The sequence below is a fragment of the Heterocephalus glaber genome, unplaced genomic scaffold, assembly GCF_053883595.1.
Source record: "Heterocephalus glaber isolate CG9 unplaced genomic scaffold, H.glaber_assembly_v1.0 deba00001795, whole genome shotgun sequence".
NCBI lineage: Eukaryota > Metazoa > Chordata > Mammalia > Rodentia > Bathyergidae > Heterocephalus > Heterocephalus glaber.
Genome location: NW_028258476.1, coordinates 3,493,012 through 3,564,695, shown reverse-complemented (window position 1 = coordinate 3,564,695; position 71,684 = coordinate 3,493,012). Strand labels below are relative to the sequence as shown.

Genomic DNA, 71,684 nt, shown 5'->3' with positions numbered 1-71,684 from the left:
TCTTGCTGTGCAGAAGCTTTTTAGTACAAAGAGATCACACTTGTGGATTGTTTGTGTTAGTGCACAGGCAACTAAGGTTTTGTTCATAAAGTCTTTTCCTACCCCAATGTATTCAAGAGTTCTATCTAACCTCAGTTCCAGCCAGTTCAGGGTTTCTGTTTTGAAATTTAGATCTTTCATCCATTTGATTTTAGTTTAGTGCATGGGGAGAGATATAGGTCTAGTTTTAATCTTTGGCAAGTTGAAACCCAATTTTTCTAGCACCATTTATTAAAGAGGCTATCTTTCCTCCAGTGAGGGTGTTTGGCTCCTTTATTGAAGATGAGATGGCTGGGTGTGTCTGGAGTTGTTTCTGCATCTTCTAATCTGTTCCACTGGTCCTCAAGTCTGTTTCTTTGCCAGTGCCATGCTGTTTTATCACAGTAGGTTTTTAGTATAGTTTCAAGTTGGGGATTGTGATTTCCCCTGCCATGTCTCTGTTACCTAGAATTGCTTTTGCTATTCTGGGTCTCTTCTTGTTCCAAATGAACTTTTGGATTGTTTTCTCAAGGTCTCTGAATTCAATTGGGATTGCATTGAATCTATATAGTAGTTTTGGAAGTGTGGCCATTTTTACTATGTTGATCCCTCCTACCCAGGAATAGAGGATGTCTTTCCATTTTCTGATATCATCTTCAATCTCTCTTTTCAGAGTGCTATAGTTTTCAGAGAAGAGGTCTTTGATTTCTTTTGTTAGGTTGATTTCTAGGTGTGTCAGTTTTTTGGATGCTATTGTGAAAGGAATTTGTTTGCCCTATTTCTTGCTCAGTGAATCTGTTGTTCATATAGAGGAAAGCTATTGACCTTTGTGTGTTGACCTTGTATCCAGCTACTTTACTGAATTTGGTTATTAAGTCTAGAAGACTTTTGGTGGAGTTCTTGGGGTCTTCTGTATAGAGTATCATGTCATGTGCAAATAATGGCAATTTGACCTCTTCATTTCCTATCTTTATTTCTTTTATTTTTTTCTCTTGTCTAACTGCTATGGCTAATGTTTCCAAAACTATATTAAACAGGAGTGTTGATTGCAAACATCCTTGTCTTGTTCCTGATTTTAGTGTGAAGAATTTCAGTTTTTGACCATTCAGTATGATATTGGCTGTTGGTTTTTCATAGATGGCTTTTATCAGATTGAAGTAGAGACTGTCTATTCTGATTTTTTTGTAGGGTTTTTATCATAAATGCCTGTTGGATTTTGTCAAATGTTTTTTCTGCATCTATTGAGATGATCATATGGTTTGTGTCACTGGATCTATTGATATAGTGTATTACATTGACTGATTTGTGTATGTTGAATGATCCCTGCACCCCTGCAATGAATCCCACTTGGTCAGAGTGTATGATCTTCTTCATGATCTTCTGCATTCTATTTGCTATATCTTATTAAGGATTTTTGCATCTATGTTTATTAGTGACATTGGCCTATAGTTCTCTTTTTCAGTTGGATCCTTCTCTGCTTTGGGGATCAAGGTGATGCTTGCTTCCAGGAATAAATTCCGGAGTATTTGCTTCCCTTTCAATTTCATTGAAAAGTTTAAACAGTAGTTCCTCTCCAAATGTTTTGTAGAATTCAGCAGTGAAGCCATCCAGAAGTGGGCTTTTCTTAGTTGGTAAGTTTTGTATTACATTTTCAATTTTATTGATTAATATTAGGTTGTTTAGAATTTTTAGGTCTTCTTCATTCAACTTTGGTAATTCATACATATCTAGGAGTCTGTCCATTTCTTCTGTGTTTCCCATCTTATTGGCATATTGGTTCTCAAAGTAGGTCTTGAGGATCCTCTGGATTTCTGTTGGGTCCATTGTAATTTCATCCTTTTCATTCCTAATTGCATGGATTTGGGCCTTTTCTTTCCTCTTCCTGACAATGTTGGCTAAGGGTTCGTCAATTTTGTTTATTCTTTTGAAGAACCAACTCTTGGCTTCATTGATTTTTTTTTGTATCATTCTCTTAGTCTTCATTGGATTGATTCCTGCTCTGGTCTTTATAATTTCCTCCCTTGTATGAACTTTGGGTTTGTCCTGTTCTTCTTTTTCTAGAAGCTTGAGCTTCAGCATCAGGTTGTTTAATTGGGCTCGCTCCATTTTCCTAATATGAGTATTCACTGTTATAAATTTCCCTCATAAGTCTGCTTCCATTGTGTCCCATAGATTGCAATATGTTGTACTGTCATTGTCATTTAATTGAAGGAACTGTCTGATTTCTTCTTTAATTTCCTTTGTGACCCTTGGTTATTCAGAAGTGTGTTGTTCAATTTCCATGTGTTCATGAAATTTTTGAGGTTTCTTTTGCTGTGGATCTCCAATTTCATCACACTATGGTCTGATAATATACAAGGGATAACTTCAATTCCTTTGCACTCACTTAAACATGTTCTATGAGCAAGTAGGTGGTGTATTCTGGAGAATGACCTGTGTGCAGCAAAAAAGAATGTGTATTCTGATTGTGTAGGGTGAAACACTCTGTAAACATCTGTTAAGTTCATTTTTTCAAGAGTTTGATTGAGTTCTACTATTTCATTGTTTATTTCTTGTCTAGTTGATCTATCTATTTGTGACAGTAGTGTATTGAGGTCCCCCACTACTACTGTATTAGTGCTTATTTGATTTTTCATGTTCGTTAGTATTTGTTTTATATAGTTGGGCACACTAGCGTTTGGTGCATATATATTAGTGATTGTCATCTCTTCCTCTTGGATTGTTCCCTTTACAAGGATGTAGTGTCCTTCTTTGTCTCTCCTAATCAGTATTGGTTTGAAATCCACTTGATCTGCAAAGAGGGTAGTCACTCCTTCTTTTTTTTTGGTTCCTGTCACATGGTATTGTTTTCTACCCTTTAACTTTCAGTCTATGAGTTTATTTTTGAATCAAGTGTGTTTCTTGTATGCAGCATATTGTTGGATCTTGCTTCTTGCCCCATTCTGTCAGTCTATTTCATTTGATTGGTGAATTGAGACCATTAACATTGATGGTTATAACATACATAATGACTTATCATTGTCATGACTTTTTCTTTTTGTTGGACTCTCTCCCTTTGCTTTTAATTTCTTGTCATGCCCAGTGAATTCATTCTGCTGGGCTTCCTGGGGTTGTGATCCTCATTGTCTTTTCCTAGGATTTTGTCTAAAAATTTTTGGAGTACTGTTTTGGTATACATGAAATTCCTAAGGTGCTCTTTGTCATAAAGTATTCTATTTCACCATCAATTTTGAAAGATAGTTTTGCAGGGTACATCAATCTGGGTGGGAGGCTGTTTTCCTTTCGGGCTTGAAATACATCACTCCAAGCTCTTCTTGCCTTGATGGTTTGCATTGAGAAATCTGCTGTGATTCTGATGGGCTTTCCTTTGTATGTGATTTGTTTTTTTTTTTCTCTCACTGCTTGTAGAATTTTGTTCTTCTGTTGGGTTTCTGGAGTCTTAACAACTATATTCCTATGTGTAGATTTTTTTTGATCAAGGGTAGTTGGAGTCCTATATGCCTCACTTATCTGTAAATCAAGTTCTTTTCCCTTGCTTGGGAAGGTTTCTGCCATCACTTGTGTAAACAGTTTTTTTATGTCATCTGCACTCTCTCCTGTTTCTTCATTGATTCTGATTAGTCTTATGTTATTCTTCTTTGCATTGTCTAGCAGCTGCTGGATTGATTTCTCATGATTCCTTACTATTTTGAAGAAATTTTTCTTTTCCTGGTCACTAATTGCAATCTTATCTTCTATACCTGAAATTCTGTCCTCACATTGGCTCATTCTGCTGTGTAGACTTTCAGTGGAGTTTTTAATCTCTTGGAAATCTGTTGGCATCTGTTTTATGGATTCCATTTGTTTCCTATGTTGGGAATCCATCATGTTCCTCAGCTCCTCTATTTTTTTTTTATCTGTGTCCTCTCTAGATTTTTGAATCATGCCTTCCACTATGGACACAATGTCTGCTGTTATGTGAGAAATTATTTCTGATTTCATTTTTACCAGATCCCCTATTGTTACCAGTTCAAGGAGTCTAGGTGGTTAAGTATCAGAGTTTCCTATCTCATTTCCATTTGGCATTGCTGTAGGTGATCTGGAAGTCTGGTTTTGAGGCTTGTTTATGTGTCTTCTCATTTCATTGGGGGGTGGGGAGCAGGGGTGGTGCTGCTGGTGCCTGCGTGGCTCACCTCCTCTGTTCTGTCAGTGGTGGTACAGTGGCCTGGAAGCCTCCATCCAACACATTGACAGTTTAAACTCCTGGTTACCTGTAATTGACATTACACTTATCCAAGTAAGTAGCAATTAGCAACCCCTACAGTAATTAACACACCCCTACAGGGCATGTTCAGTCAGCATTCTTGCATTGTAACTGACAAGATTAGCATTTTTTCTTAATTTGTGCTGATAAAAGATTTTTTTCAACATTTTTAACAAAACAAATATTAAAATATATTAGCATGAGTACGTTTTCTGCTATTGGAGCAACAGGTAATCATTTTACTTATAAATTTTTTTCCAATATAGTTTATGTTGTCATTATATGTTTTTTCATGTCAGATGAACTTGGGATGGAGGAGCTGATATTCATAGAGGTGAAATAATTGAACCTGTTGTACTTACAAACCAGAGTTAGACCAGTATTTTTGAGTCCAGGCCAAGTGCTGGACCTTAGACACTTGAGGCTTGGGTCCTACCCTGCAGTGTCTCCTTCCTATTGGTAGGAGATGGATGAAATAAAATCCTTCTCATTTTCAACTTCATCTGCTGACTTCCAGTATAATCTTCCTCTAATTATCCAGGGATACAAACCTTAACTGAGCCACATAAATCACTGCTCATTTTCTGACTTCCAGTTTCATTTTTAAAGCTTGGATTCTTGCCAGCATTCCTGCCTAAAACACTATCCTCTGCCTTCTCCATCTGCACCAACAGTTCTCTGTTGATGGATAAGCTCCCATCTTTCAGCCTTGAGCCTTCCTTCTACTCTCTGTGAAGCTGGGCCTGGCTTTACAAGCCACCCTTCTCTTTTGTCAGGTGACCTTCATTAGGTTGTGCCAATAGAGGGCCCTAATGAAGCAACCTTGAGAAAATGGGACTGGCAAGCATCACCCTAGTGACTTCTCCCAGCAATTTGACAGCAGCAGCTGGTTCCGGTTCCCACTTTGTCCACCTTGTGAGAATTTTCTTTTCACAGAAGTGACAACAACACTAGCCAGTGCCCTTACATAGCGTGCTGGGTTCCAGCTGTGCAAGTTCCTCTAATTTTCTAGTTTCAGGAACCACAGTCTTGGCTTTGTTTTCCAGTCTTAGACAAGATAATTACTGCTCTGTGTTAAAGTAGAGTTCTCCATTTTACTAAATGCCTGTAAAATTTTTTCCTGAGGGCCTTCTTATAATGCCCTGCTCTGGCATCTTCCTGTGGTGACTCTAGCTCTTCTTACTTGGCTATAGACTCAGTTGAGTACAAACAGAGGCAGAACTCCAGCTAGTACCCGGTTTTGGGCCTGCTGCTCACCTGGCTCTGAGCATCATGTGAATAACCAAAAGGCCAAGGGTCTGTACCAGTCTTGTGCTTCTCATCCATCAGTGACTTTTTATCTCTTCATGAGCTCTTCCCTACAGCACATACCACAGCAGGGCTGTGTCTCAGAAGCAGCCATTGGGACAGTGAGTTTGGAGTTTCCTGATGTGTGAGTGTTACTGCACCTGAAGAGCTGCTTTGCCACCATAAATATATTCCAGATCTCCTGTGTCCTGGGTTTAGTTTGTCAGTTAGTTTATTATTTACTTATGTTTATCTTTCCCTGCCTTTACCAAGTCCCACTCTTCTCTGAGTGGATTTCCAAGCTCTTAACTCTGGCTGAAGAAGAGAAAAATCAATGTGCCAAATGAAGAAAGTGATTTTAAAAATACATGTATGCTTTGCTTTCATATGTCTAGAATGTGGATACATTGTAAAAACATAAATTAAGGAGTACTGGTGTATCAGGGAGAATCCTACTGTGAAAATATGTTGAAATTGTCTTTATAGTAATTTTAAATTACTCTCACAGAAAATGTCCCTTTATATAAAAAGATGAACTTGGACACTGTTTCATAAATTTGTTTTAAATCAAATATGAGATTAATCTATAATTTTATCCTCAATCTGACCTGCTGAGTTAGCTGTAATTTAAAAGAGGATTTGTATGAAGGAATTCCCTAGTTTCTGTAGTTCAGATGAAGGAATCACACAGCCACCTGCTCTGATTCTCAGCTCCTTCTGTTGAACTCCTAAGGTTAATTGAATTAGGCCCTCTTGACAGCCACACATTAAAACAGAAGGCTATTTGCAGGTGTACAGTGGTCATGTGAGTTTATCCATGTGGCTCTTCCTTGTCCTTAACCACTCTACAGTCTTGGATGGGATGTGTCACAGACACCCCGTACTAGCTAATGCCTCAGGAGAATGGCATAGAATGAAGTACTAAGCAATCCTATTACCCCTCATTGCTCAGATTCCAGAATTGTCATTGAGGGAAGACCTTGAGCAACAGGGTTAAGTCTTGCTCCATTTTAAGACCTTCAGTGGAATGACTCTGCTAACTTTAATGCCTATAATTAGTATTATGTATTTTATTCATCCAATCCCTGACTCTCCATTGTAATACATTGCATTTCTTTTCTATTATATTTTATGTCCACATTTGGCCATATAGTCAATAAATATGTGAATTGATGAATTCTGATTCCGATCTTACTAACAGGAGATAGTTCAAGAAAGTCCTTAAAGTTTTCCTTTTGGAGATGCTTTGCTTTTTATTTACCCTAGCATACTTTCTGGATTAGTCACATTCCCACTGCTGGGACAAACTCCCCAACACTTACAATTTAAAGGAGGAGCAGCTTATATTGTTTCACAGTTTTTGTCCATGGTTGGCTGTCTCCAAGGCAGAACTGGAGTGGTGGAAGAGCCTGATAGAGAAAAGCTCCTCAATCTATGGCAGCCATGGAGCTGAGAGAGAAAGCAGGAGCCAGGGACAAGAATACATCCTTCCAGGTTATGCCAATGGTGACCCACCTCTGAACAGGCCCCACCTTCTAACAGCACAGTCAGCTACTGAATTAGTCACTGGATGAATCCACTGATCAATATAATGCCCCCAGGAACCAATCACCTCCCAAACACATGAGACCTTTGTAAGACATTTTAGAACTAAATCATAATATTCCTTTCTCATTTATTCACGTAAGACCTGCTTAATCTTTATCTGATTTTCTCAGAACATAATCTTTACTTTCGAGAGATGCAGATGAAAACAACACTGAGATTCCACCTCACCCCACAAAGAGTGGCTGCTATCAAGAAATCAACCAATAGCAAATGCTGGCGGGGGTGCGGAGAGAAAGGAACCCTTCTCCATTGTTGGTGGGAGTAAGACTGGTGCAACCACTGTGGAAATCAGTATGGAGATACCTCAGAGAACTAGGAGTAGAGGTCACATTTGACCCATCTATTTCCCTGCTGGGCATCTTTCCCAAAGAATTAAAAGAATCATACCACAATGATGTATGTGCACCCATGTTCATAGCAGCACAATTCATGATAGCTAAAATTTGGAAACAACCCAACTTCCCATCAACTGGAGACTGGATAAAAAAAAGTGTGGGTTTTTTTTTTTTAAATAAAATGCAGTATTACTCAGCCATAAAGAATGAGAAACTATAGCTAAATGGATGCATATTGAGGCCATACTCTTATGTGAAATAAATAGGACACACATGTGTAAATACCGAATAGTTTCTCTAGTATAAGAAACTGAAAGAGTAAATATGAATTAAAAAGATTGATAATGAATAATTGATACTTTGAAATAGGAAAAGGTCCAAAGGGGTAGGGGTGGTGGGAGGAGATGGAGAAAGGAAAGAATGGAAAGGAAAAATTATGAGAAAAGAAAAAAAAATGGAAATGAAATTTAGGTAAATAGGGAAGGGTGGAGGGGTGAAGGGCACACAGGTAATGGGGAAAAAATAAGAACCAAGATACATCATGTACAGGTACAAGCACCCAATGATAAATGTAAATGTATTGTATACCTAAAATGTACCAATAAAAGAATTTAAGAAAAAAAAGAACATAATTTTTACAAATACAGTACTTTGGTTAAAGGTATCCCAAATTGTGGGTGTGCAATGGTTGGTAGTTTCATTACAGCTGAACTAATCATCTGAAACATTTAATTCTGGTGAGGAAAAAGATATGGATACTGGATCTAAATGGACATAGGTAGTGAGACTTCTGGGCCATGTGTGTAGTGACACCTAATTAAGATCATTTTAGCCAGTTGTGGTGATGAACTCCTGTTATCCCAGAATTCTGGGAAGCTGAGGCAGAAACATTGCAAGTTCAAGTACAACCTGGGGAACCTAGTGACTCATGAGACTATGTATCCAAAAAAATGAAAAATTAAAAAATAAAATGGCTGGTGATATAGCTCAGTGTGAAGGCCTTGGGCTTAATTCCCAGTATCATTAATAAAAGATAGTTTTAAAGATAGTTACATCCCATGACAGCCTATAAATAATGCTGTCTGTGTCATGAGAAATGATTAATGGGTTCCTTCTTTGTCTTGATTGAGAAGTGTACAGATGTTGCATAGAAAAGAAGTTAAGCAGGCAGTAAGGTTATGAAAGACTTGGTATGAGGGAGGCATTTGGAAAGCATTGTTATCAATGATCTAGAAAATCAACCAAACAAAAGAATTGATAATCTAGACCTGAAAGTTGGTCTAGATAGGTCAGAAGTAGTACAGCTAGCTGTGGCAGGCACATTCAAAGAGAGCTTCACTTCCCTTATAATTCCATTGCAGATTGATTATATGTATGTGTTAAATAACGTAACTCACCTCATTTCAGATTGGAAAACCTGTTCAAGTTGTATTGAAGTGATTGAGTTTTTTAGAATTAAATTGTTTGAAATGTACTCCCAGCTTCTGAATTTGGACAATTTGCTTAACTTTAGGAACATCATTTTTCTCACTGCTATAATGGGAATATGAACCTACACCATAGGATCCTCATGAGGATTAAATGAGATAATGCTTGTAAAGCATTGTAAAGCATACCTCATATAAAGTGAGTGATAAATAAACATTGGTTGTTATAATTTTATTTTCTGTTATTTCAATAATTTCTGTGTATTATATGTTTATGTGTATGTATATATGAAATTGTAGCCTGTGATCCAAAAACACAACTCCGCTCCACTTAACCTGTACCTTCCTTGGGGGAAGACAGGTAGGAATTAGTCAAGTTTTTCTGGAAGACAAAAAGTACAAGCACACAACACATAGAGTTACTAATTTGGGGAAACTGGCTCATACACTGTGGGGATTGGCAACTCTGAAGTCTGTAGACCAGGGCAGCAGGCTAGAAATTCAGGGAAGAGTTGATGTTGTAATCTCAATTCTGAATTCTGCAGGTGGCAGTGTGGAAACACAGGCATGGATTCTACGAGGCAGTCTTGAGAAAAGTTCCCACTTCCCTGGAAAATTTCAGTCTTTGAAGGTCTTTACCTGTTTGGATGAGACCTATCCCATTATGGAAAGTAATCTGCTTTACTCAAAGTCAAAAGATTTAAATGATAGTCACAGGTTTAAAAAATATCTACACAGCCATATCCATACTAGTGGATATTCACAGCTCAGTCAAGATGGCTAATAAAATGTACCCAGGAAAAGGACTGAGAAGCCAAGGAATATCATTAGAAATATGGCCCCAGACTCCTGAGAAAAGCTAACAGTGAGAAATGATTGCTGTGTTTCACATAAAGGCAATTTCTGGACAGATCCATGGAGAACACTGAGAAAACAGCAACTTCTACTTGCCATCCCCCAAGTCACAACAGGGCTGTAATGCCAAGAGGGCAAGAAAAATAAAGAAGAAATGTGAGGCTCGGGAGGCCCCGGTCTTTGCTTTTGGTTCCTGCCGGCGTGGTCTTGCTGGGTGGGAACGTGGCAGATGACAGGCATGGAGAGAGAATGGGCCTGGCCAACTCGGGCATCTCTTCCTCTTCTTGTGAAGGCATCGTTCCCGTCACAAGAACTCATGAGCTCATCCCATTCTAATTACCTCCCCAAGGCCCCAGCTCCAAATACTGTCAGCGTTTGAATTTGGATAGTAATTTTACAACACTTCAAGTTTTGGAGAACTTATTGCAACCGCAGCAATGAGTGACAAGACGAGGGATCTCCATTCTCAGATGGATCAGTGGGATGGCATGAGAGCCGTAGAGCCAGGATCCAAATACCCACAGGAAGGTGTGTCTTTTCCAACTGTGAACCAATTTCTAGCATGATTTGAGATATAAAGGGACACAAGAGGAATACTAAAGTGTTGTTTATCCAGTCCTTGTTTCCACCTCTTAATCCCTCGATGCAGACTCTGAGATGTGTCTACTCATGTTCATCTACACTTACATGTGATTGACAAACAGCACAACACACACACACACACACACACACACACACACACACACTGCTTTGCCTCTCTCCCTTCCCCACTTTCCCCATGATTACAAGCATCATCATCAAAGAGAATGAGGAGGTCAAAGATGATATCATGTTGAAGTTAGTGGAGTGAACAATGTGCTGCAGTCTCATTGGGAAACAATGACTCAGAATGTGAAGGCTTCAACAGTCATGCTCTTTGGTGTCCATGTTTTTCCACACTCATCTTCAAAGGCCGCCAAATTCTGGAGTCCTGGAGCTCAAGGGCCACTTAGTAGTCACCTCTATAACTCTGGGTTGCACAAGCAAGATCCAAGAATGTGATAAGCTTTCAAAGAATGACTTTTGAGTTAAACGCTCTGGATACTTTATTGAATTACTTTTTCCTTGAATTACAAAAATCTCAGAGAGAAGAACCAGGTCTGAAACTAGGATTGGAAAAATAGGAAAATAGACTTTCATTTAGAAGCAGACAATGGAAACCATACTCTGTACCTCCCTCCTCTGCCCACATCAGGTTTTAAGCAGTATGAATGCAGGGCCTTGTTTTCTGTTGTAATTCGAGATATTAATATATGTTTTCTCAACTCTTTCTATTCTTAACATTTCTTGAGATAGAATTCACATATTATACAGTTCATCTGTGTAAAGTTAAAAACTAAATGGTTTTCAACATAGTCACAGAATCGCACACCCCTCAAATATCAGAACTTATTCATCATTTCAGGAAGAAATGCTATGCCAATAACAGCCATTCCCCCATTTCTTCCAAGCACCTAGAAATCACTCACCCTCTTTCCATTGATATAGATTTGCCTATTCCAGAAATAATGCAATATGTGGCCCGTTGTGACTGGATTCCTTCACTTAAGAGAAGTTTTCAAACTTCATCTTCAATGTAAGTGTTTAACATGAATGCATAAATGCATGGATAAGTGTATCCAGTGAAACCCAGAACTGAAATCCTGAATAATGCATCCCAAATTGGCCATCTCCTTCTTGGCAGAAAATAAACTGGCCTTTTCCGGAAGCTCCAAAGGGTAATTTATACTTAACATAAAGAAGCTTTCAAATTGACTAGGTCTCGGGTTGAGTTGTATTCTCTGATAGCAGGATCTCTGTATCACAATCAATTCCACATAACACCTCGGTGGGCACCCAGTGCATGACAGTAGTCTTTCTTCTAAACACAGGCGTATTAAGTGCATATCAGGTGCAGAGCATTGTGTCTGCTCCTTCTCTCTTAATACTCAGAACAACTCCATGAGACCCATATCACACTGGAAAATGATTGCTCCTATTGCTCCAGCAATTTTCAAAACTTACGTAGTGAGCGAACTGAGAGTTTTCTGACTCCAGTAACAGACCAAAGCAAGTGTTGACATTTCACAGGGAATTGTTTATTCTTAATAAATTTTCTTGCCATAGACAGCGGAATAAGCTCAGAGAAAATCCTCTGAGTCTATTTTTCATTCTGATTCTGAGGAGAGGCAGAGATTTAGAGGTCGAAATAAAGGGCAGAAACTACAGGCCGGGGTGGGGGTGGAGGGTGCTTAGAAGGACACCACTGCTGATTCACGCATGCAGAAGCCACCTGGATGGCAGACCCTCCACGGAACATGCTGGAGAAACCTGTCAGGATTAAGAGGGTCAGGACAGAGCATTTTCACAGGACCAGGAGGAGGTGGGGATCCGAGCTGAGGATCCTCAGAGGCCATGGGGAAAAGGAGCTGTAGGGTCCATTGTGCACCCTTAGTCAAAGCTTCAGGGCTCCAGACTGTGGGAAGCTGTGCTTTCCTAATATCCCTCTATATCCCAACCCAAAGGGAAGTACTGGGAGTTCCCGAGGCCTCCTGAGAGGCAGGGACAAGGAGGCAGGGGAATGCCAGGAATGGCCCAGCGCATGTCTGGTTGTGCAAGAGCCCTTGGCTGCCCATTCCAGACACGAGTCTGGCTCTATAAAAGGCCAGCTGGGCTCCAGGATTGCATCTGCTCCAGCTCTCCAGAAGCTGTCAGTGCTCCTGTGTGTGACCAGGGAGAGTAGGAGCTCAGGAGACCAGAGGGGTCTAAGCAGGACAGGGAAAAGGTGGGGGTGACAGCATAACTGAGAATGGGAGGAAGGAGGGAATCTGAGCAAAGAGGGTTGTGGGTTTTCTGCCATGCAGAGTAGGAACAAGGCTCCATCTGCTGTGAGTCCCTTGACTCTCTGGAGTCTCTAAAGCTAGCACATATGAGCTGGAGTAGCTAGCTGTGTGTGTCTTTCCCACCTCTGTGTCCAGGGATTTCACATTGGTAGCTTGAAATCAACCGAGCTGGGAATGTTTACATCATGTCAATTGGCATATTCTTCAAATCAGTTTTTATTTTTGCAGCGTGGTCATTGAGAAACACATTCCAGGGGATCTCTGAGTGTGTCCCACAACATGTAGTTGTGAGATCCTGGTGGAATTAAGAGAACAGATCCTTCAGGGGGCTGTGAGTATTGATGTGGGGTTGTGAGGATGAGCAATTTCAGGTCACCCAAAAAGGAAGAATGATCTCCTTCTATTGATTTTATGCGTATGTATTTTTACCTACAGGAAAAATTCAGGTAGTTTGAGGAAGTTTGAGGTAGTTTGAAGTGGCTGCATTCTCTAGTAGTAGTCATTTATGTATATATAAGTATAACCTTTGGTTTTAAAATTTATAGAGTTTCATTATTCTCTTTCAGGTCGAGTCACTGAATTCTTTCTAAGATGTCCTACCAGCAAAACCAGCAGCAATGCCAGCCCCCTCCCAAGTGTACACCCAAGTGCACCCCAAAATGCCCACCTAAATGCCCTCCAAAGTGCCCGCCCCAGTACCCAGCACCGTGCCCTGCTCCAGTCTCTTCCTGCTGCAGCTCCAGTGCCTCAGGCTGCTGTGGCTCCAGCTCTGGGGGCTGCTGCAGCTCTGGGGGTGGTGGCTGCTGCCTGAGCCACCACAGGCGCCATCACTTCCACCGCCGCAGGCACCAGGCTGCTGACTGCTGTGAGTGTGAGCCCAGTGGTGGCTCTGGCTGCTGCCCTGGCTCTGGGGGCTGCTGCTGAGCTGGCTCACAAGCAGGTGTGGGGAATACCAAACGGTCCAGAACCCTCTGCAGCCTGATGCTTCCCTCTTTCTACTCCATTTCATCCAAGTCACAGATTGACAAAGAACCGTGAAGAACCTTGTACTCTAAATGCTCAGCCTGGATCTCCATCTTCCTTTCCACCTTACTCCATATTGTAATAAAGCTCTGATTTTCTACTCTGGACATGTGTTGATCATTCTCTATTTTTGGTAATTCCCAAAATCTCCCAAAGGTCAGAGACTCAGGGGGAGACCCTTTATGATGCAATGAGAGTGAGTGAGTGAGTGAGAATCAAAGGCTACTTCAGGGACCTCATCCATTCCTTCCAACTCCAAGAGCTTTACCGCTGGCCACAGCAGCTTTGCCTTCTCCTTGCCGAGTTATTATTTTTATGCATTCCAGAAGTTGAGACAGGTTGAGAAGTATGTATTTGCGAACTTGGGAATCTTCATTTTACAGAATTTCCCTGCTTGCGGAATCAATTCTTGAAGAAATGTTAAAATGCAGGTTGAGACCCTTCCTCCTGCAAAATCCCACACAGCTTCTACGGAAGTTAAGTTCAGCTATTGACTTGCTGCCTTACATACATGACAAAAACTCTGTCTTCTCAGTGTTTGAGCTGCATCTCAGGACTGTGTCCTGCTCCCTGGCCCCTGTACCAGGCAGGTGAGTGATGCATGACGGGGATACTTATCCAGAAAGTCACTGATGTCTAACTTAGAAAATTAAAAGGATGCAAGGTTGGCAACATTTCAAGGAGGAATGGATACCTCCTCCTTCATCCTTTTTTTTTCTTTTTCCCTTCACCCTCAGGTATGAGAAGGTGAGGAGTCTTGACAGGTAGGGGAGGTTTGGTGTTAATGGGGGAGGAGGGTGGAGGTGGGAACAGGGCAGGGGAACTGAGAACTGATGCGCTTTAGATTCAGCCTAGAGGCAGCTGCAGGCCCATGCTGGTCAGGGGGCCTCATGAAGACGGATTCTCCAAGAGAGCCCAGCTGGCTGCCCGGCTGAGACATTCTGCTCTCTTCCTTTTCAAATCCCCTGTACACCCAATCATTTTCTTTGCCTATGCTCTTGATTACTTTGTCAACCCTATTATAAGTTTATTTTTAAAATGCATTTTAAGTACCAATTTTAAGCTTTTAAAAATTCTTATTGGTGATTTCCACAAAATTGATGATGTTACTCTTGAATTTTTTTTCCGATTTTCAATAGCTTGTGCCATGTGTGTATAGGAACCTTCAAGTGTTTTTCACATAATTAATGCATCAGGCTTCATCAACTCTTTGTGTAATATCCTTTGCCATAGAAACGTTTTTGTTTTATGTAATGGAGTACGTAGTCTTTTTGCTGTTACAGTTTCACATTTCTTGCATCAGTTAAGCCCTTTTCCCTTATTCTTCATGTCTACCTGTTAGCAATTAAAATAACTTTCTAAGAAAGCACCCTTCCCACAACCCAAAAGCAAACTTCATAAACTGAGGATGGAAAGCAGGCAACCTCAGTTCTTCTGTGTGGGGCTGGCCATTGCCGGCCTGGAGTGAGGCTCTGATGTGTCTGCCGAGGCAGGCACAGGTCGCAGGGTGACTGGTCAGGAGGCCCAGCCCCGCAGCTGGGAAGCTGGGTGCTGTGGGAGCTCCTTGGAGACAGAGGAAAACCGGCCTCAGCACCCAACGGGGACTCGGAGGCCTTTCTGTAGGTCTCCTTGTTTCCAGTCCCCTCATCAACCAGAGGTGGGTGGGACTGAGGTTTGATCTGATTCTCAGGGGCAGGACAAAGGAGAAGCAGAATCTGAGGGTATCAGGGAGCCCTGGGAACTGAATATAGTTTCCAGGCTGGTGCTCTTACCCCACCCACTATCTCTTGCATATGAGAAAGAACAAGTCTCTCCAGTGCTCATAGCAGGAATTCAAAATTCTGTGTTTTGTACGCAAGCCTATGTTTCTTCTATTCACAGTGTCCGTTCTGAATAGTACACGGAGCCCATCAGAATCCTCTGCCCGGATCACACTGGCCGGCTGGTTCCTGCCCACATGTGACTGTTCCTCTTCAGGCTGCAGCAAGGCGCTGCCTGAAACCCTGCCTCCTCCAGGTTTTCCTGGCTGCTTCTCACTGCTGCACATGGAGCAGCCCCAGGAAAGATACACATAAACATTTTCACATAACCTCACTTCTAACTTTTCTTTTAATATTTACTTGTTACTAAATTCAATACATTAGTTTAATCATTGGTCAATGAATGAGTCAAAAGAAATGGTTCAAAAATCATTGGGCCCAATAAAACTTAAAGAGGATTTAATATTTTAACTTCCATTTTCTTGGGATTGGGGTAAATACTGACATTCAACTCTCAGAAATGAAGACTGTTCCACACTAGATACTAGTTTTCTATGAGAACATACCTAGAGAACTCCTATGCATCCTCCAGATTTCATCTTCAGTTTTACATTTTCTGGGAAGCCCTCCCAGATCAATTTTGCTGGTAGTAAATCTCTCCTGTTGGATTACTCTGGAGGTTTCCAGTGCTGGCTACACTTTAGAGTTACCCAGAGAACACTGAAAAACACTGTTGTCTTGGTCTCACTTCTAGGTAAATTAATCTTAGAAATGACAATTTTGGTTTCCAATTTTTGTAGTCAGGGCTTAGGCAAGGGAAAATATTAAGTACAGGACACATAATTTATAAGATTATATTACGATAATGACACCTAAAGAGTCAAATGCAAAGGAGTACAGGAGAGATAAACCACACACTAGAGACCCGAAGAATCCAGCTGGGGGCCTGGATCCCAGCAGTGCCCCCAGAAGTCTAGCTCTTCCAGCCCCAAACCTTCCTCCTTCCTGTAGGACTCACTGTCTGACAGCTTCGGGGATGTGAAGTTGGTCTAGGCAGATGAGCCGGCCTAACTCCCCCAGGCTGTCCACAAATCGGATCTTCCGTGTGAACTTGGAACTGCAAAGAATAAACCAGTGAGTTTCATTCGAGGAGAGTCATTCCTGGGGAACTTTACAGAGGGAAATGTAGCAAGTAGAGTGTTTAGGGCTAGAAAGAGTCTGGGTGGGGCAAGATTTTTTTCTTTCCCAGTACCGGGAGTGAACCCGGGGCCTTTGCACTGAGCTATAGCCCCATCCCTTTTTAAGATGTCTTTTGTTCTTTCTTTTTTTTGGACAGGGTCTCACTAAGTTGCCCAGGCTGGGATTGAATTTGAGATTCTCCTGCCTCAGCCTCCCAGACTACTGGGATTACAAATGTAATCCCAGCTAAAATCTTAATTATTATTATTTTTTTTTTGGAGACAGGGTCACACTATGTATAGATTCCTTATTTAATGACCTACCTGTTTAATGACTATTTGGACTTACAACTCACTGCTTGAATTTATGACCATCTTCTTTGGGGGGCGTGCCGGGGTTGTGTTTTTTTATACAGTTCTGTACATCTTATTTATAGAGCCTCAATGTCTTTTTTATTTGTTTATTTATTTTATTTTATTTTTGGTATGGGGATTAAACTCAGGACCTTGCATTTGCAAGGCAGGCGGTGGAACAACTGAGCTAAATCCCCCAGCCCTTTTATTTATTTATTTTTGAGACAAGGTCTCACTATGTAGTTCAGGCTGGTTTTGAACTCACCATGGAGCCCTGGCTGCCCTCGAATTCCCAGTGATCCTCCTGCCTCAGCCTCCCAAATGCTGGGATTACAGGTGTGTGCCACCACACCTGGCCCTCATTGTCTTTTTTTAGTATAGTACCATTTGTTTATACGGTACTGTAAGTTTTGCTGGTGGTACTATACAGTATAGTATTGTAGTTTTATGTTATCTATTACAGTACTGCATGTAAGAGTTATGCAAATAGAAACAAAGTCAGTAGGTTAGTGTTTCCTTTGACCATTTCTTCTGAGTATCATAATGCACATTCTATGTACAATTCCTCATTTGGTGATTGATTCATTCCTCACTAAATGAATGTCTGTAGTTCAGGCTGGCCTTGAACTTGTGGGGATCCTCCTGCCTCAGCATACTGAGGATTATAGGCATGTGCCACCATGCCTAGCTTAATCTTCATTTTGAAAATGAGGAAAAGTCCTGCTTCAGTCCCAGGTTGGGGACGCTTGTAGGCACTCAGGCCGCGACATGTGCAGGGCTGTACTCGTGACGCCTGCTGCAAACCAGGAGGACATCTCTCCTCAGCTTTCCGATTGCTGATGAGTCTAAGGTGAGGGAAATCCATTTGATGATTACTAATAAATTTTTTATAGACGAAGGAGAATAAAGGAAAAAAATGTTTAAAAAAAGAAAAGGAGGAAAAGGAGCTGAGTGTGCTGGTGAATGCTCTAATCCTAGGACTGGGGAGGCTGAGGCAGGAGGAAGCCTGAGCTACATTGCAAGTTCAAGGCCAGCCTGAACTACAAGACACAGTTTTTGTTGTTTGTTTTTTGGTTTTGGTACTGGAGATCATCGAAGGACATTTTTTAAAAAAAGAAAGAAAATGAGGAAAAAGAAGTACTTGTCTCAAGAGCCAGTACTTGATGAAAGGCCGAAGCAATGCCAGAAACGTCTTCACATACCATGTAGCATGAACAACCAACAGGGCTCGTAGGTTTTTCCGGAGCCTGCAGAAGAATATGATGAGATCATTCTGTCCCTGGGGCTGCCTTCATGCCTGCAGATCAGGTGGAGCCACGGTCTATACTGCAGTGGCCCTGGCTTCTCTAATGGCTAGATTCCTGTACCAGTTATCCAACTGATTTAACCCCCATTCCTTTGAGAAGCTGGAATCTCAGCTCTGCCCATCTCCATCAGCCTGCCATGCTCCTCGTTTTAAGAAAACTCTCCTTTTGGGCTCCCTCTGTTTGGCATTGGCTTGCATTTTATTTTATGTATTTATTTTTAAGCAGTGACAAATTTTATTTGAAAAAGTAAAAGTGAAGAGTGAGGGAGAAACTGCTCTGCAGAGGGAACTTGGGCTGTGTGAGAGAAAAAGCAAGATGCAAGTACACCCTGGGGGAGAGTAGGCCATCGTGAGAACAGCCACTAGTTCAGGCTGGCCTCGAACTCACTATGTAGCCCAGGCTGGCCTCGAACTCACAGCAGTCCTCCTGCCTCAGCCTCCTGAGTGTTAGAATTACAGGTGAGGCGTGCGTCACCACACCCGGCCCTCCATGTGGTCTTTCCTACCCCATTTCCCTCCTGCCCTACCCCCACATAAGTTCCTTTTGCCAACTTCTCCATTCTTCCCTGACATGTGGGAGAAAAACACATACATAAAGAGCAGGGATGAAGGAAGAGAAGATAATAGAGATGCGCAGAAGGAAGGAAACGGTGAGGCTGGGAGAAAGAAAGCGAGCTTCTGTGTGCCTGCAGGGCATCACGTGGATGCACCCACTTTCCACAGATGCTCAGTGGCAGAGGTCTCCTTGCTGCCACTCTACAGGGAAGAACATGAGGCCCAGAGGGGCTTGTCCACCATCCTACAGACGGCCAACGATAAAGACTTGAAAGGGGGCCGGGATTTAGCTCAGTGGTTCTGCCGCCTGCCTCAGAAAGCACAAGGTGTCCAGCACCCAAAAAAAAAAAGACTTGAAAGTGCGATTGCAGGGGGAAGGAGGAGGGGACAGAGAATTAAGATGTGTCAGGTGCCACCCCCCACGCCACCAGGACTCACTAAGTACCGCCAACACGGACTCATCCGAATAAAAACGAGAACAGAAGAAACCACGATTTCAGGACTTCAAGCGAGGGGAGGGCGGAAGACAAGAGCAGCTTGGAAAGAGAGAGGGTGAAGGGACGAACGAACGGGAAGAGGGAAGGACCGGAAGACGGAGCACAGAATGGAAAGGAAAGGAAGCGAGCTGCAGCGAGGCCTCACCGCCGGTCCAGGGTGCGGTAACACTGGCGGATCCAGCCCAGAGGCGGCACCTGGGCCCTGCTTGTGCCTCCGCTCAAGTGAACGAGCAGATAATTTTCAGCCACCAGCAGTTCCAGGGTCCCCACCAGATACCTGGGGTGGGGGGATAATATCGCAGGGAAGGTGTGTGGGGGCCCAGGGAGTCCGAGAAAATTCATGTAGCTGCTAATCAGCTCCTGCTCTTTCTTTCTTTCTTTCTTTCTTTCTTTCTTTCTTTCTTTCTTTCTTTCTTTCTTTCTTTCTTTCTTTCTTTCTTTCTTTCTCTCTTTCTCTCTTTCTTTCTTTTTTCCTTCCTTCCTTCCTCCCTCTCCTTCCTTCCTTTCCTTTCTTTCTTTTTTTCTTTCTTTCTCTCTCTCTTTTTCTTTCTCTCTCTTTCTCTCTCTTTTTTCCTTTCCTCTTCCTTCCTTCCTTCCTTCCTATCTCTCTTCCTTTCCTTTCTTCCTTCCTTCCTTTCTTCCTTTCTCTCTCTCTTTCTCTCTCTCTCTCTCTCTCTCTCTCTTTCTTTCTTTCTCTTTCTTTCTTTCTTGGCTGGAACTCAGGCCCTTGCACTTGCCAGGCAGGCTCAGTGCCACTGAGCTACATCCCTGGCCCCTAGCTACTACTTTTCCCTCCTGAATCCCCTCCTGTAGCCTTTCAGGCTTCCCACCTCACCTAAACAAGTGTTCCATGATGTAGGTGTAGTTGGGAATGCTGCTCCGGGGTAAATAACAGGAAGCAAAGAGGATGACAGCATTGAGGCCATCACCATGGTAACCTGGGGACAATGAGGGAAAACCTCACACAGGCCACAAATATGTACCGACAAACAGCGCATGGGACCAGGCTGAGGGACACGGCAGGTATCTGGGGGTGACAGACAGCTTTCTCCAGCTCAGGTGCTGTTTTCACCCCTACCTAGCAAAAGCCAGTTTCTACCCCTTCTCCTGGCTGTTACCTCTGTGAGACAGGACTTTCTTTTTTTTTTTCCCCCCATTAAGTTTATTGGTACATTTTAGGTATAAAAAACAGTTACATTCATCATTGGCATTTTGTAACTTTACATGAGTCTCTTGGTTCTTATTTTTTCCCCATTCCCTTGCCCTCCCTTCACCCTCTTCACCCTTCCCTATTTGCAAAGACCTTGTTTCCATGTTTTTCCTTTTCTCATATTTTTTCTTTTCTCTTTTTTCCCTTCCCCTACCCCTCACAATTCCCCTGCTCTTTTAGACCTTTTCTTCCTGTTACACAATGTCAATTATACATTTTTAAAATTACAACATCATGATCTAGGAGACATTACCACAGATTTTACAGAATTAAAAGGATATAGAAAGCATATTTCAAAAATCTGTTTTGAAATAAATTTGACAACTTCTAAGAAGTAACTTGGAAGACAAATTAATGAAACTAACTCTGGAGGAAACATAAAATTTGAATAGCACCTATTAAAGAAAGTATATTCCTAGCTTGAAAACCTACCTATATAACAATAGCAGGCTCATAAACATTTTCACTGATAAATTATATCAAACATTTAAAGCAGAAAAAAGAAAGAACACTTCTCCCCTCATTTTAGGAACTCAACATTGTGCTAATCCTAGAACTGGATAAAGATAATAGAAGAAAAAAGTATGAACACAGATAGAAATTTGTTCAACAAAACAAACTATTGGAAGTCAGATCTGGCAGTATGCAGAAAGTGGTTTTCTTATAGGGATGGCAGTGTTGGTTCAGCATTGGAAGATCCACCCCTAAAAGTCATCATTTAAACAGAGGAAAGGAAAAAGCCATATGATCCTGTCACTAGTTGGAGAAAAAGTATTGGACTAAATTCCACAGCTCTTCATGGTAAAAGCTATCAGGAGACTAGAAGTAGAACAGAACCTTCTTAACAGATTAAAGACATGTACTCCATACTTCCAGCGAAAATGCCTTGTATGAATGGAGAAGATACAATGATTTCTCCTTAAGGTGGGGAACAAGGGCAGATATGTTTACTCTTCATCTGTCCATTAAACTTTGAAACTTAGGCCAACGAAAATAGTCTGGCAATAAAATGACACAACTAGGATAGGATTGGCAAGGTAAAAGCAAAATCTTTATATGTAGATGAAATGATCATCTACAGAGAAAATACTAAGAAATCTCTAGGAGCCCCTAGAACTTGTACTTGAATTTAGCAGGATTAGAAAACACAAGGTACATATAAAAATTAAGGTCTGTGTATACTTGCTATAAATGAAGAATTGGATATTGAAATTTAAAAGTTATGTAGGAGTACAAAGGACCCAGAAAAGTTAAAAAAGAAAAACAACAACAAAAACAGTGTTGGAAGACGTTTAGTACCTAATTTTAAGACTTCTTCTAAAGCTACAGAAATCAAGGCAGTGTTGGTGTAAGGAAAGACATATAGATCATTGGAATAAAACAGAAAATCTAGAAATAGAACCACACATATATGGTCCACTGAGTTTTGAAAGATTATTTCACATTAGCATTTTATAAAATATAAACTCAATTCAAGAGCCGAGGAAGAGATAGTGTGTTCAGCAAATGGCACTAGAAGGTCTGGTATTTGTATATAAAAAATTAACCTCAACCCTTTATTTCCATACATGAAAATAACTTGAAGGGATCTTTGAACCTAAATATGAAAGCCTAAAAGTATAAAACTTTAAGAAGACATTATAGGGAAAATGTTTATGAATTCAGGGTAGGCAAGAACTATCTAGCATACAAAAGACATGATGTATAAAAGAAAAAATTGATAAATGAGATTCCATCAAAATTTAGAACTTTAAATGACATCATTAAAATGAAAAGTAGTCCTTAAACAGACCATATTTACAATGCATATAACCTATGACCAGAATATATAAAGAATTCTTAGAGCTCATTAATAGACAACCCAATTAAAAAGCAGACATAAGAAGATGATAAACAGCCAGTACAGCACAAGGAAAGATGTGGAACTCTAGAATCAGAAAAATACTAATCAGTACAATAACAAGACTGAATTATACACTCATTAGGGAGATGAAGTTAAAAGTTTTAAAAGCCTTGTCACGACTTTTTCTTTTTGTGGGATTCTCCCCCTTTGCGTTTAATTTGTCATGCTCAATGGATTCATTCTGCTGGGCTTCCTGGGGTTGTGATCCTCATTGTGTTTTCCTAGGGTATTGTCTAAAATTTTTTGGAGTGCCAGTGTGGTATTCATGAAGTTCCTGAGGTGTTCTTTATCATGAAAATATCTTATTTCTCCATCAATTTTGAAAGATAGTTTTGCAGGGTACATCAGTCTGGGTTGGAGGCTGTTTTCCTATAGGGCTTGAAATACATCACTCTAAGCTCTTCTTGCCTTGAGGGTTTGCATTGAGAAGTCTGCTGTGATTCTGATGGGCTTTCCTTTGCATGTGATTTGTTTCTTTTCTCTCACTGCTTGTAGAATTTTGTTCTTCTGTTGGATTTCTGGAATACTAACTATTATATGCCTATGTGTAGATTTTTTTTGATCAAGGTGAGCTGGAGTCCTAGATGCCTCACTTATCTATATGCGAAGTTCTTTTCCCCTGTTTGGGAAGTTTTCTGCCATCACTTCTGTGAACAGTTTTTTTATGTCATCTGCACTCTCTCCTATTTCTTCATTGACTCCAATCAGTCTTATGTTATTCTTCTTTGCATCGTCTAGCAGCTGACGGATTGCTTTCTTGTGGTCCCTTACAATTTTAAAGAAATTTTTCTTTGCCTAGTCACTAATTGCAATCTTTTCTTCTATATCTGAAATTCTGTCCTCACATTGGTTCATTCTGCTGTGCAGACTTTCGATGGAGGTTTTAATCCCCTGGAAATCTGTTTGCATCTGTTTTATGGATTCCATTTGTTTCCTATGTTGAGATTCCATCATGTTCCTCAGATCCTCTGTTTTTTTATCTGTGTCCTCTAGATTTATTAATCATGTCTTGCACTATGAGCACAATCTTTGCTGTTATCTGAGTAATTATTTCTGATTTCATTTTCCCCAGATCCTCTTTTGTTGCCAGTTCGGAGAGTCCAGGTGGTTGAGTATCAGAGTGTTCCATCTTGTTTCCCTTTGAGGTTGCTGTAGGTGATCCAGAAGTCTGTTTTTGAGGCTTATGTGTTTTCTCATTTTCACGGGGTGGGGGTGCTTCTGGCGCCTGCACAGCTCACCTTCTCTGCCCTAGGAGCTTGGGATGGCAGTGGGGGAGCTTCCTTCCGGGTGCTGGGACCGGCTCATGACAGGACTTTCTTATAGGGCTCAATGATGGTCATGTTCACTCGTTGCTCCTGCTGTCCTGTTCAGAACACCCTCCAGCGATAACCGTTTTCTCCAGCCACATCCCATACACAGCCCCGGCCCAGCCTTTTGGCTGCCTCGCTGGCCCTCAGGCCTTCTGCCCGGGGCAGGTCATTTAAAACAGTACTGGGGTCATGGGGTATAGGGGGGTTCTGGCCTTCAGCACCTTCTCACTTCTCCAGACCCTGTTCTCAGTTTGCTCCTCCAACCGCTCATTCTTCAATTGTTTCCCTGCCTCTTTAGCCAGTTTGTTCAATTAACCCAACCCTTTCTCTTGTAACTTTTTATTTTCAATTTTTCACTGGATGGTGGCCTTGGGGTGGCCTTGAGGTGGTGGCCTTGCACAATGGCAGGTCTGTGGCTCTTGTCAGATTCTGTCTTTTTCCATTATCTCTCTTTCTTGCTCCCTCTCTTTGTGTTTTTTACTGTGTGAGCTCCTCTATTTCCAGTTTTCTTTCTTTCTTTCTTTTTCAATCCTGGGGATCGAACTCAGGACCTCATGCTTGCCAGGCAGGCATGGTGCCACTGAGCTACATCTGTGGCCCCTTCCCACGGTTTCAATTGCCACCTGTGAGACGATGGCTCACAAATTGCCCTTTCTAACTCAGACTTCTCTCCTAACTCCAGATCCCGACCCCTAAATGCCTAGACATCTCCATTTTGCACCTTCTGGTCACAAGTCACACAAAACAACTCAGAATCATTTTCTTCTTCCTTTTCCCCTATATTTCCTATCTTGATGAATTGCTCATCCATTGGATGCTGGAAACTGTCATCTGAGACTCCTTTTCTCTATCAGCTCTCAGACCAATGGGGTTACAGAGCCTCTTCCTTCTGTCTACCGTCATCTTTCCACCGCTGCTGTCCCAGACTGCGGACACCTCTCACGTGGCCTCAGTACGGCCCCCTCCTGTTCTCTCCTCCTCTATGTCGTTTTCCTCCAATCCAGCCTCTACACCACAGCTAGAATAAGCTTTTTCTTCCCCGGTACTCTTTTACTCGAACTATAATGCATTGTACTGCCACTTGCTCTGATCTTCCCATAGCAAATAAAGAGTTGCCTCAGTTTGAAAAACAGTGGCACAGGGCTTGGGGCTGGGGGCTTACTCAGTGGTAGAGCTCTTGCCTAGCATTCCTGAAGCCCTGGGTTGATTTGTGTAGTGGGAAAGGAGGTGCATAGCATTTAGCATCCTATTATAAGACAGGACCATAATAGCATTAATACCCTCATGGCAGAACTTTAGGGTTTTTTTTTTTCTTTCTGCTATCAGGGATCAAACTCAGGACCTTGTGCTTTCGAGGCAGGTGCAGTGCCACTAAGCTAAATCCCCAGCCTGAGATGGATTTTGTGCCAACATTTTGCCTTTTCAGAAGAGGGCCAAGCATTCAGGCAAAGAGGAAACACTTCCAAAGGTTCAGATCCTTCCTATACCCTTTTCTGTTCATTCTTGTTTTTTGTTGTTTTGTGTATGTATGGTGCTGGGGATTGAGCCCAGGGCCTGCAAGAGCTACCTGAGGGTCAGACTAGGGATGGAAAGGGTTAATGGGATCCAGCTTTTTTTAGATTTTGAGATGGTCTCACTAAGTTGCTGCACCAGACTCAAACTTGTAAGTCTCCTGCCTCAGCCTCCCAGAGTGCTAGGATTATGGGCTTAGCCACCTTGTCCACCAATATACCTTTTTCTCGGCATTTCAGATTTTCAAATCTGAAGAAATACTTGGATGGTGGCACACAGCTATAATCCCAGTGTGTGGGAGGCTGAGCCAGGAAGATCACTGTGAGTTTGAGGCCAGCCTGTGTCACACAGTGACTTTAAGAAGCCTGAACTACATAGCGAGACCTTGTTTCAAAAAAAATTTTTGTGGGCTCGGGGATTTAGCTCAGTGGTTCCACTGCCTGCCTTGAAAGTGCAAGGACACAAGTTCAATCCTCTGTACCAAAAAAAACCCCTTTTCTTGGTTTTTTGAGACAGGGTCTCACTTTGTAGTACAGGCTGACTCACTATGAACTCACTGTGTAGAACAGGCTGGCCTTAAAACTTGTGATCCTCCAGCCTCAGCCTCCTGAGTGCTGGGATTACAGGTGTGTATCACCACATCCGGCTCAAAAAACTTTTTTTTTTTTTAAATACAGAAATACAGTATTTGTTTAGCTGGGAGAGGTGGTGCATACTTGTAATCTCAACTACTCAGGAGGCTGAAGCAGGAGTATTACAAGGTCAAGGCCAACCAGGGCAACTTAAACTTCATCTCTAACTAGAAGGACTGGGTCTGTAGCTCAGTGGTAGAATGTCCCTGGGTTCAATCCCCAGGCCCTCTAAAAACCCATAAAAGTGTTGCAGATGAGATGAACAATGTCAGTATTTTATCCTGGGGATACAGAGTAGGGGAATAAGACGAGGCTGCTGGCTATGAAACACAATTTTTGGGTTGAGATTTATGGTTTCCCTCAGATCCTTCTATAAAAAGACAAGGCCAACAATGTTTTGTTCAATTTTATTTTTCCGTACTAAAAATAACTAGTGGGTGCTGGGATTGAGAGGAGAGGTTGAGATGCTGACACGGCCTCTTATGGATGAAGTGGCCATTGCCTCTGGCTTACATGTGTCTGGGCAAGGAAAAACAAGGGGCAATTAACCCATATCCACATCCTCACCCTTTCCTTGCCCTACCGCCCCACCCCTCAGTCCCTCAACCCTCCTGCCTTCCCTTTTTATATGATTTTTCCTCCCCAGTACCGGGGATCAAACTCAGGACCTTGGGCTTGCCAGGTAGGCACAATGCCACTGAGCAACATCCCCAGCCCTTCATGTGTGCTTTTAAATATTCAAAATAGTATTGGGACGGGGTGTGGTGGTGAACAGGTAGCCAGGTGTGGTGCACATCTGTAATTCTAATACTCTGGGAGGCTGAGGCAGGGAGATCCCAAATTTGAGCAAGAACCTGTCTCAAAAAATAAAGAGGCGGGGATATAACTAAGTGTGAGGGCCCTAGGTACAATCCCCACTACTCGGATGGGGTGAGGGAGAACACAAGGAAAAAGACAAAAACCAGCAAAATGACCCTTTATTGCCTTTCCCCTCCCTGTTTGCCCTAGCAACTGAGACGCTATCAGGCCAATCAGAACCCTTTGGTAACTTGGTCAAGTAGAGAACTGTCCTCAAGTTTTTTCCTGTTTTGTGTTGCTTTTTCTTTCAGTACTGGGGACTGACCCCAGGCCCTTCCCATTGAGCTATACCCCTGAATCGCCAAGTTGCCCAAGCTGGGTGTGAACTTGTGATCCTTCTGCCTGGGTCTCTGAGAGTGCTGGGATTACAGCTATGAGCCACCATCCTGGCTCTTCTTGAGAATTCAATTGTGGGGAAAATTCCAGGACAGCTCTTTGGTAGTTACAAACATGGGCCTTGGTGTTGGACACCAACTTTGATCTTACTTGTGACTCTGCCACATACTAGCTTTGGGTTTTCTCGTTTGTTGGTTTTGTTTTTGTTTTTTTTTTTTTTTTGGTGCTGGGGATCAAACTCAGGACCTTTCACTTGTGAGGCAGGCACAGGTACCGCTGAGCTAAAGCCCAAGCCCTGCCACATACTAGTTTTATACACCTGTTTGTAAAGTGGGGACACCACCTTACAAGGTTGTGAGCAATGGTTCAGGTAAAGTCCACATAGTAAGAAGGTCAAATATCACCTGTTGTTAAAATTCAACTATTAATTAGATCAAACTTAATATACACCATCTTAATCATCTGCTCAATAAGAACACTTTGTCTACAGTTGTGTGTATGTATGTGTGTGTGTGTATGTGTGTGTGTGAGAGAGAGAGAGAGAGAGAGGGAGGGAGAGAGAGACAGGGTCTCACTATGCAATTCAGGCTGGCTTTGAACTCACTATGGAGCCCTGGCTAGCCTCAAACTCACGGTGATCCTCATGCCTCAGCCTCCCGAGTGCTGGGACTGTGGGACTATAGGTGTGTGCCACCACACCTGGCTGTCTCTGCAATCCTAACTGGTCCATAATTATCCACTGACCAGTAAGACGTATTATTGACCAAATAGGTGGCAGCTGGGGGTGGTGACGCACACCTGTGATCTCAGCTAAAGTACTCCAGGAGGCCAAGGCAGAAGGATTGCTTGAACCCAGGATTTCAGGTCAGCTGGAGACCCCATTTCAAAAAGAAAACAAAAGTAATAGGTAGGGTCAATGGGCAACAGTAAGGAATGACTAATGAATCAGTAACAAAATTGGGTGCCTCCGCCCTGTAAGGTGAAGCCCAGCCTGAGCAACTTAGTGAGGCCCTGTCTCAAAAATAAAAGACTGGGGTTGTACCTTAGTGTGGGTGTTCTGGGCTCAATCGCCGGTACCAAAAATAAGCAAATAAATAACAAAAAAGTGAACAAACAGTTCATGAAAACAAAGAGGGGAGAAAGCAGATGAGGAAGCACACTGGCCGGCTTCGCCCAGGCCTTGGGGTCAGGGCTCCTCAGCGGCCTCGGGAGGACCCGGCTCCTGGGCGAGGCACTTACCGGCCGCGTTTCTGTGTACACCGAAGACAGGCGGTTCCAGACGGCCTCCAGGTCCATCCTCACCAGTTTCCAGAAGGCCAGCGCGGGGCTGGGGCTGGGCCTGCGCCGCAGGTGCACGGGGGTGCAGGGGAGAGGCGGTGGTGGAGGTGCAGTGGGCGGGGAGCTGCAGCCTGCGTCGGCGCGGGGGCTGGAGTTCAGCGGACCCTCCTCGCAGCGCCGGTCGCAGGTGCACTGCTTAGGTGCAAGGCCGGTGCTCGGTCCGCAGCAGGCTTAGCGCCCCGACGCGGAGGCGCCCGGAGAGGCCGCGCAGCTTCCCAGCCCTGCCTCGGAGATCACCACCCCCTCCTCCAGAGAGCGGCCCGAGGCCCGGCTGGTGCCGGTCACCGTGGCCAGGAGCCCGGCGGCGGCCCGGCCAGCCAGGGCGTCATTCTCGTCCTGCTCGGGCACCCTCGTGCGGCGGGGACGGCGGGTCCCCGAGGAGGAGGCTGACGGCCCGCGTCCCGGCTGGGGTCGCTTGTCATTGGAGCGCCGCCGGGGACCCTGGATTCAGCAGCAGGGCCCAGAGCAGCAAGGAGAAGGCAAAGCTGCTGTGGCCAGCGGTAAAGCCCTTGGAGTTGGAAGGAATGGATGAGGTCCCTGAAGTAGCCTTTGATTCTCACTCACTCACTCACTCACTCTCATTGCATCATAAAGGGTCTCCCCCTGAGTCTCTGACCTTTGGGAGATTTTGGGAATTACCAAAAATAGAGAATGATCAACACATGTCCAGAGTAGAAAATCAGAGCTTTATTACAATATGGAGTAAGGTGGAAAGGAAGATGGAGATCCAGGCTGAGCATTTAGAGTACAAGGTTCTTCACGGTTCCCTATGCCGGTGAGATGAAGCATGTGTGCCACCAAGCTGAGGGATCTGCGTTGGAGCCAGGAAGTGATGCTCACGATGAAGATCACAGTTTGCCTGATGAGGACAGCAGCCATTCCCAGAGACAGTGAGGCCCTGAGCTCTTCCTCTGAGGAGAACAGCCAAGTTCACGTCAGGAAAGCCATCTGCAGCAAACTTCTCCAAGAAAATCAACAGCCACGATCTTCCCCTCCAGTTCTCTCTTTGTGGCTATTGATAACAATCTTCAGGTGGGTCCTCCATGCCTAGACCACGCCGATTCAGTTTGGCTGGGCATTGCAAGTTGACCATTAGTCAATCCCCACACCAATATTATTTCTTTCTGAGTCCAATCAGAGGACTTGTGAAGTCACCAAGTAGTAGCTAATGATAAAGTCTTCTTTGGAAAAGCCGGTTCTTTGGAAGGATAAACAAATTAGATAAACACTTACCAAGAGAAAGAAAAGAGAAGACTCATCAGGCAATTAGATATAAAAAAGGTTTCAACAGTCACTAATGAAATTCAAAAGACAGTAACTACTATGAAAAGTTGTAGTCCAACCAATTGGAAAATCCTGAAGAAATGGACAGTTTCCTAGACTCATCCAAACAACCAAAGCTAAGCCAAGAAGACACAAAAATGTTGAGCAGCCTAATAATAAGCAATAAAATTTAGGCAGTAATAAAAAGCTCATCAATCAAAAAAGTTCAGGACCTGATGGATTCACTGCTGAATTCTACAAAAAATTTAAGGACGGTATATCACCAATACTCCGCAATTTCTTCAATGAAATGGAAAGGGATAGAGTGCATCCAAACTCATTTCTGGAAGCCAGTTTTACTCTGATCCCCAAACCAGACAAAGACCTAACTAAAAAGGAAAACTATAGGCCAATCTCCTTATTGAATATAGATTCAAAAATCCTCAACAAAACATTAGCAAATAGAATGCAACACGTCATCAAAAAGATTATACATCATGACCAAGTAGGTTTCATCCCAGAGTTGAAAGGATGGTTCAACATATTTAAATCACTAAATACACTACATCACAAAGTCTTCTTTGGAATGGAACCTACTGCCAAATAGGAGGAGGAGAAATTCTCAAAATACCAAGAGGTAGTCAGTGATGTCCATTAGTTGTCCATGCAGGATTCCAGTGAGTCTGAGTAGGGCACCCCTGTAGGCTGATGGGGGAGGAGAGAAAGCAGTCCTCTGCATCATGGCTGCGGGATGTGGTGGGTGGGAGGAGATGGGGATTCCCTGGAAGTCATCACCAGGCACAAGGTTCCAGGCAGAATCTCAGATGGTGCTAACCAGGGGTGTAGAGGTATCTGTGTCTGGGAAAGGAAGGGTAATGGTAATCTGTTCCCCGTGAAGCATCTTGTCTTTCTCTGATAAGGGGCAGATGTGGACCCAAGAGAGTCATAGGCTCCCCATTTATCCCACACCAGCTGGATGGGTGGGGAGGGGGTCAGGTTCCCTGGGTGTAGCATCTGTGTTTGGGAGAAATCAGGCAGGACAGAAGGGGAAAGGATGACTAAGAATTCCTGTAAATTGTGTTATTAGAATTTACTTCAGTGAATAGCAGATAACAGCAGCCAGAATACACCATGAAATAGTAGATTTATTGTCACTTGGGCCAGAATTACCGAGAGCACTTTCAGTGATGAGAAAATGCCAAAAGGATCAGCACAGGTAGTGCGGAAAGAAATTTAGGGCCACGATGGATTCTTAGTGGTGTGGATATACTGGCACTGACCCTCCGGGATTAACAGCAGGGTCGGAAATGTGGCAGCTGCCCGGGGATCCAGGGCCTGCAGCTAATGTGCTTTGGTCATGTGGCCCCTGCTGGGATTCTGGGGGAAGCTGCTGCAGTAGCCGCATGAACAGCCTCCCCAGCTGGGGAAGTGACTCTGGGTAGGTAAGGGTACAGATGTCCTGGGAGGCTTCACTGTCCTTGGATTCACTGACTGGATATCTCAACGGGAGTTCATTCAGATTGCAAATTAATTAAGAAGCGGGACACACTTATAATCTCAGGAAGGTTCTAGTTATTGGGAGATGGGTCCAGGGACTCAGCTTGCTATTCAGCCATGCCGTCCTAGGGGATTAGGTTGTTGTCTCTGCTCCGGGTCTGCTTTATGAGTTTTTCTGAACAACTCTTTCCCTGATTATAATAATAGGCCAATCCACTAACATTTATAAAGAGATTAACCACGTTTTGTTTTGTTTCATGCTGCTATTTGGCCTTGTTAAGAAAACAGGTTCTAGGTGAGGTTTCAACTCTACTCCGTATCATTCATGCCACATTCCTCCCTCTTCACACCTAATTCAGACCTATGTAATCATACAACTGTGTAAATCTAAACTCATGTTTTTACCACATTTCTAGTGGCACACACATTTCTGGTGTCTCATGTAATTTATTAGGTATTCCTATAGAGTAATTCCAGTTACTATCCGCACTTCACCGAGGAGAAAACAGAGGCAGACGCTGCCTATGAAACCTGTCTCCAGGTGCATAGCCAGCTCCTGTTCTCAAGATTCAAGCCCAGGTGATTTGGTCGCAGAGTCAGTGTCCCTACTCAGCTCTCCAGAGCAGATCTGGGGCAGCCTGTGCTATTTACCATCTGTGAAATCCAATGCTCAGAGTGCATTCTTCTCAACGAGTGTAACTCAGAGCAGCGGATTTGATTTTCTTGCCCTCCAACCTACACCATTTTGCCAGGCTAGTTTCCACACTGTCCAGAGCATCTCTCTTTTTCTCACACCATCCCCTCCTTCTGTGTCCTCTGTTCTTCCTTAACACCCACTCCCTCAGTGGGGCTATTTTCCACTTTACTCCTGCTCAGAGCCCTTCTCCTGGCTGCCGTGGATGAACCCACAGTTGACTGACAAATAAAAGATCAAGTTCTGTAAAGTAAGCAGACATGGGCGCCAAACTGGGTCAGAGCTGCCACTCATGGCAGGCACAGAGCAGGCTCCAGCTGTCACTCTGGGTCCTGGGGAAGTAGGAGGCTGGGGTACTTACACATAACAGATGCAGGCATGTTTATTTCTGATATTCTCATCTCCATCCCTCCTTGAAAGTCACGAGATTTCCAGTTTATGCCATGATGTTCTTGTGCCCAGAAGTTATAAGTGACTCCAGGAAAGTTCTAGTCCTTGGGAAATGGATCTAGAGACCCAGGTTGCTATTCAGCCATTTGGTCCTAGGAAACTATAGGTCATCTCCTCTGCTTCCATTGTGCTTTATGAGCTGGCAGCTCAGAAATGAGGACATCACTAGGGATGAAAGGCTGGAAGGAGATAAGTAATTCACTTTATAGAAAAAATATAAAATAATATTTGCAGAAGACAGAGGCATGGGATGAATGTCATTGGTGAGGTTTCTGGACCACAGGAGAGAGAATTCTACAGCAAGAGAGAGCATGATTTGGAGGTGAGTAGGTTTTGTGGCAGAAATAGTTTGATTTCACACCAAAACCTTGCACATTCAGGAGACTTTACAGATGATTAAACTGCATGTCAGTGACTTTCTCTGTAAAGAGGAAGTTGTTTAAAGGGAGTGTTTCCAATAATTTCCAGAACATTCTTCTAAAATTGTTTCATCTGCCCATGCACTCACCCAATCAGTATTTCACAGGGGGTTGTGTATCCCCCAGGACAGGAAAGCGGGAGACAGGCTCCTTCAGAGTGCTGTGTCCTGGTGCAAAGACTGTGACTATAAAGGCAGGAGAGCTTGAAGTTTTGCGCTTGGCATCAGAGACCATGCACTTCATCCATTACAGTGGCTGATCATGTTGGAGCACAGATTGCAGAGATATTTTGTCCCTTCAGACTGGCTCCCTGAGACAAGCTACCCGTGAGCTCTGCCATCGTCTGTCCAACCCTCGTTCACACTCTTGTGCTTGTGCGTGGCCTTGAAAGCACTTGCTAGTGCAGATGCCTCACACACAGATGCATTCACAAGGGCAAAGCCTGCCTAGTTCTCCTCCCTCAAGGTCACTGCTGTGTTTGTCAGTGAGCATGAGGAGCTAGCATGACCTCTCCTAGCACCCTGCCAGATGATCCACCGTCCCAACCATGTCCTTGGATGTCATGACTCAGAAGCTTCCAAGCCCCAAGCCTCATCTGTGTGGGCCCGGATTTCACAGTGGTCTTCACAGTGTCTCCTGGATTGTGAGTCCTAGTTGTCAACACACATAAAATTTGCCTCTGTATCCTAAGTGTGTAGATAGATGTGCGCTGAATGGCTGGTAGGTAATTATATAACTTTTGATTAGTGCTATGTACAGGTACTAAGTGTGTTGGTTACTTTTCTCTTGTTGCTGAGACAAAATACCCAACACCTAAAGTTAAAGGGGAAAAGGTTTATTTGGTTTATGTTTACAGAGGTTTCAGTCCATAATCAGCTGGCTCCAAGGCAGGGAAGGCAAACAGGCATCACAGAGGAGAAACAGCGGGGCACACACAAAGTAGCAAAAACAACAAGGGACCTTAGCAGCATCTTTCTGCCTTTCTTATTGCATCCAGACTACCAGGGATTAGGGTGGTGCTAAAAAAAAATCACTCACTTGTAGCTAGTGGCTTAGTAATCACACACCCTTAATCCCAGCATCACACTTTTCAGATTAAGCCTCCTCTGAAAAAGCATGAGGCTTTTTCAGCCTCCCAAAGATGGGGGACATCTAAACACAAGCCATAACACTAAATGATTTCACTCTTGACCTGAACTCTCAAAGGTCAGTGACTATGAGATTAGAAGAAAAAGAAACTATAGAATGGACATGTCTCAGCTGGGTAAAAATCTCAAAGTCTTATTTCTTAGTACCTGGCCAAAGGTTTGAAAAGGAATGGGAATTATCTCTATTAAAAGCTGTTTTCCAAGTTTGTTCCATATAGAAAGTCTTCAGCAAATATATGAACAATGAAGGAATGAAATGATTATTGGGAAAATGTGTGTAATCCAGCATTATTTCTTACTCTTCCGTCATTCATTAATAAAGCTCAATGAACTTTTGATCTGCATCATTCTCTTGAGTAGAAATAATTATGCTATTAGAATCCTCAAAGCATAATGAACACTCCTAAAAGAGTTTAAATTAGGCTCCTTCTATTTCCAAATGGAGTTCTCAAGGACAGGAGCTGAATATTGTCAGTCTCTCCATTTCACACACGTGTCTAGGCAGATCCAAGGCATTATATATTCTTGAAAGAACTGAAATTATTTAGGTATCTTCTCTGTGCCTCCTTATGCACTAAGTCCCAATAAATGGCTCCACTTTTCAGAGAGGAAGCTACTAATATGTCTACTTTAGATTTGAGGATTTATATTGTCTAACTGAAGTCTTTGAGGACACTCAGCTTATAAAACTAGAGTTGCAATTTGTTCACAGATCTTATGATTTCAATTTGAAAGACTATTATATGAAAAAGTACCCTATCATGTAATGGGTGTTTTGATTTTTATCATTACAGTCATCATCACCACCAAATCTGAGGAAATTGCTTTAATCCAAGTAATAAATTTGTTAGTAGAGACCTTGGACCCCACAAGGATATGGTGTCAGGAATGAGGGTCTGACCCTGAAGGGTAGATGTGTGGAATGGTCTTTGACTCTATGGCCCAGAAATTCAGCCTGACCAAGGAAGTAGAAGTTAGAGGAGCATCTTGGCAGATGGGAAGAAACTGGAATAGAACACATCCACAAGGAAGCTGTGGTATGAGTCTCTGGTTTTTCCAGAAGTGTGTCCTACAGTCACTGTCAAGGCACTGGCTCCTCTAGAATCCCCAGCATCTGTTTGGGGAAGTGGCCTCATTCAGGGAGGCATGTGACCAGGTAGAGCCCCATTAGGCTTCAGCCCAGTGCAAGGCTCTAGGAGGTCACAAGGACTCCCGGAAGCAGGGACAGGGAGGCAGGGGAATGTCTGGAATGATGCAGCAATTCCTGGTGACATAATAGCCACCATCTGCTGTTGTTGGGGTCAAGCTTGGGCCTATAAAAGGCAGACCCGGCTCTAGCACCTCATCTGCTCCAACTCCCCAGGGACGAGTCTGTGCTCTCGAGTGACCAGGGTGAGTGGGGACCTGGGAGCCAGAGGGGTCTGAGCAGAGGAGAGGGGTGGGAAGGCAGGCTGATGAGGATGATGTGCATTTGACTGTGTGTGGTAATGAGCAGGAATAAGTCTCAGTCCGCCTGAAGTCTCTGGGTACGTCTTTGGATTGACAGAAGTGTGAGTCTCAGTTTTGTGAGGAACCTATATTTCCATTTAGAGGCTGAGTGCTTCTTTAAGATATGAAGCCTTTCAGTTCTTGTAGATTAGAAAATGCAAAGGAAGTTTCCATTGTATATAATCTTTTTTTGGGGGGGGTACCGGGGATCAAACTCCAGACCTGGCGGTTTCGAGGCAGGCGCCAGAACCACTGAGCTAAATCCCTGGCCCCCATTGTATATAAACTTTAATGCCATATTTTATTCTGGATTCAACCACAGGAAGGCTTGTGATCAGCTAGAGTCCCAGTATATTGAAGTTGTCTCCTTCCATTGACTGGCTATTTGTATTATTATTGTATATATTATAGTACTTATGAACTAAACATCCAGAATCTTCGCCATATTATGTAATTTTAAATGACTCAAATTACATCCTTGGTTTTGTATAGCTAATGTGTTTCATTACTAATTTTCAGGTTGGTAAAGTCCCAACAAGATGTCCTACCAGCAAAACCAGCAGCAGTGCCAGCCCCCTCCCAAGTGTCCACCCAAGTGCACCCCAAAATGCCCACCGAAATGCCCTCCAAAGTGCCCGCCCCAGTACCCAGCACCGTGCCCTGCTCCAGTCTCTTCCTGCTGCAGCTCCAGTGCCTCAGGCTGCTGTGGCTCCAGCTCTGGGGGCTGCTGCAGCTCTGGGGGTGGTGGCTGCTGCCTGAGCCACCACAGGCGCCATCACTTCCACCGCCGCAGGCACCAGGCTGCTGACTGCTGTGAGTGTGAGCCTAGTGGCGGCTCTGGCTGCTGCCCTGGCTCTGGGGGCTGCTGCTGAGCTGGCTCACAAGCAGGTGTTGGAGGAATCCAGGGGTCTGGAACCTGATGCAGCCTGATGCTTCCTGCTTCCCATTCCCTGTCCTGTAAACCATGGAGCAAGAGGGATCATGAAGACTCATGGAGATTCCTGTGAAAAGCCTTTATTCGACTGCAACCTATGTGCTCTGCTGCCACCTATATCTTCTCTTCTTCCTTCCTTTCATATTTTAATAAAGCTCTGATTTTCTCCTCTCAAAATGTCTTCTTTATTCTGTGTGTGTGTGTGTGTGTGTGTGTGTGTGTGTGTGTGTGTGTGTGTGGCTTCTCTTGGCCCCCAAAGGTCAGACTCAGAGACATGCTATTTGTAATACAATGACGGGACCTAAGTAGGGAGTAATTGAGAGGGTACTTCACAGGACTGATTTTTCTCTCCAACTGTAACGTGTTTGGAGGTGCAAGGCGGTCACCTTTGGCAACAGCAGGCTTTTGTTTCTCACTGCTAAGGTGTACAGATATTATGATTTTTGTGTTTCAGAGGTTAAGACAGGTTGAGAAATACTTTTTTGTAGACTTGTTCAATGGCATGTTGTATTCAAGATCCAACCACAGGAAGGCTTGTGACTCAACAGAGTCTCAATATATTTCAGTTGTCTCCTTCCATTGACTGGCAAAAATCTCCATGTCACATAGTTTTCCTAGATGCTTAATCCAAATTCTTGAAATGCAGGCTGAGAGAGACTCTTCCTTCCTCAGAGTATTGCACACGGTCACTGAACTCCATTCTAGGGAGCAGGAATCTGGGTAAGATCAGCTTTTTAACTTGTGCCACATACATCACACAAACTCTGTCTTAGCTTTTGATGTGCTACTCAGGACCTTATCCAGGCACTGGCTCCTGTTGTGGGCAGGTCAGTGATGAATGATGGAGGTACTTCTCCAGAAAGCTATAATGTCTAACTTAAAAAGTAAAAAGAACGCAAGGTGAACAATGCTATAGGAGGGATGGGCATCCAACCCCCATCCACACTTCTGTTCTTGTGGATGACTTTGCAAACACTTGCTCATACACTTGCTTCCCACACAGACGTATTCATAAGGGGACAGCCCAGCTAGCTCTCCTCCCTCATGGTCACTATCATATTTGCCAGTGAGAATGAGGAACCTGGCTTGGCCTCACCTAGCTCAGGGTCAGATGATCTATTTTCCCAACAATGTCCTTGGAAGTAATGACTCAGAAGTTTCCAACCCCAAGCTCCATCTTGTATGAGCTTGGATTCCATAGTGATCCTCAGGGTGTCCACTGGGTTGTGCATTTCTAGGCCACAACACATGTTATTTGCCTCTATCAACCAAGTGTTTGGAAAGATATTAGCTGAACAGCTCATAGGCAATTACTAAATTAATATGTTTGATATTAAGTTAGTTTTTGAATTCTGACCAATATTAATTTTTTAGCTTTTAAAATACTTACTGGCCATTTCTAGAAAATTGATGACGTTATTCTTATATTCCTTTCCAGTTTTCTAGAACTTATGGTATATAGTGGGTATTAACCTTCAGTGGTTTATTAAAATGAGTCCATGAAGTTTCACTGGCTCTTTTTGTAGTATCTTTTGTTATGGAAGTATTTTATATAATGAGATATGCTTTCCTTTGCTTTCCTAGTTTCGTATCTCCAGAGTTGTTGAAGTAGTGCTCCCTTGGCCTTGGCTTCTGCATGTCAGACAATTCCACAAACTCCTAAGTTACCCCCGCCCCCCGCCTCCCGAGAACACAGTATATAATGAGAAGAAAACTCGGGAAACTGGCATCATTATGGGGTGGCGGAAGAGCAGCCTAAATTGAGGTGGACGCCTGTGTTTGTTTTCAAGAACTTTCACCGGAGGGAAGAGGAAGCTCACCCTGCCATCCCATAGGTCTCTTCTCTGGGTCTCTTCATTCTTTTTCCATGGTGAACTGAATTTCTTCTCTAGCTGGCTTTCCATGCACAGGACATTTCCAATCGCATTATGTTCTCACTTGCATGTTACCTTTTGTCTGGCATGTGAGTATGTGTGCTAGAAGTTATGTTGCATTGCTGTTAGAAACTCAAGATTGCAGTGGTTTCAAAGAGAAGGCAGGCTACTCTCATTCAGATTTCATAAGGTCAAAGTTAGTGTGGCGGTTCCACGACAACCCCACAGGTGACCAGATGAGCCCACTCTGTCCTATGATTTTATCATTAGTTCTGCCTGAGTCCCCAAAGGTGTTTATGACCTCAGGATGCCTGATAGAGTTCTGATCTGCAAGGCTGTGTTTCAAACAGAAAGAAGGGGCAAAGGTGGGAAACAGACCTCTCCCATCAAAGCCTCCTTTACTCAGCTTCCCTGATGCCACTAGAAACTTTCTAGGCCCTACTGCCTGCCTGTCGTACAGAAGGGTGAAGTTCAGTTTGTGATATCTGGACTTTGTTTTGTTTCTGGATAATTTCAAAGATGTAAAACTGAAGAGGAGCAGGTATGTTGCGCACACACCCAGCAGTTCCTGGTGTAGAGTGGCATTCTAGGAAAATGTTGCTGGGTGGATGAGTGTGTGCAAATGGTGACACACACTGCGCTTCATTCACATCTGGAAGCATGCCATGGGCAACTCTTAAAATAAACATTCAGAAGAATCACACTCAGTGACTCTGCGTGGGCTCTGACTTGTGAGCTGAGGCGGGGTCAGGTCTCGCGATGGTTAAGCAACTGGGAAGTCTGGAGTGCTGTGGAGAGTTCTTTGGAGCAAAGCAGGAAACCTGCCTCCCTACCTGAGGGCGACTCAGCGCTTCTGCCACTGTCTGCTTATTTCTGACCCAGCCCTCATCCAGAGGTAGGCAAGACCAGGGCCTCCTGCATTGTCTCTATAGCAGGAAGGGGAAGCAGAATCTTAGATTATTTGCATGAGAAGAGCTGAACAGCACTGTAAGAACACGATTTTATAGCTTTATCTCTTGTAGAAATATGCAGAGGATTTTATTACTTTCACACTTCATTATTCTTTTTAAGAATATTAACACTAGATGGACACCATAGACTTCTATATTAAACCTGCTAATCCTTCCAAAGAGTAGATAGCTCTATAAATTTTTGCTTGCCTTTATACAAACATATGCTTTTAGAAATAATTTATTTGTTTTTAATATTTGTTCATCTAGAGAACAGGGTTGTTTCTAAAACTTTTATTTCACATTTGATAGAATTATTTTTTAATTTCATTGATATAGGTGGTTAGGTTTTCATTAAGATGATTTTTACTAAGAAGATTTTTACTGAGCTCAGTTCTGAGGATTTTTTTGTATTACGGCTTTTACCAAAAACTGGCTTTTACCAGTTTCTCTCAGAGTTTCAAATTAGATTTTGCTGTTATATGGTAGAAACTTGTTGCTGGGAAAATTTTTCTTTTTTTTACTAACTCTAAGGATTTTCTTGCTTATTCTTGTGTATAGTCTAGATTGTAAAATTATGGTGTGCTCACATAAATCTCAAATAATTCTTTTCTTTCTTTTAAGCAACTTTAGCCCTGCTACTCTCTCGTAGTTTGTCTGAACTTGCGAGACAGTGCAGTCCCACCAAGAGCTGAAGTGGTGCTAGCACACTGCTTTGGGACAGGCATTCCCCATCATGTAAGAGAAATAATTTTGCGTGATGATTTTCTTTTTAAAAATTAAGACTTAGCATTGAATTTTATCAAGTTCCTTTTCAGAGAGGCTGAAATAATCATGTCCGCTGGACTGGAAGCAGTAGGGACTTTCTGTTCTTCCCTGTAGTACTGAGAATAGAGGAGGCACTCAGCAAAGACATATGGAGTGATTGGATTGACGAATGAATCAATAGGAAAAGAGTGATCTTTATTATAACCACACACTGGTGAGTCAAGATAAAATTCAGACAAAGAAACGGAGTCACAGAGGAGTAAAACGACTACAAATTACAGATGTGCGTAATGGCAAGACTGGGACTTGGACAGGCTAGTGCTGATCCCCAAGCTTTCAAATCTTGCCCAATCAGAAAGTCTGCATCTTTCTGCTGCTCAAAGCAGGAATTCAGCTCAAATGTTGATACTGTCCGTTCCCAGCGTTACTTCCCAATAGTTCAGTCAGCCCATCAAATTTCTCTGCATAAATCACACTGGTGGAGTGTCACCCCTCACCCGAGTGAGCAGATAGGCGGCTGCTGCATGGGTGAGTCTGACATCGACCAACTCCAAGTCAGGTCTACATTTTGCTTCTCTGTACCACAAGGCAGTAGAGTTGAAGACTAACCAGCTGACTTGATCAGCTGACCTGATCTTAAAGGAAGGCAACACCCTCGTGTGGTAAAAGGAATCAACCACACCGTATGACTGTGGGCACCAAGTCCAACAGCCCACTGAAACCCTTCCCTGTGGCCTATATCCAGCATGGAGCAGTGGGCTGCTTTTGTTCCCCATCTACCAGTGGGGACAAGGATGTACCCTGGCTTGGACAGTAACCACACCTGGGGGGAATAAACAGGGGTGGGGTCTTTGGTGTAGGGAGGTGCCTCCAAAACGTACAGGCCCTAAAGCTATGCACAGAAAATTGTGATGGCTGGATCTCAAGACTTCAGAGTTTGAAAACAAACCACTCATTCAATAACACACAACTTTTTTGACTCAATCTTTTAAAATTTGTTTTCTGTTTTGTATTGTTTTTATCTTTCTTTCATCTGGATTTTTTTTGTGAGTTTTGGGATTTTTTTCTCCCTCATTTTTCCTCTTTAGTTTCTTTTATCTCTTCTTTTTCCCTTTCAATATTTTTCTCTTCCTTCTTACTTTTATTCTTGTTCTTCCTCTGTTCATATTTTCTCTTCTTTTTCTTGTTCATTCTTTCTTGCTCTGTATCACCATTAATTTCCTTTTACTCATCTCACTTTTCTCTCTTCCTTCTTAGACCCCACTGATTAATTTGTTTGACTTTTATTGGAACATGTTTTCAGTACATAATGATTACATTCATTGTAGGGAATTGGCCCATGTATGTAATACATTTTAACTCTTTTTTCCCATTCCTTCCACCCTTCTTTTATTTTTTCAGCATCAGATTCATTGATTTATCTTATAAGACCCTATAAAGTTAATTATCATGGGTACAGATTAAAAACTAGACTAATACTGTAAGCCAGAAAACATATAAAACATTTAAGACAATTGAACTAAGTCAAGGTATACTCTTAGATACGTTGTCTGCACTGCCTTACAATAATTTATTCTCTGTTTCCTTCTTGTCTTTTATTCACTCACACACATATATAGAGAGATAGAGCTAGAAAGACAGAGAAAGAACTAGAGATAGAGAGATATAAGAGAAACCTCGTGATATTCAAGCTTGTATGTCTGAGCTGCTTCACTTAACAATACGGTCTGAAAGTGCATTCATTTTCCTGTGAGTCACTTAAGTTTATCCTCTTTACAGCAGAGTATTACTCCATTGTGTATAAATACCACATTTTCTCTATCAATTCCTCTGTTGACCAAGATTAATTGTTTTTCAAATTTTGCTTTTCTTCATTCACAGATTCCTCACCCCCCTACCTTTACTAGTATAACTACTAAGATTTATGAATCTCCAGATAGCTAGGTAACTTTGATGCTACTGCTGTTGAATACTCTTCTCTTAGTAGAGGTAAAGTTCTACCATTCAGTAGATATTTACTGTAGATCAATGGTAAGTTCATATTTGGTGTGCTTAGTGTTTATACTGAGGCAGATGAGAAGCATCTGGCTCTCTCACTTTTCCCCTGGCTGCTGGTGGGAGATATGGCTTAGCCAGCAGCTTTTGGCTTCCCCTCTTGCTTCCCTTTGGCCCCTCCTTTTACCCCAATGGACTGGGGCAGTTTTCTTGTGTCCTCTGGCTAGCAGATTGCCATTCTCTGTTGCAATATGAGTGCAGCCAGGCACTCAGACTCCTGCTACTTCAGAGGATGTTGCAGTAATGATTACATTCATCATGGGGAGCTGGTAGATGCACGTAACACATTGTGAGTCTTTTTTCTCTTTCCCATCCCTCCCTCCCTGTCCCTACATCTCTTTGTTTTACCTTTCCCTTTTGTGAAAGATCTATCTCCTTATTTCTTATCATTTATTTTACTCTTTAATTTATTTATAACCACTTTAGGAAACATTGAAATAATTTCTCAAAATGTTAATCGTAGATTTACCATTATTATCCAGCATTTCCATTCCTGGTATATCTCCAAGAAAAATGAAGACATACATCCCCACAAAAATTTTTTAAAGAATGTTCATAGCAGCATTATTCATAATAGCAAAAAGTGGAAACAAAACATAATCAACAATTGGCAAATGGATAAATAAAATATATTATATTCATGCAATTTGGTATTATTCAGCAGTAAAAAGCAATGAAGCACTGATACATACACTTTGGATAAAATGTGAAAATACTGTGCTAACTAAAAGGAGCTGGTTACATAATTATCATGTTATGTTCTATTTATATGAAATGTCTAAAACAGGTAAATGAATATAGAGAGAATGCTGATCAGTGCTCACTTAAAAATGGGAAAGATATAAGGTTTATTTTTAGGGTGAAAAATATTCTGAAATTAGATTGTGGTGATGATTTCATAGCTATAAATGTCTTAAAGTTACTGAATCATATACTTTTAATGGGTGAATTGTATGGTTCGTGAATTATATCTCAGTCTATAGCCAGTAAAAGTATTAAAAATCTGTTGCACTATACCTTAAATATATAAGATAACAGAAAAGTTGCAAATTTGAATAGGATTATAACTGAATGTATAGATTATTTTGTATAAAACTGCACCTTTTTAATACTAGGTCCTCCAGGCAATGAGCTCATACATTTCACTGGAAACCTTTTACCTGGGATAGGCATTGCGTATTGAAATTGAAACTTTTAGAACAGTGGAAGAGAACTGAAACAGTTATAAGAAATGTGTGCCAAAGCACTTAACAAAGAATTTCAGTCTGATGTCACAGAAGGCTTAAAAGGAACTGGATACTCAGGTCCACCTTTAGGGACACCTCCCCCCCCCCCCCTTTAAAGCAAGTCTTACTTTGTATAACTTATTTTTTGTGGTTAAGACACCTAAAAAGTGAGAGCAAACTACGCTTCCTTTCCTGGTGCTGCTTACTGCTTCTTGGTCCCCTTCCATAATGAGATCTTGTTTCCCTGCCCTCCCACGTGTAGCATAAGCTCAGGCATGCCTGTTTGTGTATCACACTGGATTTTCCTGTTTGGATATGTGCCTGTGTTGGAAATTTGGCCAAGCTGCTAGGAACAGAAAGCTAAAATAATAGCTCTTCAGTAAACTACAGGATTATTTTTATTTCACATTCTTAACATCAAGAAAGTTGTTCTCTGGGGCCATGGGGCGAGTTCCATGTCTCATCCTGGCTCCTTTTGCTTTTCTTCTCCTCCATCCTTATTGCTGAGCATTAGTAAAATCCCCAGTACACCAAGATGCTAGGATTCCAACCCTGCTGCTTGGGACCCAGGCAGAAAGGAGACCTGGACAAGAAAGCCACCAGCTCAGGAGCCTCTGCACTGAAGCTTCACTTCCAGTCATTCATTTCCGTAGTTGTCCTTCATAATATGGGTCAGGACAAGTCAGTGTTTCTCCAGGCAGTGTCTCATGCCACCCTCAAAACACAGTGCACACCCCTTCCTGAGCCACACCTGTGGGAATTCCCAAGGTGACTGCCAAATAATTGACTTTCCTCTGTTCGCCTGAGGAAACTGGCCTCTCCTCATACCATTGGAGGTGGCTTCATAGGCATGAGACACCTTACTTTTTTCGATGAAGGGCACGGATGCATTGCTGCACTCCTAGGGCACTGCTTTGAGATACCCAAGGGTCTTGGCCATTTTTTCCTAGAAAGCCATACTATGATCAAAAGAGTTAGTTGCCTCCAATATTTATTTCCCCTTTTTTTAGTTGTATAACTTCTATATTATTATTTTAAAAGCAAAGAGCCTAGTGTGGGACTCCCCTTCTTCCAGCAGCTCAGCTGCCAGATATAGGAGCAAGTCCTGCAGCTTCTGAAAAACTACGGTGGCGGGGTGGGTGGGGGCGGGGGGCGGTATTTTAGAGCATCCAGAGGGCAAGGAGAGTGGGAATGGGAGCTCTGAAGGGAAGGCAGCCTGGATACTGTTGTTCCCAAGTGGAGACTGCCTGGACTTCTGGGAAGAAAGACACTGCCCTTAGGAGCAAGACAAAGAGCCAGGACACCACTGCTTTCTTAGCATGATGGTGACCTGAACAAGAAGATGCTGATCCTGGGGTCTAGGAATTTCCTGAATTTCCATAAGACTCTGGCCTGGGAAACTGACCTTCTGAAGTTTAGGCTGTGATGGCGCTAGAGAGGCATTTGAGTAGTTCCCATTCTTGCTCAGGAATCAAGGAGGCAGGGGATACAGCAGTGATTTGATTGCCCTGGTCCTGCAAGGGCCAGTATTGTTCCTGTGGGAGCTCCCGCTCACCCAGGGGCCCCACTCCCCTAAGGTATGCCCAGAGCTGCATCTGCCAACAGAGTGCAGCCAGGGTAGATGTGTTGTGGGAGCCAGAAGGAAGCCCTGAGTGAGGGCAGAAGGCAGAGAGGGAAGAGGCTCAGTGCCTAGAAGGAGAAGTATGCATGCATAAAGTTTCAAAATTAGTAAACCAGAAAAAAAGAAAAAGAGAAAAAAATAAATATTTTAAAAAGTAGTTCCAAAACATTTTTTTGAAGTACAAGAGAAGCCAAGTCCCTATTCTGAAGGGGACAGTGAGACATCCTAATAAATCAGCTGTACTAAAAAATAAACAAAGAACCCTTGGGTAAGTCAGACAAAAAGACCAAGTCACTGTGAGGGAGAGATAATCAAGCTTCTCCACAGCAGCAAGCCATGCCAGACAACGGTGGAGGTAACACCTCCAAAAAGAGCAGAAGTGTGAACCACGGAATCTGGGTTCAGTCCAGCTGTCCTTGAAGTGGGGAAGGTAACAGACAAATGCTTTAAACTTTGGCTTTGTCTTATGGGGCTCTTCTTGAGGAAATTTCCAGGTGGTTTCCCACCTACTGAGGATGTCTGGGGCAGGTGAAGCAAAAGGACAGGGTGAGCTGGGAGCAACAGTTGTATTGAAGAGACGATCAAAGGTGCTGGTGAAAAAGTATTTGCACAAAATAAGGGGGCCAACCTTGGACTAATATGTCACCGTGTTGGAAGACTAAAGAGAAACAAATTTGTTTGAAAAATATTTATAAGTTCATATCAGCTCCACAAAGATAATTCAGCAGTGTATTGTATTCAAGGGTCAAATAATTCAAAATTGAAAAATAGAGGGCGACATACATGTATGCCAGGTCAATGCAAATGATAAAAAGTTGAATATTATCAGACTATTGGACAAGGTAGAGTTCAAGCTATAAAGTGTTTAAAACACAAAGACATTTTACTTTGGTAAGGGATATCATTTACATAGAGAATATAAAATTACAGGCAGCAAATAGAATAATAAAAACTTACAGAGCAGAAATGATAGACTATGAGTATATTGTCAGTCTTACAACACTTCTGTATGATGGCCCACGCTGTGACAGTTTATTATTGCGGTTGCTCTGCAGCGAGGTGGGTGAGGTGCGGTTGGATGAATAGTGTTAGGCACTAAGGAGGAAGTCTGAAGGCGAGAGGAGTGGCAGGTGGGAATGAGATTGATGTGAGTTCTGGTTTTATCGAAACCCTTTTAATTGAGCTGAAGGTTTAGGATTGAGAGTTTTCAGAGGATTTTTAGGGGGACAAGAGTGAGATATGGGAGAAAGGGGGTTTACTTTGTTGTTTATTCTCACATCCATAGGTCAACCCAAGAAATCTACTAGCTGTGTGATCCAATATGGGGAGTTCTGATAGAGATGTCTATGCAAAAGATTCTAATTCACCGAGAAAAGGGACCTAGTTCCATGGGCAGGTGGATAGACTTGAACTAATTAAAAATAAGGGCAATATTTACTGGAAGGGAGTGAATTGAGACCTGAAAAAGTAGTATATTGTCAAATATTAACAATGAGATTTCTGCTAAAAATATATATGTGTTCATTGAGGATATTGAATGAAGAAATGTAAAGAGATATGTACTGTTGGCTTTCCAGATAATCACTGTGCTGGGGACAACACACGAGATGTGTGGAGCCATGGAGGAGACCCTAACAGCATCAGGCTAAACCTTGCCCAGAGCTCCTGGACCCCAAGTGGTCCAGAGGCTCTTTCTTGTGATAGACAAGGTCTGGTTCCGAAGACAGATGAGAAGGAAGGGCAGCCACAACGTCCCAAGAAAAGGCCTGTCAGTGAACATGGCACTAGAATCCTCTATGAAAAAGATGAGCTTCCCCAAACTGAGGTCACAGTTGAGGAAAAGAATATGACTTACGGAATCCCTCATACAGAACTACTCCTCCACATCAGAGCCCTGACTTGAAGAGGGCAGTTGGGGCATTGCCACACCTGGCTCAGTGAAAAGAAAAAAGAGGAGGTGTTAGGTCAGGAGCAACTCGGCATGTGCTCTGCTTATGTAACAGCCACATCCTGCTCCTTCCGGAAGCACGGCTCATCTGAAGCCCAGCCCTGGGGCTCATATAAAATGCGTCCCTGCTGGTGGCTGCTCATTTGCTCTGCCTCCTTGGGGACACATCTGTGGCTGTGTCTGAGATCAGGGTGAGTGCTTCTATGGGAACCCAGAAGGGGGAGCTGAGCAGGAAGGAGGGGGGCTGGAGGGACTCTAGGAGGAGGGAGCAGTGCAGTGTGAGGGAGGAGGACAGAATGGTGGGGAAGGAGTGACAGTCAGGAGCAGTAGGTTTGCTCTGGAAGGAGCAGGAACCATGCTGGAAGGTGTTATTGCTGTGGTCTGAGAGACGAAGTGCAGGTGCTTCCAGTGGCTGAGCTCAGCACTGTGAGGGAAGGTTGAGTTATGTAGTCTTAAATGTATGTTTATATATACCAGGAGATGATGGATTTATAAGTTGTTGAATCCTATGCCCAGAAAAGTGATGGGCTTAAATTATCCTTAAAATAGATTTAAATTATCCTTAAAATACCATGAGTAGTGTGGAACGTCAATGTCAATATCTTGAATATGATCAGATTTATCCACTCAGCATACGTTAGGAATTCTCTGGAAGTCTAAAAGTGAAGATATGGCCCTTGCTTCAACTTGATCTCTGCATAGCCACATGTTTTTGCCGTCTCTCCCCATCATCCTAGGGAAAGATTCCAAAAAATATGAAAAATATAATGTCTATGGATACTGAATATCTGATGAGTCTCTATTTCGTCGTCTAGGTTCTCTTAACTCTCACCGAGATGCCCTGCCAGCAGAACCAGCAGCAGTGCCAGCTTCCTCCCAAGTGTCCCCCTCCCAAGCGCTCCCCTAAGTGTTCCCCTAAGAGTGCCCCCAAGTGCCCAGCCCCATGCCCACCTCCGGTCTCTTCATGCTGTGGCTCCAGCTCTGGAGGCTGCTGCAGCTCTGGAGGTGAGGGCTGCTGCCTGAGCCACCACAGGCCCCCCAATCTCTCAGCCGCCGACACCAGAGCTCTGGCTGCTGCAGTGGTGGCAGTGGCGGTGGCTGTACCTGTGGCAGTAACTGTACCTGCAGCAGTGATTGCAACCGCTACAACAGACAACAGTCTGGGGGCTCTGGCTGCTGCTCCTCCAGAGGCTGCTGACAGCCTGGCCTTGAGAAGCACCAGGGAGCAGCCCTGAAGAATGAAAGGGCAAAGGATGCATTGCATTCCAGATGTGTTAACCCCCTCCTCTCTCGACTTTCTTTTAGGCCCCAGTCACTTGGGCAAGTATTCAGTGTTTGCTTTCTGAGGCTTTTCCCACGGTGTGTGTTGGACCTGCCTTCTTCAGGATTCATGTCAAAGTTCATTTTCCTCAGACTGCTGAAAAGACTCCTACAGGATGTGATGGAAAACAAGAAATTTACTTTCAAGTCATCCTTTGCCTCTTTCTTTTTTCCCTTTTCTCTTCTTGTGGCTAAATCCTGACCCTTCTCTTTGGATTAGCAGGATAAATTTTCAATTTATGTTGTCTGGTAAAGAAATATTAAATTTAAATATATATATATATCTCCATGTATTTACAAAGCCCACTAATAAGAGTTGTATTGGAATTCCAAGATGCCATATTTAGTAAAATATTACCTGATAGAACTTGGAAATGGGTAGAACAGAAAATTCTATTTAAATAAAAAAAATCCATTTATTATTTCACAAATATATTCTGTAGACCACATTTCCATTTCCCTTGCCTTCAACAGGATTTGGATATGAAATTGGTCTCAACCTCAGCTGTGTACTGATGGTGAAAATTACTGATTTTAGCCGCTGTTCAGATTAGTTGGTGTGAGACTCCTAGTCCTCCAGATGATCCCAACTATCTTGTTGGATACTCATTGTTTCCTTTTATTGTGTTCTTAACACAAAAAAGTGCAGGTGATGGGTATAGCATGTTGTGAATGTGGCAGCAATATATTGTCCATCAGACCCAAGGACTTTCCTCAGTAGTTGGTCATCAGTATTAATGGCAACAAAAATGGTTGGATTGAAAAGAATTGTATACCATGCAGCTAGAAGTTTTTTCTTAAGTGAGTTCCTCTGTAATTAATATATCCAAAGACATAAGAATCAAACAAAATGGATATCTTAGTGTAGTTCTAGGTGGTAACTATCGCTTGATAAAATTTATCTAAGTATGACTAGTTAGAATATTTCCGAAAAGGATATTAATCACATTTACAGGTTGCCAGTAAAGCGTCTTAGATTTAAAGGTGTAGGGGAGTGATTGGAGGGCATATAACAATTACCTGTCAAGTGAATGGATACACCTAATTGTTAGCAAGAACACATAGGAAAACATCATAACAATACATACAGTTTTGATCTTGTATCTTGGTAGTAGCTGGCTGCCGCATTTGGACTTTGTCTCATTCTGATACTGAAGATGTAGAACTGGGTTGTGTGTTGAAAGTCTGTAGTGGATGTGGAGGTCCTGTCTGGAGAAGACGACTCCTTAAAATGAGGAATATGAATCCATGGTTCAGAGAATTTTAATTTTGCTGAACAAAGATTGGTTCATAGTACCAAATAGAGTCCCTTTCAGTGAAGTTGGAGGGAGTCCATTATTTGATGTCACTTCCAGTTATCACAATTTCCAGGTTTTTGTCTCCTGACCCCTTTCTGTTAAAATAATCTTTAATTACTTATGATTTTCTGTGGTAAAAATTTTAATAAGACATTGACAGTAGTGGAGGATATCTCCTCAGAGGAAAGATGGCTCATATATTCCTTTATCTACCTGCATGGTCTTTCCTGTTATTATTTCAGGAAAACACTGGTGGTTTTCAAATGGATTAGGTTGAGCAAATGGAAAGGTTGAGCAAAACCAGTGAAGGAATCTTCGGCCAGGGAAGGTTAAAAACCTCTGTCAGTTTTGTCAACTGAATCCTTATTGTTCTATTTGTGAATTCCACTGATCTAGAGGACTGAAGATGATAGATACAGTGCCAGTGTTAGAAAATTGCCCATGCATTACAAAAGGAGCAAATAATTTGACTGGTTAAATGGGTTCTCCAGGCACTGTGGAGATCCCCAGTGGGGAATAATCTCTTCTAATAGGATTTTTCCTACCATCTGGGCCATGGGAATGCTCTAAGCCAATGAGAAAACATATAAATCAAGAAGCTGGTGAAACTTAAGGGGTTCCATGGTTTTTAGAAGATTCTTCAAGTAGTCACTATGTCAGGGAACATGGATGTTTCCCTTTCTTCATACAGTGAAGGTCAGGAATCTAACCTTATCCAAAAAGCTAAAGAGGTGACGTTTGTCCCTCTTGGAACAGTGATCTTTGCAGCAATTGTTGCATGTGGGTTATATACATTGAAGAGCAGGGGAACCCTAAATGTCCGTTCACCTGATCCACATGTGTGTAGCAGCCCAAGCCTTTGTTGTAGGAGCAATGACCCTTGGTATGGGCTACTCCATGTGTCAGGAGTTCTGGGCAAAACCTAAACCTTAGAAGAAGAGACGCTGTCTTGGTCTTTTGGGAAGCAGTTGCTTGAGTTAGACATCTCATGTCGAAGTTACATATTTGTGTCAAAAATAAATCATTTGAGTTTATTTGGAGCGTATTATACTATTTTGAATAACGGCTTTTTCCTTGCAGACTTGATGACCAAGTGAGTAGTGAGTAGTTCATGAACTGGGTCATTCAGGAATCAACATGAAAGAATCGTGTCACCTAAACGCACTCGATAGTGTTCAAATGTCCATCTTTCTTTCTTTCTTTTTCCTTAAATTCTTTTATTGGTACATTGTAGGTATACAATACATTTACATTTCTCATTGGGAATTGTACCTTTACATGATGGATCTTGGTTCTTTTTTTTCCCCCATCCCCTGCCCTCCCTTCACACCCTCCACCCTTCCCTATTTACAAAGACTTTATTTCCATTTTTTTCATTTCTCATCATTTTTCCTTTCCCTTCTTTCCTTTCCCCTACCCCTTCCACTACCCCTACCCCTTTGGACCTTTTCTTCCTATTTTGCATTATCAATTATTCATTCTAATCATTGGTACCTTTTAGGTATACAATATAATGACATTCATCATTGGAAATTTGTACCTTTACATAATCTCTCTTGGTTCTTATTTTTCCCCTTTCCTCTGCCCTCCCTTCAACCCCTCCATCCCTCCCTATTTACAAAGACTTTGTTTCCATTTTTTCATTTTCTCATATTAATTCCATTCCCTTCTTTCCTTTCCCCTACCCCTCCCACTTCCCCTTCCCCTTTGCCCCTTTTCTTCCTATTTTACATTATGTATTATACCTTTTAGTCCTTATTTACACTTTCAGTTTCTCACACTAGAGAAACTATTTGATATTTACACGTGTCCTATTTATTTCACTTAAGAGTATTGCTTCAATATGCATCCATTTAGCTATGAATGTCTCTAATTTCTCATTTTTTATGGCTGAGTAGTACTCCATTTTATTAAAAAAACCACATTTTCTTTATCCAGTCTCCGGTTGATAGGCATTTGGGCTGCTTCCAAGTTTTAGCTATTACAAATTGTGCTGCTATGATCATGGGTGCACATATATCACTGTGGTATGATTCTTTTAATTCTTTGGGGAAGATACCCAGCAGGGGAATAGCTGGATCAAATGGGACTTCCAGTCCTAGTTCTTTGAGGTATCTCCATACTGATTTCCACAGTGGTTGCACCAGTCTACACTCCCTCCAGCAGTGGAGCAGGGTTCCTCTTTCCCCCACAACCCCGCCAGCATTTGTTATTGGTTGATTTCATGATAGCAGCTTTCTTTCTGGAGTGAAGTGGAATCTCAGTGTTGTTTTCATTTGCATCTCTCGAATGACCAGTGTTGATGAACATTTTTTCATGTATTTATTTGCTAATTCTACTTCTTTGTGTGAGAAATATCTGTTCATTTCAGATGCCCATTTTTGGATTGGGTCTTTCAATTTGGGAGAACTGATCTTTTTAAGTTCTTTATAGATTCAAGATAGTAGACCTTTGTCTGAGGAAGAGCAGGTGAAGATTTTTTCCCACATTGTGGGTTGTCTCTTCACACTGCTGGTGGTTTCTCTTGCTGTGCAGAAGGTTTTTAATAAGAAGAGATCCCAATTGTTGATTGTTTGTGCTAGTTCATGGGCAACTGAGATTTTGTTCATAAACTCTTTTCCTACACCAGTGTCTTCAAGAATTCTACCTAACCTCTGTTCCAGCCAATTCAGCATTTCTATTTTAATATTTAGATCTTTAATCCACTTTCATTTTAGTTTAGTGCATGGAGAAAGATATAGGCCTAGTTTTAATCTTTGACAAGTTGAAACCCAATTTTTCTAGCACCATTTATTAAAGAGGCTATATTTCCTCCAGTGGAGATGTTTGGCTCCTTTATTGAAGATGAGATTGCTGAGTGTGTCTGGAGTTGTTTCTGCAGCTTCTAATCTGTTCCACTGGTCCTCAGGTCTGTTTCTTTGCCAGTTCCATGCTGTTTTTATCACAGTAGGTTTTTAGTATAGTTTCAAGTTGGGGATTGTGATACCCCCTGCCATATCTCTGTTACCTAGAATTGCTTTTGCTATTCTGGGTCTCTTTTTGTTCCAAATGAATTTTTGGATTGTTTTCTGCAGGTCTGTGAAGTATGCTGGTGGGATATCAATTGGGATTGCATTGAATCTATATAGCAATTTTGGAAGTATGGCCATTTTCACTATGTTGATCCTTCCTACCTATTTTTGGATATCATCTTCAATCTCTCTTTTCAGAGTGCTATAGTTTTCAGGGAAAAGGTCTTTGATTTCTTTCATTAGGTTGATTCCTAGGTATTTCAGTTTTTTGGATGCTATTGTGAAAGGAATTGTTTGCCCTATTTCTCTCTCAGTGAGTCTGTTGTTCAAGTAGAGGAAAGTTATTGATTTTTGTGTGTTGACCTTGTATCCAGCTACTGTACTGAATTTGGTTATTAAGTCTAGAAGACTTTTGGTGGTGTTCTGGGGGTCTTCTATATGGAGTATCATGTCATCTGCAAATAATGACAATTTGACTTCTTCATTTCCTATCTTTATTCCTTTTGTTTCTTTCTCTTGTCTAATTTCCTTGGCTAATGATTCCAAAACTATACTGAGCAAGAGTGGTGATAGTGGACATCCTTGTCTTGTTACTGATTTTGGTGTGAAGAATTTCAGTTTTTGAAATGTCCACCTTTCTTAAACCCTTATGACAGTTTATTCTAAAGAAGACAGCAGGCCACCCCTGATGTACTCCTAGTCTGCTGCCTTATATCACATGCCTTGCATGTTCTGTAGGAGTTCTGTTGGCCTCAGTCAGTTCAGCTTTTATCTGTCTGCCCTGTGGACTGGCGTTGGAACTTCAGTTTTTAGGACTGGCTGGCTCTTGAAGAACTCTTTCAAAACATGCATGGAATATAACTTACAAACCTGCCCTCAACTGAACGTGCACACACATGTGTGTGTACCTAGAAAACTTACATCATTGCTGCATAGAAGTAGTATTCATTTCAGAATCACACTTGTAAACAGGAGAATAGCTTAATTATTCCACTTGAGCTCTTTTATAATTATAGAATTATATTTTTGCTGCAGTTGTATTAGAATAATTTTTAAATGTCATCTTGAAATAGAAATATTTATTTTAAATGCTAATACACAGATAAATGAACAGTTTTTTAATATGTGCAGTATGTTTCTTTTCTCTGTAATAATTGTAAATGCTAAACATTTTACCCAAAATGGAAATGACTAGTGGTTTATGAGCAAGCTGGTTCGGTCAGACATTACACCCAAACTTCGATATACTACAGAATGCTTGCAAATACTTGTAAGATTTTCTTGTCTAACCTGAACTTACATTCCAAGGTGATAACATGCTATATGTGTCATGTTATTAAAGTAGGTGAACATATCAAAGAAAAAGGAAACATATAAATCACTCTTAAGACTTATTTGTATCCTTGAGGTGGTAGTGACTGGCAAAGCCCAGTGGCCATATCTTGAAAGATCTCAAAGGCAAAGGGGAGAGTCCTTATGATCCATAAAGAGGCTTTGTGGGGTTATGTGTAGGTCAGAGGGTGCAGCAGGAATATAATTTTGGGCAACTGTAAAAAGTGGTTTTTAATAGTATCATTTTCCGCAGACTATCATTTTATAGTGGTTCCAGACAGTTAACTCATGAACATGTTGTAAAGAAAGGTAACTGAATTCCTGAGGGGCTCTGAAAGTTTCTTAAATGTTCTTGTTGAAGACCCTGTAGGACCATCGCCTGTCACGGACCAAAGTCCTGACCCCTACATTAAGGTTCCAGCTATCTAGCGCCCCCTTTTGGGTCGGAAAGAGAACATCTCTTATCTTCGCAGCAGAGCTCCCTGTGGTATTGATAAGGAGTTAAAAGATTTGGTCAAGGAGAAGTCTAATAAAAGAATTTGCTGCAGTAATCTTAATTAATTCAACCAAGCACACAAGAACTCTTGCGGGTAAGAAAAAGCCTTGCCTCAAGCATTTAAATGGTCCCATTTCAGGGGTGGGAGTGAGTTTCCAAACGTTTATTGACGATGGAGAGTGAATTCAGCTCCTCTGTCTGCATGAAGTCAGAGTATGATGACAGTTTAAAGGAAGTTCAACCTTAGCCAGAAACTTCTAGGAGATCTGGAACTCGGGAGCAACTCACCCCTGGCTTCAACTGCTTTTCTGGAATTGGTGAACCCAGAGTTTGAGGCAGATACAAAGTGCTGAGTAGGCTGCCAAAGTCAAGGGGAAGATTGCTGTGAGGTCTCTTCATGGTCATAGTCACCAGACATGTCAAACTAAAGTATAGAATCTCACATAAATGTATGTAAGGAGATTATTTGATCCAAGAGTGAGGATGGCTACCCAGGAAATGTGAATTCTATCTGTGCAAAGTAAGTGCTCTGTAATTGCATCTGAGGGGTCTGGTTTTATAGATAAAAAGAACAAGAAGAGGTTATACCAAACTTGTTACAATTCCATTGATGACAAGAATAGCACAGGAGGTTGACTGGTTGCTGCTCACTCATGTTGTACATTCCAAGAAAGATACAGGGATAAATAGGAACACGACATTCTCCAAATTATTTATGACTCTAATGGCACCATCACATCTACAAGGAAGTAAGCTGAAATCCTTCATGGTTAAAGCTAACTATTTTACAGGACTTTGGAATCTAGGAGGCCATCATTGCTGTCCCACAACCCATGTGCTTGAGGCCTGACAGGGAATGCAGTCTCCTCTTTTTTATTTGTCTTCCTTCCTCCCTCTCTTCCTTTCTTCCTTCCCTCTTTTTTTTCCAAAAAATGGGTCCACAAAAACTCCCCTTTAAATAAGCATACTTTAAAAAATTATACATTTAGACTATTTCACCAGGTATAATATATTAGCTCCATAGAGTTAGGAGCTATACTGGTCATTGTCAAGTCAAGAAACCAGAATCAAGGCTGGGGATTTAGCTCAGTGGTTTCACTGCCTGCTGCACAAGTGCAAGGACCCAAGTTGGATCCCTGGTACCAAAAAAAAAAAGAAAAGAAAAAAAATAAAAGAAACCAGAATCACTGTGACTATCTCAGACAGAGAAATATTAAGGTAGAAATTGTTTTTAAGCATGTTGGAAAAACTAGAGAAGCAAAAGAAGAAAGAAACTGTTCCACAAATGCTCAAATCCTTTGGTGACAAAGATTGTATACCATAAGATCAGGAAGCAACCACCATCCCTGGAGTCATATACTTTGGGTAGTTGCTGTAATTTCCCCTTCTAGAGCTTTTTCTGCTGCCCAAAAAGGAGCTAAGATCCCTGCTGCTGCTGAAGCTCCAGGGACCAGTGGAGATGGTGACAGCATCCTCAGAGCCAAATGGTCATTGTCCTCTGCACTCCTGATTCCATTCAGGTGCATTCTATCTTTGCAGTCCAACCAGAGTCCAGCTGGTAAGGGCTTCTGTTACTGGTATTCAGAGACATTCAGACTTGGCAGTACAAAAGAGTATATAGCACATCAGAACAAAGATGCAAGCCAAAATATGATGTTTGGCATAGGGACCACCTCCATCTGGTTCACCACCACATCCTCAGCATGCATTCTGGATCATAGTAGGCATATAATATTAATAAATAGATAAATAAATAAATGCTCTGATGCTTGACCTCTGAGGAAAAAGTTGATTTTAAAATGAACTCAGTTTTTTAAAAAAAGTAGAGCCCCAAGGAACGCATAATTAGGTTTACATAATCTTACAGATAGTAAAAATGATTGAAAGATACTATCATTTGCACCTTAAATGTCCCCAAAGGGTGCCATTCAACATGGTATCACATTATCAGCAAGACAATAAAATATAGAACACAGTGGTGCTAGTTTAAGATTTCACAAGCTTAAGATTTCCCATGATTGTAGTTGCAAACAGAATTGGACGAGAACCAAATCAAATTTCCCCATAAGGTCAACACTGAACCTAACCACTGAATTTGATTCAGTTATCATCCAATTCGGTTTGCAACCAGAATGATGGAAAGATTTAAATTTGTGAACAGAGGTACCACTGTATTATTCTATACAAAATGGAAAAAATTACCCTTTATAAAGTGGTAATATTTTCTCCTTAGGAAACTGAAATAGTACACTATTATATATAATAAAAACATTTGAGAAATGGACAGATATAAAGATCAACAGACAGAAAGTAATGGCTTTTCTAAATATCTTTTTAAAATGATTCAAAAGTTAAAGACTGAGCAAAACAATACCATGCTGATATTACTGTGTTAGACTAAAAAATCCTGTAACCTATGACTGTCACCTTCTGTGACAAAGAAGGGTCTTTGCAGATGTTATTAAGGCTAAGGATCCTGAAATGGTGAGCTTACCCGGATTATCTGAATGAAACCTAAACACCACCATCAGCATCCTTACAAAAGGGAGCAGAGGAAGGTCTAACCCAGACAGAAAAGCAGGCATTGTGACCACATAAGCAAAGCTCAGAATAAGGAAGTCACAAGTGAGGGACACTCTCAGCTACTGGAAGCTCAAAAAGCAAGGAATCACTCTCCTCTGAAGCCTCCAGAGTAGGTTCAGCGAGACTGACTTCAGATTTGTGTCTCTAGCACTGTGAGAGGGCAACTTGTTGTTTTCAGTCACCAAGTTTGTGGTAAATTGTTACAGTAGCTAGAGAATATCACTGCAACTACCAAATACTGTAAAGAACATGGAAACAACCCAGGTAGAATTGAGACAAAAATTAAAAAACATTACTTAAAACTTGGAAGAACTGAATGTTCATTGAGAAATACACCATGTACATAGTAACTAATGCAGCAGTGTAAAAATGTCAGTTCTTTCTAAAGTAACCTAAAATCCCAAAGCAATCTTAGTCAAAGCCTATTTTTCAAATGGAGTTTGCAAAGCTCATTTCTCAATCTATTTGAAAAGCTCAGGACTTAGATATAGATAGGAAACCTTTGATATAACATAAAAAAGAGAATATTTGTATTCTGGTCTCAAGATATATAATGATAAGGTTATTATTTTTAAAACTTTAAGGTACATAAATACAGGCAAAGAAAACAACAAAACAAATTACACTAAAATTGACCCATAAATATGAGAGAACTTTAATATCCAATAACGTTGGCATTTTGAAGTGAAGGGGATAGAACACAACTAAGATTCAGGTATGGTTTCTTCCACACAGGTCCACGTGCCAGAGGAGGCATGCTCATCAGTCAGGGCGATGGCATTGGGAGGTGGTGGGATCTTGAAGAGGTGGGGTCTAGTGGGAAGGGAGTATTGCTCACCTTGCAAGAGTAATTAGTTACTATGAGATCCAGTTGTTATAAAACTAGTGTGGGTTTATCAATTGTTTCTTTTGCTTCTTCTGTCACCCTCAGAGATTTCCTCCCCCCTTCCTCCTCCTCATCCTCCTCTTCTTCCTCTTCCCCTCCTCTTTCTCCCCTTCCTTCTTGTCCTCTTTCCTCTCTCCCTCTCTCTCTGTCTCTTTCCCTCTCTCCCTCTCTCTCTCTCTCACTCTCTCTCTCTCTCTCTTTCTCTCTCTCTCTCTCCCTCCCTCCTTCTCCTTCCACCACATGACGTTCTCTGCCATGAATCTTTTACCAGAAGCTGATACTGGTGCCATATTCCTGGACTGCTATGACCGCGAGTTAAATATTTAACAGGTATTCTATTATAGCAACACAAAATGGACTAAAATGGATACATTCTTAAGGAAATGGTTTAGATTACTTATTTTGGAGGGGGGTTGGTCTGAAAATTTAGGTTGTAATAGAAACAGCAAATTATCTAGAGTGACTATCAATTTATACTCTGGCAGAGTTCTGCTCATAACAAGGTGTTCCAGTAGTCTACATAAAAAAGTTTCTGTCCTGGCCTACAGGTATTATCAGATGCTCTAACTGTTTTCCAATTGAAAATGACATCTTATTGTGTATAATTTGCATAGCCTTAATAGATGGTTTCTCCTTCCACTCATTCCTCCTCGGCAGACTCTGCTCCACCCCTCCAGTATAGCAACTACAAGCCCTTTCTGCTTTCTTGATTATTCCTAGTTCTCTGGGTCAAAAAAAATGAAATATCCTTTAAAGACTGGAGTCTTTGCCTTGGTCAATGCCTTATTTCTAGTAAGTCCTGGAGAACCTCTGCCAAGGGCTACATTTAAGATCCTCGAGCCAGGGTAACTCAAACTGGATGACACTGAAAGAAACATTTTTACTGGAAAAATCAAGGTGCCAAATTGGATTTGCCATAAGCCAATTTGCTGAAAGGGTTAATATACATATATTTATGGTCATGACTTCTCTTTTTTCTGGTCCTTCTGTTCTCAATATAATTGGTTTCTGATATTAATTCTATTTTTATCTTCTCTCTTGCTTTTGGGTTAATTTGATATTCTTAGTCTCCTAAGAAGGAAGTTATATTATTGATATGAGACCTTTCTTCATTTTTAATGCCATAAATTCCCCTCAAAGTACTATCTTAGGTGTATCCCACAAACTTTGATGCTCTATGTTTTCATTTTTATTAATGTAAAAATATTTTCTTTTCTTTTTTGAGACAGGTTATCATTATGTAGTTCAGGCTGGCCTTGAACTCACTATATAGCCTAGGCTGGCCTCAAACTCATGGGAATCCTCCTGTCTCAGCCTCCTGAGTACTGGGATTACAGGCCTGTGCCACTATGCCTGGCTAAAGTAAAAATATCTTCTAATTGCTCTTATTGCTTCCTTTTTGACTTATAAGTAATTTAGAGTGATGCTGATTTCATATGTAAATTTATAGATATCTTATAGTTTATTTGTGGTTTAACTATAGTCTGAGAACATACTTTATATGATTTCAATTCTTTTTTTTTTTGGTACTGGGGATCAAACTTGGGACCTTGTGCTTGCAAGGCAGGTGCGGTGCCACTGAGCTAAATCCCCGACCTTCAATTCTTTTAAATGTTTTTAAGTTTTGTTTCAAGGCAAAAAAATATGATCTGTTTTAGTAAATTGTCCAAGTGCACTTCAAAAGAATGTGTCTTGTGCTGTTTTTGTATGAAGTACTCTGTAAATGTAAATTAGGTCAAGTTCATTGAAAACATTGAATTTGATAATTTGACTGTCTCATTTAATTGGCAAGTTTAATTCATTTACATCTGCTATGAACTAAATGTTTGTGTCCCCCCAAATTGAAGTCAGTGGCATCTGGGGCCAAAGTCTGATGTAACGGGTTACAGCCTTTCTGAGACGTGGTACATCAGAGTTGAAAGAAGAGCCTGTTTCTCAGGCTGGCCACTTGCTCCAGTCTCAGGATTCACCACCTGGATAGCAGGATCCCTGAATGCTGGTGCTAGAGACCTGTGTTATAGGCTAGTGAATAGTTCCTGACTATTGAGATGGTGAATCCTAAAATAAGCTAACCACCAGGACTGCAGGGAACATTTAAAGACCAGAAGACCTTCCTAAGATGAAGAGCCCATTGGACTGAATGAGGTAGCCAAGGACCACCTCCCTGACCCATGTTAGTCCCCTCCACCTCAGAGAAGAGTCTCTACCCATTATCCCGTGAGTCTCGTGGACTGGCATTGCATGAATCCATAGGTCTGGGATTCTATGAGCTTGTGTCTGAGGATATAAATGGGAGGGAGGTTCTGGAAACTTTTGAGGATAACTCATGACTCATTTCGGCACTGGCACCAGTCACCTAGTTTCTCCATGCCTTGCCTTCCCAGCCTATGAAATGGGCGGGGCCAATGGGTGGGGCACAACCCACCCACCCGTTTGGGTGGCACATGGGTTCAGTATCTCTCACCGGAGATGTTGGTGGCATCTGCAGATGTCAAAACAATTAATGATAACTTGACCTAGAGGACAGGAAGTGAGCCAATCAGAGCTCACAGATGGCACAAAATGCCCCAACTGGCTAACAGAAAGACTGATGGCACTTACTACATGAGGACAGAGGTTGCTCTGGACTGTGCTGTCCATGTAAAGCATCCCCATTTGTACACACATTCATTCGTTTAGTAAATATCTCCCAGGTTCTGTGATGATATATAGTTAATTGTCCACAGTTACTAACATGTGAAAATTATAACCCAGTAGGCATAACTACATGAATGGCTAGGTTGTGGATATACATAGTGTCTTCACAGAACAGATCTCTGCAATCATAGACTTTCATAGCCATAAAGGAACTCACCTAAGTTCCATATTTTGGAAAATAAGAGAATAGGCCCAGAGAAGGTAGGGCATTAGGAAGTCATAGTACAGGGCAGTGACAGAATCAGAACAGGACCTCAGTTCTCCCTCTTTGTGCCCCAAAAGTATCTCTCTTGTTTTATGGACAGGCCCTTAAAACAACTGGCCTTCCGAGGCATTTTCTATGCTGTGAAGTGGGTCTGTCCTATCTGACATAGAATACAGAGGCCTGTCTGTTGGATGACTAAAAATGTGGTTCCCAAAACATCACAGATTTTAATGTCAGAAGCAGCATGTTGTGGTGAGAAAATAATACAAATTTGAAGTCTCTTATACGTGGGTTCAAATTCCAGCTCTATTGCTTTCGGCTGTGTGAGCTCAAGAAGGTTGTTAGTTTGTCAAACTTTTTTGTTTGTTTGGGACACTATTGTAAAGACTAACTTTGATGAACTATGTGACATGTCTGATTCCAATAAGACATTGTTCCTTTCCCCTTATCTCCAGAGCATAGGTCCTGGAATTATTCCACTGATGCACTATTACCTACTAAAAAAAGATGACACTGGTGAAATAGACATCTGAGTCTCAGTTTCTTCTTCTGTAAAAATGGGGCTAACATAAATATTTGACTTCAAACTATACTACAAAACAACAGTGAGAAAAACAGTATGACACTGGAACAACGGAACAGAATCAAGGATGCAGAAACCTCCCTTGACATATTCAACTATTTGATCTTTGACAAAGGGCCCAAAAGCAAAAGGAAAGACAGCCTATTCAACAAGTCATGCTGGGAAACCTGGTCATTTGTTTGTAGGAGAATGAAACTGGACCCTTATCTCTCATCATATACTAAATTAAAATCAAAATGGATCAAAGATCTAAACATTTAAACAGAAACGTTAAACCTACTGGAAGTTAAAATAGGTAAACACTTGAAGACATAGGTGTAGGAAAGGATTTTTCTAAACAGAACCTCAATCACACAAGAAATAGCAGCAAGGATCAACAAATGGGATTATATCAGACTAAAAAGCTTCTGTACAGCAAAAGAATCTATCAATAGAATGAAGAGATGACTTACAGAATAGGAAAGAAATTTTGCTAGCTACTCCTGAGACAGAGGAGAATATCTAGAATATATACAAAGAACTCAAAAAAATCAAACACCTGAAATTAAAGACCCAGTCAAGAAATGGGCAAGAGAATAGAACAGATACTTCACAGAGGAAGAAATACAAATAGTCAACAGATATATGAAAAAGATGTCCATTTTTGTCCATTAGAGAAATGCAAATTAAAAAACCTTGATTCCATCTTACTCTGGTAAGAATGGCAATCATTAGGAAATCAAACACTAACAAATGGTGGTGAGGCTGTAGTAAAAAAGAAACCCTCCTGTATTGTTGGTGTGAATGCAAAGTAGTGCAACCATTATGGAAATCAGTATGGTGGTTTCTCAAAGAACTGAAATTAGAAATTCCATATGACCCAGCTATTCTTCTGCTAGGTATCTTTCCCAAAGTGCTTAAGTCATCATACTGCAGGTGACACTTGCATACCAATGTTTATAGCAGCACAATTCTTAATAGCTAAAGATGGCAGTCTGTATACCCATCAACAGATGATTGGATAAACAAAATGTGGTTTCTACATATAATGGAATAATACTCAGCTATAAAGAATGACAAATTTGAGAGATTTGTGGGAAAATGGATGTAACTGGAAAATATAATTTTTAGTCAAATAAACTGGACACATAAGCTTAAATATTGTGTGGTATTTTTCATTTGAGTGAAGCAAAGTACAAGCAGAGAAAATGACATAGGATGGATAGAAAGGGACAAGGGAACAGATCTTTTGCAACAGGGAAGTGATCCAAGGGAATAGGGGAAAGAAGTGAAGAGGAGGGAAAGGGGAAATAAGAAGAATAAAGATATATCATGTATGGAAACCTAATAATCCTAATTAATGTAAACACACTATGCCATAACATGAGCTAAGACAAGTGAAAGTAATATCAACAAGTATGAAAAAGGGGACGGGGGATAGGGTGGAGGGGAAGAGTGGGAACTAAAATAAAAAGAAACAACCTGTCATATGTACACGTAACCACTCCCAAGATGATTGTAAACTGCACAAATTGTAAATATGTACTAATAAAAAGTAAATGAATTTTTTCAAAATGGAGCTAACACAGCCTACCTCACAAGGTTATTGCAAAGATTAAAGGCAGGGAAAGGCTAGAGCAATGCTCAGCACATAGTAAGTGCTCAGTAGATATTATTTCCATCTCTCCTTCTGTTTCTACTGCTTTGGGGAAAGGAAGGATGACAGGGATTCAAGGTTGATCCTATTCCTATGTTCAGACTTGAAAGACAACATATGCCAGTGATAAAGATCAACTCTACAAAAGCACATTGGCTATAACTGAATTCTGCCATCCCTACTCACTTGCTTTGCTTGATGAATAAGTGTCTTTCAACCTTTCAGGGCCTCAGTCACATCCATCTATAAATGCACCTGCCTCAAAAATTTCCTGACACATGGAAAACATTACAATTAATGTTAGACTCTACTATTATTGTCATCACCCAGTGTTCATTTAGCTGAAATTCCTCCTCCCCTGGGTCCTGTGGAATTTATTCCTGGGGTTGAAAAATAGGAAGGTGAGGGTGGGGGAGATCAGAGAACATGAGACAGTGCAGACATAGAGCTTGGGGTCTGGGATTATCAAGCACTCACCCAGTTTCCCAATAAACTTAGAATAACCTGATTGTTCATGGGTCAAGTCGTACTTGGAAGCCTCAATGCCATGTTGAGCCAGAGACCACTGGGCCAACCAAATCTGATCATACCTTGAAGACCCAAGTGCCTTGAAACAGCTTGATTAGGAAAAGATGCATGGGCATCACTCATAGCTTCTAGGAAAAGAAGATGGACTTATTTTATGTAGAACACAGCTGGAATCACTTATCTCAAGTTTAGGAACATTCAGTGTCAAGCAGAGACATGCCCTGCCTCTGACTGAAGAGCCAGGCATACTGGGGAGGAATCTCGCGAATGCAACACCAGTCCTCATCCTCGTGATGCTTGGTGCTTCATTTAGATGCCATTAAATTGCCTCACTGCTGCCCTATAAAAAGGCTCCCCAACTGCCAGTCCCTTAGATCCTTAGCCTCTTCCAGTCTTGTTCCTGCCGGGAAAGAAGGTGAGTCTCTCAGTTGGGATAGGGGCTTGGCAGGGATCAGAGTCCAGGTGATGTTGGGGTAGATAACCGAGATGGAGGGTGAGGCAGGACGAGACCCTGAGGATGTCCATGAAGAACAGAAGGTCAGCCAGCCGGCAGAGAGCTGGGCAGCTGGGCTACCAGACAAGAGGGGGAGGTGTGAGCCAAGCTGGTTAGTCTATGTGGGAAGGGATTTCAGAGCACTGGCTTCCCCATTCTCCCTCTCTGCCTGCATTTGTACAGTCCTCTCTCTGGTCCACTTACTAGTGAGCAGAAATGATATCTAGCTGATCCAAGGAGCAAATGGTGGAAACTTATTCAACAATGTTGACCTCGTTTTTTGCTCCTTGTCTGGCTCAGCTTGAGGGTTATATTGGCTCAGGATCAATGAACACAAATGTGCCCTCCCTGGGTACTCCCTGCCTGCACAGGAGGGAGAAGGAGAGCTTCCTGGATTTAGTGTCAGGAGAAATAAGCCAAACAAAAGCAGTTTTTAAGGGTAACTCAAATGCAAATACTGAAGTGAGTAAGGGGAGAGGAAACGTGAGAGTTGGGTAGAAACATGAACACTGGCTTTTTGAGCCCTTCATTTTCTGTTGTGGCATCTGAGTTGCACAGGTGTGCAGTGACCTGCCGGAAGTCATCCAGGAAACATACAAGAGGTGAACCTAGCACCTCTGGCTCTGGCCCTACCCCACTGGCAGACATGCAGCCTCTAGGTGTCCATGAACTTCTCAAAAGGCCACTCTGGTGATCGGTCATTCTATCTAAGGGATCTTGCCCGTCTCCCTGGAAACCTGCCTACTTTCACGGTTCTGATGAAGCTTTTCTTTTCAGATTTTGCAAAGCCACGGTAAGATGTGTGACCAGCAGAAACAGCCACAGTGTTTTCCCTCCTGTGTGAAAGGTTCAGGACTGGGGGCTGTACAAGGTGCTGGTGGGGCCTCTGTGAAATGCCAGGCTCCAAGCCAGACCCAGACAGTCTGTGTGACCGGCCCCGTTGCTGACCAGGCTCCATCTGTCTGTGTGACCGGCCCCATTGCTTGCCAGGCTCCAGCTGTCTGTGTGACCGGCCCCGTTGTTGGCCAGGCTCCAGCCTTCGTGAATTACCCAGCTTCAGTTCCAGCTCCAGCTCAAACCTGTGTGAAATACCAAGTTCCATGCCAGACTCAAACCTACGTGAAGTGCCCAGCTCCCTGCCAAACGACCTATGTCAAATGCCCAGCTCCCTGCCAGACATATGTGAAGTGTCCAGCTCCCTGCCAGACATATGTGAAGTGTCCAGCTCCCTGCCAGACATCTTATGTGAAGTGTCCAGCTCCCTGCCAGACATCATATGTGAAATGTCCAGCTCCCTGCCAGACATCATATGTGAAGTGCCCAGCTCCATGCCAGACCCAGACATATTATGTTCAGTGCCCTTCTTCCAGCCAGACCTACTACACTCAAGCTTCTGGGTGTGGCTCAGCCTCCCAGGGCTGCGTTCCTGACCCCTGCTCTGCTCCCTGTTCCACCAGCTATTGCTGTCTTGCTCCCCGGACCTTCGGGGTCAGTCCCCTGAGACGCTGGGTCCAGCGGCCACAGAATTGCAACACAGGATCGTCTGGCTGCTGTGAGGATTCTGGATGCTGCAGCTCTGGATGCTGCAGCTCTGGGGGCTGCGGATCTGGGGGGTGCTGCTGTTTGGGAATCATCCCCATGAGATCCCGAGGCCCTGCGTGCTGTCACCACGAGGATGACTGCTGCTGTTGAATACAAAAGGGCAGACCTGCTCCAGAATTCAAGGCTATGCCCTTGGAGACATCACTGGACCCAGCCTCTTCCCTGCTATTCCTAGCTGTGCAGAACCTCATCCCTTTCCCTCCACACTTTGCTTCGTTATCAAGGCATCCTGCCAGGGTTAGCGCACGTCCCACACCTCGGCAAGAATAAAGCTCTGAATCCAATGCATGGTGACTTGCGGTCTATTTCTTTGGTTCATGTTTATGCTTTCCTATCCTAGACTCTCTCTGCTCTCTTTCACCCTTTGCTTTTCCTAGAGGGAAGATCTGTAAGAACATGCACAAGCAGATCCAGACCAAGCTAGTGAACTTGCCTTCGAGAATGCTTCAGATAGGCTTTCCTGTGCAAATTAGTACATGCAGCTTTGAGGACTGAGAACTGCTGCATCTCTGTTCTCTGATTAGTTTAAGGAGAAGGTTAGGCTATGACAGGCCCCTCCTGGCATCATGGTCAGTGAGTGCTACCTCTGAGTTTATCTTGCCAGATGCTGAGGCCATGGCAAAATCAAATCTCAGGAGCACCACTGGATGCCGCTGTGCAGGAGGCTGAGCCCACGGGGGACTTTATGGATGGCATTTTCTCATCTAATAAGTTTGCCCCATAAAACACTGGCCTAAGGAAGAAGCCAGGACTCCCTTGAAGAGGGCAGACACTGTGCAGGTCAGCTCTGGCGCTAAGTGAGGAATGTGACCTAGTGGGACCAGGATCCCAGCCCCAAAGCCAGGTGCCCATCATCATTAGCACTTCTTCCTCCATGGCTTGGCTAGCTCTGGAGGGTTTCAGGTGGACTCATAACTAAAATGTACACAATAAGAAAAAAGGCAGAAGGACAACTACTGTTCAAACCAGTCCCACGAGACCTGGTGCACAGGAGATGAATTGTTGGCTAAATGTATAAAGGAGTGGATGAATGAGCGTATGCAATATTGTGTTCCTAATAAAATCTCTGATTTACCCTAGGACACTACAGAAAGTTATCTAGAGTGCTCTGCTGCCTTTGAATATTTAAAGAACTGTACCTTCTCAAAGCATACTACACCCCTCCATCCAAATGCCCTGGGGTTTCAGCCTAGGTACTGGACACTCCTTCAGGGCTGGGAAGGAAACTTCTCTTCCTCTTGTACCATTAGGCAGCACCTTCAGTGCAGGAAGAAATGAATGGCGCTTATTCTGCCATTAACATGACCATGTGATGCTTTTTATAGTGATTATGTAGAAATTATGTTTCATGAGCTGTATTGAAATATTATTAGTACAGAAGTTTATAGGTCAAAATTAAGTCACTAATAAACTTCCAGCTCCATATTATTTTCCAGGGATGGAAACTTCACAGAGTTAAGTAATCTCTGAAGCCCTATATAGCTTAGTCTCTGCAGAAAATGGCATCCAGAATGTCCAGCCTAGCACTCGTCTATCATAAAATATGCAGGCAGTCCACTTCACAACTCATAATACACCTGTAAAGATTCCATTTTCTAACCACTGCATTCTTCCACACCCCGCAGTTATTTAGTAAACCCTCACTGAACTTGCCTCTGCGCTCTCTAACATCTAGGCACTGTGGTGGCTTCCCCTTCTCCCCATGCTCCTTCACTTCCCCGCCGCCTCACTTCCCCGGCTCCACCCTGCCCTCCAACCCTCTCCTCTTGCTCCTTCTGTTTCTCCTTCTCATTACTGGGGATTAAACACAGGACTTGCACACGGAGCTGCATCCCCAGCCCTTTATTTTTATTAAAAACGAGGTCTCAATAAGTCACTAAGTTGCCCATGCTGAGCTGAAATTCACAGTCTTCCTGCTTCAGCCTCCCAGGGTGTGGGGGTTGCAGACATATGCCACTAGGCCAGGCTGCATGGCAGTTTTGTTCATCACTTTCTTCCTGCTCCTTTACTTGTCTTCCCTCTGGTTTTGATTACGTAGATAGTTTGAGTCTTTCTGGCTTCCTTGGTAATGTTCTCTGTATTTTTACCTACCCATGGGATTCTCTGTCCCAGATGAATTGATCGAGGAACAAAAACCTCTCCTCTTCTCTAGCTGTTCTCACTGTCTCTCTAGCCAATTCTACTGATTTTGTATAGGAGGAAAAGAAGGAATTATAAATCTTCAAAGGCAAAATATGATTTTCTTTAACAGGTAGAATGAGTGGAAGGAAAGGTAAGGAATATGTAAATCCTCACTGATTTCATACCTTAGGATTTTCCCTTTTATTAAATAGGATCACAATATGTAGTGCTCCATGATTTGCTGTCTAAATTTAATAAGTGAATATTTAACATGAATTTTGCCTAGTGTAAATAATTGTATCTCATTTTTTTTGTTTTCTGACATTTCCATAGTATGTCTGATCAATGATTTCTCTAACCACTCTTTATTGGTGTTCTTTTTTATTTTTCTTTGTGTCTGTCTGTCTGTTTGTCAGTCTCTCTTATTATTATTCAAGTTGCTCTTAAGGCCTCTAAAATATTTTCATGTTTTAAAATGAAATATAACACACTTCTTTAAAAGTGCACAAATTATAAGCACACCACTGGACAAACACACCTGGGTAAACATCACTAGACCCATTTTGAAACAAACAACACCCCAGATCCCCGTGAAGTAGGGGATGACTTTAGAGACAAGAGACAGCATGGAGCAGAAATACTTTCCATAACTACAGACTTCTGGAAGAGCCCTAGGCAAGTTAGGTTGATGAGTGGAAAATATGACGTAGAGAGACGTGGCAGCTAAGGTATCCATCCAGGCACTCGAGACACTAAGTGAGCACCCAGGAGTGTGGCCCAGGGAACCCCAAGACCTAACAGTGGGTCTTCTATACAGACCTCAGGAGATTGAGCAGCCTGAGGCAGGTCCTGAGAAGCCCTCTTGGGCCTGGCCAGTCTGGAAGGACTGTAAGTAACTTTTATGTCAGATTTTCATCCATTCATCTAACAGATAGATACTGAACATCTATTTTGTTTCAGGTAACATTTTACTATTTGGGGGTTTGTAGAAAACAGAGAATAAACAATCCAGTCAACAAATGTAAAGATGCACCTACGATCAGAGCTATAAAGGGGGGTCCCAAGTACCCCATAAATGTGTAAATATATTATATGCAAAAATTATATTTTAAAAAATTATATTTTACCTGGTCAGGAGATAAGAAAAGACTTCCCGAGGAAGTACAGTTTGATTCCCAGGTTGAGTAGGAGTCAATTACAGAGCCATAAGGGAAGACTTCTCCATGTGAGGCTCTGTGAGGGGTGGAGGCTGACAGGTGTAAGGGTCTGACTGAGAGGAGAGAGATACAAATGAGCTCGCAAGGCGGGGGCCTGGCGATCCTGCTAAGGATGGCACAGGCATCTGAGACGCTACTGTGAGGTTTCAAGCATTCAAGTGGTAGCACATGATTTGGGCCTTTTAAATTGTTCACCTGCAGAAAATAATTCATACAAGAACATGTACAGGATAATCTAAAAAATTTCCCAATAGCATTAGTTCAGCTGGTTCCCCTCTATCCCTGCATGCACAGCCCCATCCTGAGCCATATTACAGGTGAGGTACATTCAAGTCCAGCATTCGATGCCCCATGCCTCCTGGGACAATGACCTTCACACTGAGTGATGCTGACTTTTATTTCCAGAACTTGTGCCTTAGGAATGTGGCCTTCAAGTTGTTCAGTTTCAGGACATTTTAAGGTTAACGAAAGGTTCTACTTTAGCCTTTAAAATTAAAAAAAAAAAAAATCTTGATGTGCCATTTCTTTTGTAAAAGAATCCAGATTTCCTGACTCTTGGCCCATCTACAATACATATTGGAGACTTTATATGAGTGATTTAGAGCAAATGACAAGTCCAGAACATGGAGCCACAGCGCCCGGAAACAGAGGTGCAGGCAATCTGCTGTCTGGGATCTAGCATGAGCCTGCTTCCCCACAGCCTTCCTGCAGTAGAAAATTCTGCTGAGGAGAATATTAATTCCCTTTCCATGGTGGGATAATTTCTATGATGTTTTCTCTTCCAGAAAAATACTTTTGCAAAAATTCCTGGCAAGCAAGGTTAATACCTACAGATAGACTTTAGATTTCCCCCAAATCAATCAAAATAATGTAGTCATAATTCTTGTATCTTATACACATAGTATACATGTATTGTACACAAAAGTATGGGCAATATTATTAAATACCCATAAGAAAAATGACTCAAATCTATTTATTGAGAACTGTAATTTTTTTTTTTTTTTTAGTACTGGGGATCAAACTCCGGACCTTGCGCTTACGAGTTCAAATTGATTTATTATTGAAACCTGAAGGAAAAGACAGAGAGAATTGTCCTTTATGTGTTGAGGACCTACTAGGTGTTGGGCATTGTGTTAATCACATTACAAGTCATATTCCCTTATTTGAGGAAAGGAGAGAATTGATCTGAATTTTCTGGCTGATTTGGGGGGAGCAAGGCTTAATATTGTGGTAAAGACAAGGGTTTTGTAATCCAACGGATGCATTTTCTGACTCTGTAACTCCAAATAAAGTAAGTGATTTCTCCACCCAGACTGTGTCTCATAAAATTGCCTAAAATGGTGCCTCACACACGGTAGGTATGTAATATGCTACATGGTTTTCCTCTCCTTGCTGGAGAGCCTATGCCAATAAATACAATGGGGCAACTTAGAGGATGGCAATCATAGCAGATCAAAAATATTAAAAAGTTCTTATGATTTACAACCTAGTTCTAAGTGAAGTGCAGTGAGAGAGGCGTTCATTGTTGATAAAATCATGAAACCGTGTCACGTAGTACGACAAATGACTACTGTCTCCTAGCTTCTCCCACCTCTGTTCTTATCATAGCTTTGCCACAAATTCTTTTTGTCACATTTAGTCCATCACTTTTGGGGGCCTCTGTTTCCTTCTCCGGGTAAGTTGGCTGAGACAATCACTTGGAACCGTTTCCGGCTTTAAATAGTAAATAGTCTGAACTTTAATTCTTTGAATCCTTTCCAAGGATCTCCCCAAGCTATGGAAAAGGATAGAGATCTGACTGGTAGCCACATGCATCCCTTACAAGTGTTTGGGATGGGGCACCCCTACCTCCTATGACAACAAATCCTCTCTTGGAGTCAGCAGGAGGAATCTAGACCAGGTCCTCAGACAGAAGCTGGTGGCGAGAGTGTCACGATCAGATATCCTCCTTGTAAGCATCTCCACCCAGTTGACGGCAGCTGATGACCTGATTAGCACATCTGCTGAGCAAGCGAGAGAGCGGGATGGATGTTGGGGTGGGCTGGGGCACAAAGAGAAAAAAGAGAAGAGGAGGTGGAACAGTGTGTAGGGAGTCATATTCTCAGAGATCCTCATAGTCAGCCTCGTGTGCAGCCCTCAGACCTGCTGGAAGACCTGTTCGTCTTAACCTACCAGCCTGGGCACTCTGGGGGGGGAACTGGTCTTATCTTCTTTAATGTCTCCAGAGCCATACGCAGGCCAGTGCTCAATATGTCAAAAAAAGCAACAAGGCTTTCCATTTCCGTGTCTATCCACTGCAGATGCCTGCCGCTGTGTGAATACAGTCTGATTATTCCGGGGAGACCAGAGAAGGCCCACAGGCTGAGCATCCATGGCTTCCACAGGCCAGAAAAAGTTAGCTAAATACCAGCTACTGTCACAGTGCCAACCACCCCACATGTTCCACCTCCAGCCACTCTGGTTCTGAGAGGGCTTTATTTTAGGGTTCTATACTTTATTTTTCTTTCTAGATTTTTACTACTTAATTCCATGATATGTATTCATCTGTTTATTGGGTGAAATGGAAGCATCCTGAAATCAGGGATCTTATGTCTTATTCACCTTTTGTTTGTGGTCCTAGGGAATGAACCCAGGCCCTTCACACTGAGCTACATCCTCAGTCCTTTTGTATTTTTAATTCTGAGTCAGGGTCTCACTAAGTTGCCCAGGGTGGGCTCAAACTTGGGATCCTTCTGCCTTAGCCTCCCAGAGTGCTAAGAGTACAGGCTTGTGCCACCTCCGCTGGCTGATTTATGATTTGTGTTCGCCATGCCTAGAATAATGTCTGGAATGTATATAGTCAAACAGTAAATGCATAATCACTGGAAGAATTAGTGGATCTCATTCATTGTTGACAAGGTAGATATAATTTTTATCCTCATTTCATTACAGCAAA

The 71,684-nt window shown here is 42.3% G+C and overlaps 1 protein-coding gene, 1 long non-coding RNA gene, 1 other non-coding gene and 2 pseudogenes across 4 annotated transcripts; 3 read left to right on the top strand and 2 right to left on the bottom strand.

Moving 5' to 3' along the window:
* Positions 1-16,228: 16,228 nt before the first annotated feature.
* LOC101723128 (bcl-2/adenovirus E1B 19 kDa-interacting protein 2-like protein) lies at positions 16,229-25,476 on the bottom strand (annotated as a pseudogene). Its single transcript, XR_015448146.1, has 6 exons — positions 25,463-25,476; positions 23,718-23,911; positions 20,143-20,245; positions 19,453-19,584; positions 18,110-18,196; positions 16,229-16,534 (listed from the first exon to the last, which is right to left on the bottom strand). The product of XR_015448146.1 is annotated as a bcl-2/adenovirus E1B 19 kDa-interacting protein 2-like protein (transcript).
* A 789-nt stretch (positions 25,477-26,265) lies between these two features.
* On the bottom strand, positions 26,266-28,459 carry LOC101723481 (uncharacterized). The gene is made up of 2 exons (XR_015448151.1): positions 28,308-28,459; positions 26,266-26,393 (listed from the first exon to the last, which is right to left on the bottom strand). It is a non-coding gene; the product is annotated as an uncharacterized LOC101723481 (transcript).
* Positions 28,460-35,221: 6,762 nt separating this feature from the next.
* Positions 35,222-36,366, top strand: LOC147820832 (uncharacterized). The gene is made up of 2 exons (XR_015448147.1): positions 35,222-35,269; positions 35,885-36,366. It is a non-coding gene; the product is annotated as an uncharacterized LOC147820832 (long non-coding RNA).
* A 12,695-nt stretch (positions 36,367-49,061) lies between these two features.
* On the top strand, positions 49,062-50,665 carry LOC147820831 (HIG1 domain family member 1A, mitochondrial pseudogene; annotated as a pseudogene).
* A 12,993-nt stretch (positions 50,666-63,658) lies between these two features.
* Positions 63,659-65,695, top strand: Kplce (KPRP N-terminal and LCE C-terminal like protein). Its single transcript, XM_087203393.1, has 2 exons — positions 63,659-63,731; positions 64,587-65,695. Exon 2 carries the CDS (start codon positions 64,608-64,610, stop codon positions 65,499-65,501), a length of 894 nt encoding a protein of 297 aa, XP_087059519.1. The 5' UTR covers positions 63,659-63,731; positions 64,587-64,607; the 3' UTR covers positions 65,502-65,695.
* The last annotated feature ends 5,989 nt before the right edge of the window (positions 65,696-71,684 follow it).

Coding starts and splice junctions, on each gene's coding strand:
- Kplce (XM_087203393.1), top strand. CDS start 64,608: ATGTGTGACCAGCAGAAACAGCCACAGTGTTTTCCCTCCTGTGTGAAA.